The sequence below is a fragment of the Eulemur rufifrons genome, chromosome 8 (assembly GCF_041146395.1).
Source record: "Eulemur rufifrons isolate Redbay chromosome 8, OSU_ERuf_1, whole genome shotgun sequence".
NCBI lineage: Eukaryota > Metazoa > Chordata > Mammalia > Primates > Lemuridae > Eulemur > Eulemur rufifrons.
The window spans coordinates 96,283,170-96,354,129 of record NC_090990.1 but is presented as its reverse complement, the minus strand read 5'-3'; the positions used below and the strand labels follow the sequence as shown (position 1 = coordinate 96,354,129).

Below are 70,960 nucleotides of genomic sequence, written 5' to 3'. Positions count from 1 at the left end.
CCCATTTCACAGGTGAAAAAACAAAGGCTCTGAGATGTTAGGTAACTTGCCCCAAATTAACTTGTAAAACTAGAATTTGCACCATTCCTGTTCGTAGCCCATTCTCTTTCCATTCTGCCACACATTCATCAAGGACTTCATACATGATTCAATATCTTTGCATATAGCTATGAGACCCTAAAACACATTCTCTTCACTCTGCCATAGTTCATCTTTTACACAGAGTTGTCAAGAGAGAGTGTCAATGACTTTCAGAAATCCAGATAACCCAAGTATAAAGCACCCGCCTATTCTATCATTTACTACATGTAACTGGGTGCTTGACAATGGACACCTGTATCAGTTTGTCTGTCATTGCATAACAAACCACTCCAAAGTTAGTAACTTAAAACAACGATTTATTATATCTCATGATTCTGTGGGTCATTTGGGCCATTCTTCCATTGGTCTTGATGGGCCTACTCACAAAGCTGCATTTAGCTGGTGGGTTACCTGTGGATAGGGTTAAACTGGAAGAGCTTGAGGCAACAGGGCCTCTCTCTCCATATAGTTTTTCATGGCCTCTTCACAGCATGGTGATCTCAGGGCAGCTTCCAAGAAGACAAGCCCAAAGTGCAAGCATTTTTAAAGCCTTGGCTTTCATCACATGTGCTGATGTCCCATTGACTAAAGCAAGTCTTATGGCCAAGCCAAGAATCACTGTGGGAGAATGCCCAGGTGTATGGACACCACAGGGTATAATTCATTCAGGAGTCATTATTGTGACAATGTACCACAGTCTTCCTTCTGGCCCCAATGATTCACATCTCTCCCATTTTCAAAATGCATCAGTCCTCCCAAAACCACCAAAGATCTCATCAAATCATAACATCAAAGCACAAGTCCAGGAACTTCTTATCTGTCTCAGATCCAGATGTGGTTCAGGCTCTTTGAGTGCAGCTCCTCATGTAGCTCCTCTGATGCAGCTTCTCATCATTCAGGGACCTATAAACTAAAACCACAAGCTATTTTCTCCATACATACCCATCACACAATTGTGAGAATGGTACACTCAATAGATACTCCCATTTAAAGGAGGAGGAACAGACAGCCACATAGCTATCACTGGTTCGCAGCAATTCTGAAATCCAGCCTTGAGTATATTGCAGGGCCTTATACTCTGGTACAAGGAATGGTTCTTGCATAGAGCCTCCTTCTACTCTCTGGGAGTGGTTGGCTCTGCCCTCTACAAGGGCCTTCCTTTTCAATGAAAATAGCCTGTGTTTGCATCTGAGTAATTTTCTCAACTTATTTCCTGTTTCTTTTTATTTTGAATCTCCTGTGCACCATTTAGTCTAAACTGGTCCAATTTTCTTATAAGCTTAATGGGCTTTCTATTTACCAAGTTATAGTCCACTTCATTAGACAAAACCTATACCTTCAATTATTTTTGAGACAGGTCTGTACTTTGGTCAACATGGCAAAGTGCTGTGGAAAAATGCCTTTAAAATTATTAGAAGCCCTTTATCTAGCTGAGAAAATCTAATAGACATTATTTTAAATCCTTCTGTGGTCTGAACAAAGTCTTGCAGCCACACCCTTGATTTGCTTTGTACCCTGAGGCTGTTTCTTAGAGAATCTGCTCCCAGTCTGAGAGACTGGGAATGTGAAAGTTTTATTTCCCAACCTGGCATATTCTAGATCTTCTCTGTTTGCTTTAAATTCTGCTTGCAGAGTTTGGGGGTGGGGATAAAAAAAGAAAAAAAAATTGCTTGCAAATGGAGTTCTTTTTTTATTTCATCTCTCTCTTCCTGTACTATTACATATAATTTTTGAAAAGCTAATTGACCCTTCAGCATTCTAAATGGAAGCGTTCTTAAGCCAAATCCACAAGTTCATTAAGTACATTTTCTATCTTCCAAGTTTCTGGAGGTGACAGGGTTGCCAGTTATTCTACTACTATATAATATGGTTTGCCCTTTATCAGCCTCCTGTAGTAGTTTCCTCTCAGGTCGTCAGGCTCCACAAACACTCTACTTGCTGCCCCTATAGCCTCTGCCAGCCAGTCAGTCCCAAAGGCAATGCCACACAGTTTAGGCTTTTGTCATGGCAACATGCCACTTCCGGGTATCAATTTTTATATTAGTTTTCCATTTCTGTGCAGCAAACCACCCCAAAACCTAGTGACATAACAACCATTTATTATTTGTCATGATCCTGTGAGTCAGCTGGGTCATTCTTCTGATGGCCATGCCTGGGGTCACTCATACAGCTGCATGCAGCTTGACGGCCTGCCTCAACTGGCTTCTCCTACCACGCGGTATATAATTCTGGGCTTCCTCACAGCATGGTGGTCTCAGGGCTCTAAGATGACAAGCTCCAATGAGCAAGTACTTATCAAACCTCTTCTTTCATCACAGATGTTTGTGTCACATTAGCCAAAGCAAGTCACATGGCTGAGCCCAGTACCAATATGGAAGGGGAGCAGATAAGAGTGTGGAGCCGGTCAGGTGTGGTGGGGATGGGTAAACTCACAACTAATGGGTGCAGGGCACACTGTATGGGGGAAGGGCACACTTGTAGCTCTGGCTTGGGCGAGGCAAAGGCATTATATGTAACCAAAATGTTTGTAACCCCATAGTATTCTGAAATTTAAAAAAAATAAAAATAAAAATAAAAAAAGAGTGTGGATACTAGGAGGTGTGATCCATTTGGGTCATTGCTGTAACAATCTATTATAGCACCAAAATGTAGGTTTCATGCTTTTGTCTGTATCCACATTCAAGCATATAGCCCAGTATCTTGTTTACATAGGCTTAGTTGGTATGTTTGTTTAATTGAATTGGAGAGGCATAGAGTTTTAGAAACACAATGTCCAAAAGGCTGAAACCATTATAGTCTTGGATATCCAAAAGACAATAAAACAAAGCTAACCATTAAAAACAACTTTTTCTCACCATCTTTCCATGTTCTTGTGAATCAAATATCTTTTCTGACCAAAGGGCTTTACGGTATCATAAATTTCAAATAAATGACTCTGACTCATCAACCTTGTATGTGTTATGGTCATAGCTATTCTAGAAATAAATTCTACATGAATTTGCAAATTTTTTCTTCCTAAATAACTGTTTGAACATCTGAATAATCACACAATGTAGATGCCTCAGTATTTGCACAAGAGAAAAAGAACTGAATAGAATTACTGGCATTTCAAATCCAGTATTTGAATTTCACTAAGATTAAGCATTAGACTTGATTTGTCTTTCCCATCTGAGGATTCAGGTATATTTAGTTTTTCACTAAAACAAAGAGAATCAGGAATGTGTTTTAATGGCCTCAAAGGTTCTCTTCCTATCACTCATTTTCTCCAGAAGAGGTTGGGTTTTTCATCAATAGTAGCGGGTAATGATGAGCACATTTTGAAACTGACTCTTGATTAATGATATCTTGCTTTCAAGGATTGATAGGCCATAAAACTCTGTGCTAAAAGACACATTCTTCCCTTGCTACCAATTGTGATTCTAAGAATCCAGGTATGTTTGCACTATTTTTTCCCCATGAAGCAGAATATCCCATCAAAGAGTAACAAGGGGATTCACTCAGACCTCATTTGCATGTAGAGATTTTTTTGTTTGTTTGTTTGCTTGCTGGTAATACAATTAACCCTCTGCCTGAGCTTCCCGGTCTAGCAAACGATGCTCCTACCCCAATCTAGGGGACAACAGGAGGAGTTCCTGAGCCAACTTGGGGGGACCAGATGGGGCCACCAGTGCACTCTCCATTTCAAACTCCTACAACCAATTAGTCCTTATAAGTATGTGGAGCCTCCTGTGATGATGATCATGACAACTGCCAGTGTTTATGGCTCCCTCACTGTGCCAAGCACTGTTCAAAGTGCTTTACAGGATTAACTCACTTCATCCTCACAACTCTATGAGGTAGACGTTATGATTATCTCCACTTTATAAAGAAGGGCACTGAGGTGTGAAGCAATTTTATTCAGGGATATAGTTTTAAATGGCGGAGCCAGGACTTGAACCCACCACCCCTGCTGCTTTAAAGATACCAGTCTCATGCAGAATTCATAACTCCTACCTACATCTATGGCCTTGGAACGTATCCTCAGCAGTAAGCCACTGACACTCATGCACTTTGATGTTAGTTGACCTATCTAACATTCCTATGATTTGCACAAATTGTTAACAGAAAGGCAATTACAGCAGCCTCTGGCCAGTCGCCTCAGGCCAACAACATCTCAGCCTGGCTCCTTTTCTCCTTGACTGTCTGGGAATCTATATTCTCCTAGAATTCAAATGGAATTGCTACCCAGGCCACTATCTCTGCAAATATCTCATGGCCTCCAGTCCCACAGAACTGGGACTCTCGTGTGCCACACACACTCCCAGCACCACCACTCTGTTTCACCCTAACACACAGTCAATCAAATGTGTTTCCTGAGGACCTACTAGATGCCAGGCCCATGGTAGACACAGAAGATTGACCTGCATACTGGAGCTTTCATTCCCAACAGCCCTGACTTCCAGTTGGAGAAACATGATTAATGTGTGAAAATACCAACCTGGAAGGAATTGCAGATGGGAGGGAAATGTTTTAGAAAAGATTCAGACTGAATTACCTTTATAGTCCCTTCCAACCCCACCCCAATCCTCTTGATTTCTCTCTAAGGCGAGCATTTATTAGTTTGATTTCAACACACACACTTGTACCTGTAATTACTATATAATATCTGTTTACTTTTTTTAAATGAAAATGAATTTAAATTAATCTTGTTTTGTGAATTTCAAGGCACCCCCTGAGATAAATGAAGACGCTCCAGGGTGTCATCAAACCAGTGCTGGGAATCCTTGCTCTAAAAAGCAGAGAAGCGAGCTCATTAAACCTTCAAGGAGCCAGAAGGGAGAAATGTATATAGAGATACAGATAGAGCACATTAAAGAGAGAGTGTTCTATGTGCATTATTCACTTACATACGGACACACACACAAATACACATGAAAGGTAGTGCACCAAAATGCGATTATCTTTAGGTGACTTGTTTCTTGTAAACTTAACATCAGTGCCATTTGTTTCTAAGGTCTCTGAATCACAAAGGATGTGCTGGCAACAGCATTTCCAAAACTCCTTTTCCCATATACCTTGAGAGCCAATAAGAGGCACTCATGTGAGATTCGGAAGGAGAAGAGAGGAGAGACTGTTATTTGCAAGAGGCAGACAAATGCATAGGCAGATGAGAGGTTTGAAACAACATCTAGGTGAATTTCTTGAGACTCCCCATATTAGTGCTTCAGACAAAAATAATTGGTGGGAATTTCCCAGAAGTTCTTGAGATTTACAGTGAAATAGCTTCCAGGCAAGGCCTTTGAGAGTGTCTCACTTAGGTGTTGCAGGCTAAGATCATCTGGGACCTTTATGACTCAGCCCACCCAGCAGGTATGTAAACCTCCAATACTGCTTCCCTCCTACCTAGAAAGCATACAGTGGCTTCCCTTATCCTAATTGAACAGCAGGTAATATAAATAGGTAATAGGTAATCATTTTTGTGTGCATGCATATGTATTTTAATGCTTTTACAATAAACATAGATTTTATTTGTATGATATAACAATAAAAGCTTTAAAATATTTTAAATATGTAATGTAATAACTATTCAGATAGAGATGCTGCAGAAGCCTGGAGGAGGGACACAAAACATGAATTGTAAAGCAGCAGGGAAGGCTTCCTAGAGAAAGTGGTTTGGTCCCAAACTGAATCTCAAGGGAGGTGAGGTGTTGCTGCAGGCAAAAGGTACGAGCAGGACACACAAAGGACACAGCATGGGCAAAGGTACAAGACAGAACCCTGCTTCTCTGACCACCCATACGTTGTTCAGTGTGACAGGGACATATACTGCTGCAGAGGAATGAGGTAAGATGAGGCTAAACAGAAGTGCAGGAGGCTTCGTCCTGGAGGGCTTGATATGCCAGTCTATAAATGTTGGGGTTTCCTCCTGAAGGCAGTAAGGAGTTGCTGAAGAACTGGAAAAGTAGGATCTGTGTTCTGTGAAAGTCACAGAGCTGCACAGAGGGGAAAAGTGTAGAGGCTGGACTAGAGGCCAGTCCAGAGGTACACAGAGTGATGGGTCCCGAGAGGTTTTGACAGGATGGGAGTTGGGTGGGAAGAAGGTCTGCTAGTGAGGGGGAAGCAGGAGCTGGTGTGACAGGAGGTTGGCTCTGGCACTTCCCTCTTTGCCCCAAACTGCAGGAAGGCTGGAGGCACTTAAATTGGAGGATAATGACTGGGGAGGTTTCTACCTTGCCTAGAAAGTACTTGAAAGGTGGGGAAAATAGGAAGTGATGTTTCAAGCATTCCTCCATAAAGGAAATGTAGGAACCAAGCCCTTCCTTGGAACAAAAACAGGAAAGGCGCGTGTATATTGAGCCTATTTTTTTTGGACATCTTCCTAACTTGTAGATAAAGCCAATCGATTGTTCTAATCCGGGACTCTTAGGTGTTTCTAACTGGCCTTGGGCTTTCCCCCAGGCCAGTTAGGCCCCTTCGAGACCTCTCCTCTGCTGATCAGCTCCTCTTCCCACAGCCCTGCTCAGCCAAAGATTCTCAGCCCCAGGAAGGAGACACCTGGAGATCTCCAAGCCACCACCTCTGTGACCAGGCCACGTCCTGGGTGCTACCAATGACTGAAGGGAAAACAGAGTTGCGAGACAGAAGCCTTACAACAGGGCTTCTCAGTCATAGGTGTGCATATGAACCATCTGGGGACCTCACAGGACTTAGGTGGGGCCCAAGATTCTGCGTTTCTCACAAGCTCTCACACAACGCTGACTGTAGATCACACCTTGAGAAGCCCTGGTCTAAAGACTGAGGGAACAGCCAGGAGTTTAGAAAGGTGCCAAAAGAAAACCAGATGCTGACAATTCCTGAGGTCTACTGATTCGCCATATTTGTTGTATCTGCACTGGAAAATGAACCTATGTGGGCTGTAATTTTGGAGACAGAAGACTTAAAGAGGAAAGAGACAAGAAATAATATGGCAGTTTAGAAACCTCAAAATTCTAGTATTGCAAGCAGCATATTAAAGATGAGAAAATAAAGTAAGTAAATAAGGGTACCTGTATTAGTTTTCTATTGCTGCATAACACATTGCCACAAACTTAGTGGCTAAAGAAACACCATCTATTATGTCACAGTTCTGTAGGTTAGAAGGCCAGTTACAGGTTAGCTGGGTCCTCTGCTCAGGGTCTCATCAGACTGAAATCAAAGTGCCAGCTTGGCTGTGACTGAGCTGAGGCTCAGGCAGTATAAACGGAAGAAGTGAGAGAGTCACCAAAATGGTTTTCATCGTAAAAGTGGCTCTTAAGTAACTAAGCGCTCCCTCTTGATTCTGCTCTCCCCAGCCTTTTCAAAAACCAAAGCCTGCCCCTCACCTCCTTCCCCATCTCCAACTCCCATGATGATAGCATCCGGTGGAAGGCAGCATCCCATGATAGCCCAGCTTACAGTTTCAGCGTGCTCCTGGAGTGATCTAAAAGAAGCACGTAATTTTAAGTGCCATAAGGCTATAGAATTGTCAAAAGTACAAGAAATCAACTAGTAAATTGTGAGATTTCAGTTATAGTATGTTCTGTAACAGTATACAAATCACAAATTTTTCAACAAGACAAAGAGAAACAAGGAAAAGCTATCAGTGCCATCTTGTGGAAAGACCTATATTAAAATGTCCAAGGTAATCTGGCCACACCCCAGACCATCTCAGAGCCTCTGCACACAAGGCCAACATGCATCCAATCGACACCAAGGTAGCTTTATCTGTTTATAGGTAATAGCTCTGATCAGTAGAGGCTCCATTCTAATTGCTTATTTTTCATGTCATGACCAGTTGTTAAATAATTTGTATATCATCTTTAACTGTACAAATACTACATAAAGCCTATACACCACACACACACACACACACACACACACACACACAAAACCATACCCAAACTACTCTGGTTGCTTCCCCTCCATAGCATGGTTCTCCAAATATGGAGAATTTGCACTGACCTATCATAACACTCCACATAAACACACACACACTTAGATCACAACTGCTTAGAGTATAACTCTTTCTTTTTAAATTAACCTTGATTTTATTTCACTTCTTGAGTTTATTGGAAATTATTTTCCTTCTCTCCTTCACACTGAATATTTCTATCTGTATTAGCAGTTACCTATTGCTGCATAACAAATTACCCCAAAATTTGAGGGCTTAAAAGAATAAATATTTATTATCTCACAGTTTCTGTGGATAAGGCATTCAAGCGAGGCTTAGCGGGGTGGTTCTGGCTCAGGGAATCCATGAAGTTACAGTCAAGATTTTGGGAAGTCAACTAAAGTCTGGATGCGGCTGGAGGATCCACTTCCAAAATAGCTGGCTCCGTTATATGACTGTTGGTGGGATGCTTCAGTTTCTCACCGCATGGATCTCTCCATACAGCTGCCTGAGTGTCCTCACTACACGGTGGCTGGCTTCTTCCCAAGAGCATACGATGGCAGCTCTTCTTTTCAAAATAGAACAAGTCAAAACCCATGTCTTTTATGACCTAGCCTAGGAAGTCACATACCATCATGTCCCCAGTAGCCTACTGGTCATAAAAAGCAGGCCTATCAGTGTAGAGAGGACAGCACAGGTGTGAGCTGGCTCACTGGGGCCATCCTGGAAGCTGCCACACCATCCCTTCTTCCTAGGTCCAACTCTCAGATCATCAGGCCCCAGGGCCGAAGTATGTTTAGATGTAGGAAATCAGAATATTGAGGACACTGAGAATTTGGACTATAGCCACAGGAACCAGAACCCAAGCAATCTTTCACTTTAGTGGGACGCAGGGACCTACCTGGAGGAAGGGATCCTCTGACTCTAACTTCCCCTCTAACTGCCACTGGCATCAAGCCAATCAGGGAACTGGGACCTCACCATGAACAAGAATGTGTCAAAATATCCTTGTCAACTGGTGGAGGAGAAGCCAGGATGCCCTAAAACTACTCTACTCTGCTTTACAATGGACAGAAGTCAAACTGGAAGGAAGATCCCTGTCTTCATAAGATTTTTCTGGTGGTTCCAACCCAAGCTTATCTCTCCCCCACTGACTTCTTTGGCACTTGTTATTTTTACTGCACAATTAGCTTTTTAATATATATTATCTGAGTGTCTTTGATGAGCAATTTGGTACTTTATTATATGTTCTGAGAATAATTACATCTGAGTCTAAATCCTCCCCAAGTATGCTGTAAATTCCTTGAAGTCAGGGAAATTACTTAAGCTTATTACTCAGCCCACCATCAGCGTCAACAGATTGTTCTCCAGGAATATGTCCCCCAACACACTCACATACACACACCACCATACACATGCACACCACAGGAGCCGCGCTCTAGAAAGAATAAGGCTTATTTATCCAGTTTTACGAAAATAGTAATTAGACCTAGCCAGGGCCATAATGACACAGTTATTCTTTCCTTAAAAGCACAGACACATAAAAAGTACACCTCATAGAGGTACTACACAATGCTCAGCACAGTCCTCAAACCCAGGCAACTAAAAAGAACTACAAATACACACTGTCACATAGTCTTGCCAATGCATTCTACTTATCTATTTTCCATTCATTTCTTTATTTAACATCTCTGAGCACCGCCTATCAGGCTCCATAGTAGATGGTAAAATTCACAGACAGAACGATGCAGTCTTGGCTTCTATGCAAACAGGTAACTCCAATCCAATGAAATAACTGCTATCCTGAGAGGACATATTTATACAAGATGAGATGGGAGTACAGAAAATGCCTCAGCTTCCAGAGGGTCAGGTAACCCTGTACGGAAGAGAGAGGAAAAGAAGGTCAGTATCGTTGTACTTGAGGAGAGGGGTGTGAAGTGCTGACATTGTTATTTGCAGGAGTTCTAGCCAGAAAACCATCAGAGAGGGTTTTCCCTTAGACTTTGAGGCCCCCTGGACCAAAGGCAAAAAAAATCAAATGACACCCTTGACAATGAATGGAACACAGCTCAAGGCAGGGACGGAGGGGAGGGGCAGAGCCACAGAGGGAAAGGAATTCCTGAAAAGGGAGCCAACTGGCCTTCACACAGGGGGGCCCCAGTGGGTTGATGGATACGCTGCTAGCCCTGCAGAGACCCACACGAGGGGGTGGGAATCACTGCTAGAAGGCTCAGGGAAGAAGAGAATCTCTGTCTCCCCCAAAAATGTCTTCCTTCTGGAGAAGATGGGCTCTGAGCTGGATATCAAGGAGGCAAGGAAGGGGCACAGGAGGGCAGGGAGAGGTGTGGGAAGTTTTTCCCTGGAAAGTGGAGGAGAGCAAGGCAAAGGGACTAAGGAAAGCTTGACTGGAGAGGAGCAAGTGCTGGAGCCTCGTCTCCAGAGGCAGTGCAACCAGCAATCCTGGAGGGCAACTGGGCTGAGAGGAGAAGTGGGGCGGGGGTGACTGGTAACTGAGAGGCCAGGGCTGGCAAGGAGGGAAAGGAAGAAATCACAGCAGGCTGGATGATAGGGAGTCACGTAGGAAATGAGAGTGCAAATAGGAAGGGCTTCATCAGGGCTGTGATTGTCTGGAAGGGGAGAAAAGGGGAGATTTGGCAGCTCCCAGAACCTGGAAAGAGTAGTTGGCTGGGTAAATGTTAAGTGCATTTTTCACAGGGTCAGAGCAGGCTTTGAACTTTGGGGGAAGAGAAATTCCTTTCTATTCTGCTGGAGCCAGAGGCTTAAATGGTCAAAAGGGTGTGTCAGGGGTAGGTGAGGCAGAGGGAGGAAAGTAAACCTTACTGGCAAAATGCCCTGGGCTTGGATCACTGTGTCCTTGGCCAAGTTAACCAACTTCTCTAAACCTCAGATTACTCACGTACAGAAAGGGTACAAAAATATCTTCCACATGTGGTTCTTCCAGAAAGCACTTGGCACAGGGCCTGGTACATTAGTAAATTCAATAAGGGTTAACTATTTTCATAATTATATTTAGTCTGCATCACTGGAAGAACATTATTCAAATGAGGATATGGACTGGTCAGATCACAGCTGAGACAGTGTGTTCAGATCTGGGTCCCCACCTTACAAGAACAACAGTGAAAAGCTCTAGCCTGCCCAAGGGAAGGTGACCCAGGGAGCCAGGAAAACTTGAAATGGGAAGAAATATGATATCTGAATAAAAATTAAGAAAACCCACAGGTGTTTAACTCAGATGACATTTGGTGACATGAGGGTGGTTATGTGAAGAGGAAGTAATTTTCTGTTTAACTTTGGGAAACAGTACTGTGTTGTTAAAGATTCTAGAGCCTGTAGTCATCTGTTGGTCAAGTTTATTAATCTTTCCAGTGCCTCCCTGTTTCCATCCATAAAACGGCATTACCTAGATCACCTACCTCATAAGATTATTGGGGCGATTAAATGAGTTAATACATGTAAAGTGCTTAGAAGAGTATCTGGCACATAGTAGATGCTCAATAAATGTTAATTATTTTGTTGGTGGTGATCGATATTATTATTTCCATAATTATTACCCTGGGTAAGATTTCAGGGCACCAGATGGCAGCCCAGAATTTTTTAATAGTTCCAGCAATGGAAAAATGAGAGTATATGCCTGTGCGGTAGTAATTTCTCTTTCCAAAAGTCTCTGATAGTGACTAGTCATTGGAAAGGAGATTCCTCCCCGTGGGTGAAAGTAAATTTGTCATCTCGTGAGCCCTGTGCGCCCACTGTAAAGAAAGGAAAGCGAGGCCAGGCCCGGGGGAGGCAGGGGCAGCTGTCCGGGGACGCAATAGCTCCGACACACCGCCAGGGAGCAGCAGAGCCCGACCCCGGGTTGCTCCGTCCTCAGAGAACAATTCTTAACTCATTCTAGCCTTCCTCCTCGGCTCTTTGGGCTGCGGTAATCCCGCCCATTGGGGATCGCGGCGCTTCTCGGTGTCGCTCAGAGCCGGGGCTCCGCGTTCCAGCCCCGCCCCCGGGCGGCTCGGCCAATCCCCGGCGGCCGGGCCGAGCGTCACCGGGCGGCGGCCTGCAGACCACGTGGCCAGGTGGCACTGGGGCCTGGTAGGTGGCGGGTTACCGGGCCCCGCGGGACAGGGGACGAGGGGACGAGGGGGCGGGGCGGCCTGGCTTCCGGTGACTCCTGCCCTGTGCCCTCCCCCAGCGATGGGCTTGCAGCCCCCGAACTTCTCTTGGGTGCTACCGGGCCGGCTGGCGGGGCTGGCGCTGCCGCGGCTCCCAGCCCACTACCAGTTCCTGTTGGACCAGGGCGTGCGGCACCTGGTGTCGCTGACTGAGCGCGGGCCCCCTCACAGTGACAGCTGCCCCGAGCTCACTCTGCACCGACTGCGCATCCCCGACTTCTGTCCGCCGGCGCCAGACCAGATCGACCGTTTCGTGCAGATCGTGGACGAGGCCAATGCTCGGGGAGAGGTCAGCGGGGAGGGCGGGGCCGGGCAGGGTCGGCGGGGCACACGGGCAGAGCTGGGCGACCAGGGCCAGGACAATAGCTGGGCTCCGGGACAGCGATGGAGGAAGACAGTGAGGCAAGGGTGCAGCAAGAACCTAAAGCCACAGCGGGGAGGGGAGGCTAAACGGGAGGAATGAAAGAGAAGGCAGAGCAGTGTGAAGTGGGCTTGGGGAGAGGCAGCGGATAACCCGCTAATACTGTGAGTCGAGGAGGAGAAAGACGGGCAGACTTGGGGGGGGGGGCGCGCGGAGTTTGAAGTCATACGGAGGCTGTTTACTGTTTTCTACAGCAATGCTGTCCAAATATAATGGAGCTATGTATGTAATTTTAAATTTTCTAGCCCAATCACATTTTTAAAAAGGAAAAAAAAAGCAGATGAAATTAATTTGGGGAACATTAACCCAGTAAATCAAAATTATTATCATCTCAATGTATAATCTCAATATAAAATAAATTCTTAAGGAGATATTTTCATTCATTTTTTTGCACTGCATCTTCAAACCCTGGTGTTTCTAACACCAAATCTCCATTTGGACTGGCCACATTTCAAGTACACAGTAGCCACACATGACTTGTGGCTTCTGTATTGGACAGCACAAGTGGACAGTTGTGGGGAAGTGGGCCAGGAGCCCGCTCTTGAACCAGCCACTTCAGAGACCTCCTAGCCACCCACGTGCAGGGACAGCCCTCCCTGACTTTGATGTCACTTCTTGCCTTCTGACTACCTGACCCAGTGCACAGAGCCCGGGGCCTGACTCAGAAGCAGCAGCTGTGGGGAGACCAGCCCAAATGAGGGGCAGGAGAGTGTTAGGGAGGGCGTGGGCTCCGACCCATCAAGCTCCCTCTTCACAGGCCGTGGGAGTGCACTGTGCCCTGGGCTTTGGCCGCACTGGCACCATGCTGGCCTGTTACCTGGTGAAGGAGCGGCACCTGGCTGCAGGAGACGCCATTGCTGAAATCCGGCGCCTTCGACCCGGCTCCATCGAGACCTACGAGCAGGAGAAAGCAGTCTTCCAGTTCTATCAGCGAACTAAATGAGGGGCCTCCTTTCTGCCCCCTCTCCCCTGCCCGGTGGGGCCAGAGACAACGGGAAGTGGACTAAAGTTTTAAACACTCAAGCTCCCATTGGCTCAAGAGACTGAAAGAGCCCACCCACCGGCAGGCAGGTCATAATTGAGGGCATGGCTGGGGCCCCACTGAAGGGCAGGGTGGGGGGAGGCTGTACTGCTCACATTGCATGGCACTTTACAAAGCACTCCCACACATCAACTTATTTGATCCTCACAGTAGCTCTGTGATATAGGCAAGGCAAACAGGCCATCTCTCTTCTTTGGATGAGGTGGCCAAGGCTCAGAGCGGCCCAAGGTGACACTACTAGAAAGTGGAAGGATGGGCCAGAACTACAACGTGCATCTTCAGTGGTTGGAAGATGCTGAAATTCTGCATACCCCTCCCTAACGATATTTGATGTGGTTTCCAGGGAGCTGTCCAATGAAAAGGTTTCAGATCCTCAGTAGCCCAGCCTCCCTCATCTCCAGGTCTTGGACACTCACAGGCCAGGAGGCCTCCTCAGTCTCGGTCCATCTGCCACACGTGTGTCACCCTTGTCCCTTTGGGGACAGAGATGGCCTGGATGTCGTGCTCACAGATGACCACTGTCTCCATCTCCCCAGGGCTGAACACCTCTTGTCAGCCTCAGGTGCTGCTCAGCTCATCGGGGACCTCCAGCCAATCCTGCTGCCCCACAACCTCAGGCCAGGGGGTGCTCGAACTGAGCCAGTCTGGGCGGCTACACAGAGCAGATATTTGCTAATTAAATGAAGAGCTCCAGGACTATAAATCGTGGCCTCATTTCTCAGATGTTATCTTCACTTCTCCCCTGTTGGACCCCATCCTGCCACAACCACCACATTTTGGGCTTCCAAGAGATGGGAGGAATGGCATACACCAGCCAGATGGATGCTTTTTGCCTTAACGTCTGCCTGAATTCCTATCACCTCTCCTGCTGTAGCACGCTGGGCTGAATAAGGTAGCAATTCATCACGAAATGTGTACTGAGTGCCTATGTGTACCAGGCTCTGTTAGATGCAGAGACTATCCAGTCGAATGAGACGTGATTGCTGCTCTCAGGAGCTCACAGCCTCCAGGAATAGATGGGCCCAGACACCAGGCCCAGGTAATGGGTACTGAGATAGACATGCATTCCCATTGCAGTGGAAACAGTAGAGAAGGGTCAAGGGTTCCCCTGTTGTAGCCTCGACCAGAGCCAGGCCTGGCCACCTGCTCCTCACTACTCTCTCCCTTCCACTACCACCCACCCAAGCCACCCCTACCCAACTCACCTTAAACAAAAAGGGTGTCAGCTGAAGTCTTGCCAGTCCAAAAGAGAGGCTATAAGATGCCCTGTCCCCAATTTTCATCTATGTGTCAAATCTGAGCGATCAGTTCCTTCTTTCTATTTACCCCCTTGGTCCCTACCTAGCCTATCCGGGTAAGGACATCTCCCAAAGAGAAGAAACCCACAAATTCCAGGTATTTGGGCTGCAACAGAGGAATGAAAAATAGCACAAAGAGGACACACTGAAACTCTTACTCTGGTCTCACCAAAGATCCCAACTACCCTGCCCTTCCTCCCTCACTACTTCCCCTACACCACAGCCCCATTCTGTTTCCTGGTGCAAACCAGAGCAAAAGGGTGCCAAAGGGGTATGTGTGTGCGCGCGCATATATGTGTATGTGTCTCCATGCATATGCATGTTTCCATGTGAAGGGAATGGGCGGGAAGAGTATGAATGGCCCACTTCCTAAACCCCTTCCCTGCATTCTGAGGGCTTACCAGGATGGGGAGAAAAAGGCACGAGGCTTGAAGCTGCACCAAAGCTCATGTATCCTCTCTCATCTTTACCTGCTGGGCCATACAAGCAGTCCTTGCCCTTTCTGCCCGTCTGCCTGTTCCCAGTTTGCTCCACCCTCCCACATCCCCTGTACTGTGGGAGAGGAATCTGCCCTTCCCTTCCTCCCAAGGCTCCTTCAAAGGAAACAGAAAATTTTCTAGCCCCATTAAAGCCCTGTGTACAGCCTCTATCCCCATAATTTAAGCAAGTCTCCTCTGCCTCAAGAGTTCCTTAGGGAAATAAACATATAATTAAGTGCTTAAGGAAACCACTCTTTAAATAAGAGTTGACTTGAAATGAAAAACTCTGCCCTTCTCCTTCCATCTACCTTGGGAGGTTAGCCTGAGCCTCCCTTTGGAGTCATTCCCACCCCCCCCCCAATATTTTATCTTTTCACCACCCCTTCTTCTGTAATGGCCACCAATGAGGGGTACCAGATTAGCCATACTCCTTCCCATCCTACACTGAGATAAATGCAAGGAACAGGCCACCTCAATCTAAAAAGAGCTTTCGTATCAGACCCAGGGTTCTCTGCCTCAGCATTGTGGACGTTTGGAACTGGATAATCTTGTGTTGCAGTGGTTGTCCTGTGCATTGAAGGATGTTTCGCAGCATACTTGGCCTCTACTCAGTAGATGCCAATAGGACACCCCTCCCCCATGGTGGTGACAACTAAAAATGTCTCTAGACATTGCCATATATCCCCTGGGGGGATAAAATCAGCCTCGGTTGAGAACCATTGCATCAGACCAGCAAGCACCAGATGCAGTCATGGGCTTTCATTTCCTCTGGGCGTGGATGTGGGAGCATACTTGTCTCCTGGGGATGCATACATCTTAAAAGGGGAGAAAGGGCCCACTCAAACACTGCTACCCTCTCAAGCAATGTCTGGCACCATCCACAGTCCCCTCAGCCTTTTCCCCGAGGTGGTGATAGACACCACTAGCTTTCCATATTCAGGAAGCTTTTATTCTCAATGAGCTGCTGGTGGACACAGCTGCAGCAATGTCTACTCCCACCCCCATGTTTTATAAAGTTCAGTTCATGTTTATTCTATGGTAGGTGATCAGAGTTCTCTGCCAAACGGAGGCTTTTCTCTCTAGAAAATGTCCCTCCATATCATTAGGGCTCTGCAGCAGTCACCTTTTGGGTTCCTCTAAAATTATGCAGATGCAGAAACAACTGGAGTTGGAATGGGAGGAGAACCAGCCACCGTCTTCTTTGATTTCTCGAAGTCCCTGTCCTGGTTCTCCCACCTCCGCCTCCCCTGGACTACTCTCGGACTGGTGGGGTCCCTTTGCTCTCTGCGTTCTAGGATCCATGACTGCCCCACAAGCTTTGTATCCTAACACATAGCTTCCTGCTGCAGAAGGGTCCCAAGTGGAGAAATGGACCCACTCCCTGCACACCACTGAGGCTGGCCCACACCTCCCCTGGAGCTGTGTGTGGCATCACCCTTACAGCCTGACCCATATGGCCATTCAGAACGTATAGGGATCCTGTCCACAGGGGTTCATCTCTGGTCTTCCCCTGGCTGGGGAGGTCTGCTCCTCATGCACCCCCACCTGTCCCTCTCTATCCCCTAGATCAGTTCTCCCCAGGGCAGTAGGAGCCTGTTACCTGGGACAGGGATTTGAGCCAAACCATAAACCGTTTCCCAGAATGAACTTCACCCATTTGCCAAGCTGCAAATCAAACAATCTGTCTGCATCTTGCCATCCTTTCTGAGAATTTGGTCTCACAGGATTGTTTTGTCACCAAACAATGTCAATTACCACTAATGTATTTCACATTTTGTCATGACCATACTTTACTTACTTATAGGATCATAATTGCCATTATTTACAAGGTGCTTACCATGCAGCAGGTGTTTTACATACATTGCATTATTTTATCTTTAAAACAACTCTGCAAATTATGTATTTTTCCCTTTTTATAGATGAGGGAACTGAGATTTAGAGAGATGAGCAACACGCCCAAAGCCACACACTTGTATTGAGGGAGCTGGGATACAAACCCAAGTCGTGACTCCAGAGTTTTTGCTTCTTTGCCCAGACAGCGGCCTTCCAAGACTTTCCCAGGTTCCAGTGACACACAGAAGCCTGTCTTCATGATTAGACCTTGGTCTCATGGGCCCTCTTACCAGCACACCCTCCAATGAGCACGCTCTTCATTCTCTTGGGAGGCCAGAGAGCAACCTGCCCCTGACACTGAAGTCAGTAACACCTGAATTATTAATATGTGCTGCTCTTTAAAATGGGGCCCAAGCATTTAAGGCCAAAATGGTGAAACCAACTCATCAGGCCGGTTCTGTCTCATCCACTATTATCTAATTGGGAGCATGCAGATGTCCTCCCCCAGCAGGACAGCCTTGAGGAGTGTGTAACTGGCATCAAGACCTCAAAAATGTCTGATTATTTATTTAAAAACCCTAATACTTTTTCTGGTTTTGTTGTTGTTGATTCCTTAATGCATGCCAGGCACTGTGCCAAGTGCTTTACAGACATTATCTCATTCGCTCTTCAAAAAAAAAAAAACCTATGAACAAAGTGCTATTAGAATAGCCAATGCAGTGCACAGATGAGTAAACTGAGACCCAGAGCGTTTAAGTAACCTGCCCAGAGTTACCTCGTAGAGCAGGATCAATTGTAGAATGTCTAACTATAAACTGCCTTCCCTCTTGGGAGCAGAGAGAAGAGACTTCATTGTAATGAGAAATATACATAACAGCATCTTGTGTTCCCCTGAATGGAGGCATTTGGACCCACAGGGCCGTCAGTGGAGCTCTCTGATCTCAGGGCTTCCCGCCCTGCTGCCCGGTATCCAGCAGCGCCACTGACTGGGGAGAGTGCGGGCTGCCAGCACAGTCATCATCCCTAACAGCCTTCTGCCTCCAGCCTCCAACGCCATCAAAAACATAGTCCCCTGTTGATTTAGACATGAATTACATAAGCACTTCTTCCATTACTTTTAAATTTTTCTCCAGCTATTATGGATTCAAGGCATACTCTTGAGAAGGCAGCATGCCTGTCCAAGCAAGCAGAAATTTAAGGAACACTTTGGTGCACCTCCGTGCCTATAATTGATGACTTATTTGCAACCTTGATAACAGAATTCTTTTTGCCAATAAATTGCTTAGATTTCTTCAACAACTCTCTCACACTATTTTTTTCTTGACTTATTCTGTCACCATGGATATGTGATCATGAAACAAATTAGCGATGTCACCTCTGAGTTTTCAATATGTGACATTCAGTATGGCAAACAGTGCCTGGATTGTTTTTCTCCTGGCTTTTATAATAAACACACCGCTTGTATCTTCTTTAATAAAATCCACTGAGTAGTGGCTCTGCTCCAAACCCAAGGTAGCACTATGGGAAATGAAAATCCCTGCAGCCACCCACAGGTGACACTGCTCCCCTCTTTCAGTGGGTTTTATGTGCCCTTGGGTTCCCCCACCCCAAGCAAATTCACTAATTTGCATGTTTTCCATAGAGACTCGTGAGATCCAGCTGTGGTTGGGTGAAGCCTAGAGCCATGGAATAGAATTAAATAAAGTAGCCACACTGGGATCAAGCCCACAGGCAGAACCATGCCAATCTTGACCACAGCCTGTGAGGACCTAAGTAAGGATCCAATCCTATCCTCCATTTCATCCCTTACCTCATACACTCCCCTCTCTTTAACCTTTGTTCTCTTCCTGGAGTCCTCAAGACCTCTCTCAGGTTGGATGATTCGCTAGAAGGACTCACAGAACTCAGAAAAGCTGTTATACCGTCAGTTATGATTTATTACAGTGAAAGGGTATGGGTTAAAAATCAACCAAAAAAGGTGCATAAGGTAGAGTCCAGAAGAGACCAGGCACGAACTTCCAGCTGTCCTCTTGCAGTGGAGTTGTGTGGACAGCGCTTAATTCTCCCAGCAACGATGTAAGACAATGCAAGGATGTTCACCTGAGCCTGGGTTTCCAGAGTTGTGTGGGTTTTTTGGTGGGACTTGAGGGAGTCATATAGGCATACAGCATTCATGTGACTCAGTCTGCAGCCCCAGCAGAGGTCAAACTAAGACAGCATAGCCCAAAGCAGCCTAGGCATATAAAAACAGGTGATGTCCATAAATCACACTGTTAGCATAAACGATCTGGGCTGGCCCAAGGTCTCAGATATACAAAGACACTCTTATCAGGTGGATATTCCAAGGGCTCAGAGGTCTTAGGAGCTGGTCAAGGGGCAGTCCTGAAGACCTTTGGAATGTTAAGGGTTGGGCAACGCAGGCCTGCTGAGTTAACCCTTTACTGCACACTACCAGATGCTTTGCTGCTCTCCACATGACAGTCTGGGCACATGTTATTCCATTTGCCTGGGATGCTTTGTTCCTCAACTCTTTGCCTAACTCCCAACTCCTACTGACCCCTAGTGGTCTTAGTTTAAACATCACTTTCTCAGGGAAAGGTTTCCAACAGCACCCCTCCCCCATATTCTCCCACATATTCCCATAGCATCTGTCCTTCTCTTTGAGGCCATTTGCTCACTCATGTGATTCATTTGGTCATTTAATATCTCTCTGTCTCCCTCTCTCTCTCTCTCTCACCGGAGTCTAAGGATGTGTCCATACCTCTAGTATCTGGCACAATGCCTGGCACATGGGTGCTCAATAAACATATGGTGACTAACTGGCACACTGTCACTTACTTGGGTATCCGCACATAGACAAACAAATGGGAAGAAAAGAACAAGTCTAGGGATTGGGTAATGATGATCCAGTGGAAGAATGCATGACACATGTACACTTGTAAGTGAAAATGCAAAGATGCATATGTAAAATTAGCAAATATGCAATGCATGAATATTTAAGCAATGCTGTAGTGATTGAAGAGATAAGAGGAGTGAGTCTGGTAAATCTCAAAAAGTTAAACCTTCAAAGAGATATGGAGGATGTGGTTGGAAAGCCTAAAGGAATATGCAAATGTTAGCTGTTACTTAAAATACTAATGTTATGTGTTGGGTGCAGAGTCCACACTGGTGGGCTTAGAGAGAAAGGTGGACAGTGCGAATGGGTGTCAGTGAGAGGGGAGGGAAAATATGGAGAGTCTATTGGCACAGATGAAATAAAAACCTCACCTAATGGGCAGCAGAAAATGCATAGTTAGGTGAAGGTCTTGAAAGGGCAGAAACTCACACCAAAGGGTCAGGATCATATCTGACCAATAGTGTGGAGTCACCGTGGGTTTCTGAGCAGAAGACATTTCACTAGGTTCAACTTTTCTTAAGTTACACTCTGACAGAATGGTCCCATTACTTGACAGTAGTATGGTGCTTTATGATTTAACACTGCCTAAGAGAAACAAGGTCTCAGGGCTGCTGATTTTTAAGACTTTTCAGAAGATAAGAGTTAAGTAAGAACTTGCTTTTCCCGCTTTCTGGAAGTTAATGGCTTTAATGCTTTGCAAAAGAAAGTAAAGGGATTGTTAAGGCAGAGTGCTCACCCTCTGGGCTTGCAGGTTATGATTTTTTAATGCTTTTCAAATAGGAATGGATCTCAAGTGAGTGCCATCCCTACGTGCTAGAAATACATGTCTTTCAAATGGCAGCTGGCACTGGCTCCTGCACACCCACTGCTCTGCCTGATTCGCTGCTGTCACATTTTAAATCTTGAACCGTTGCCATATCCTGGTTGACCCAATTCAGGGTCCACAGAGGCAACAACCCTGGTCTTTCTCCCTAGTGCCCCAAGGCCAGAGGGTATCCTGACTGTTCAAACTTTCTATTTCAGTTTTATTCCCACTCCCCTCTCCCCATTCCCCTACCGTTATGTCTGTCTGCTTACCTTCAAACCTGTCTTCTCTTCTGCACATAGTGGCCAATTTGTCAAGTACTGAGAAGCCCAACAGAATAGGTGATGTGTTTTCTTATAAGTGGAGGGTATGGTGTGTGCTGGGAGGGGCAGTGCTGGGGACTCCAAAGATAGCTTCACCCACAAAAACATGCAAGGTAGCTGCAATCACAGGAGCACCCTGAGCCTCAGGGCTCCCACCAGCAAGCTACAGCTGGAGACCTAGAGAATAACAGACCAGCACAGTACCAGGGGCTGGCCCCTCACAGGGGCCTGCAGAGCTCAAGGTGGGGCTGGACAGGGGGGCGACCCTGGTCTCCACACTGTGTTCTGCAGTCCTGGGGTCCTGGGTCTGCCTTGGCACAAGTACTCAAATCCCTCCAGAGAGGAAGGGAGGCTGGGGACATGTGGAGGGTTCCAGGCCCATGCAGGAGTCAGGCCATACCCTTGAGAGGGACCCTCAGCCCACCCCAACCCACCTCTGCTCATTTGATAATCTGGAATCCTCAAAGGAAGTCCGTGAGATTCCCAGGTGAGACAAATCAGAAAGGAACTAGAGCTATGCAAATTAAAATAACAACAAGATATGATTTTATGTACAATAGGGTTGGACACAAACACATGCGCACACACACACATACACACACACCCAAATCTCAAAATACTAAAGTTGGCAACACTAAGGGAAACAGGAACTCTCAAACTGCTGGGGATGTGTAAATCAGCACAACCTTAGAGAGTGATACAGTAATGAGTTCACCGAAAAATCCATTCACTTCACATATATCTATGGCAAATTTTCCATTTGAGCAACTTAGAGACATGTATGAGGCTGTTCATTTATTCAATAACTCAATAAATATTTATTGAGCATCTACTATGTTCCAGGCACAATTCTAGTGGCTAAAAATTGAGCATGAACAAAAGACAAAATCTACTACCCTCATGGAGTGTTTATGCAGCCGTGTTTAAATGGCCAAAAACTAGAAACAACCTGAAAATATGTCTCTAGGAGAATGGACAAACACTGAACTAGAGTTACCAGCATCAACATAGATGTGTTTTGGAAACAATGTTGGGTGGATAGGAAAGAAACTGGCAGATGCAGAATACTATTTGTATGAGTAAAAACAAACAACAAGTTGTATATGGATACATATATATGTTATACAAATAAATGGTTTGGACCCCCACCAAACTCAGAATCTTGGCTACCGCCAGGAAAGGAGGGAGGCAAAAGACCAGGGAGGAGAACTTCAAATTTAACTGGAATGCTTTATTTCTTAAAAAGAAAACATCTGAAGCAAATAGATATGGGAAAATGTTAGCCCTGTATATTTTGGATGTTAAGTAGATAAATGTTTGTTTTCACAACCTGGGTCTCTTTTCATTTCATTTTAAGATGAAGGTTTTGTTTTGTATTGCTTTCAAATTTCAGAAAAGAGTTGGAGGCATGGGGGATTAAGACCCCCATCGCCCAGCAACCCAGGCGCTACAGCGTCTCTGGGATTCTGACCTCCAACCACGGGCCAATGGGTGGGACAACCAGGACAGAGACAACAGCAGAGTCCAGCTCCAGCCGCGGCTGCCCTAGATCCCAGCAAGCTGCTCAATGACTCCTGGGGCCCCCAACCAGCTCGGCCGCTCAGCCAGTGAGGAAGTGGAGCTCCCACACTGCCATGGGAGTGGAAATTTGCTCAACCACTTTGAAGAGCAATCTGACATTATCCAGTAAAGTTGAAGAGACACATACTCTATTATTCAGAAATTCCGTTTTTAAGGTTTTACCCTAGAGAAACTCTCAAACATGTGTCCAAGGAGACTTGTCCAAATGTTCTTTGCAGCATTGTTTATAACAGCCAAAAATCGAAAATGGCACCATTATCCACCATTAGAGGAATAGATAAAGTCAGACGTCTGTATACAGTGAAATACTACATACGGTGAAAATGGAAATGAGAGCACGTGAGTCAGTACGAATCCTTCTCACAGGCAGCACAGAGGAAAAGGGTGAGTTGCAGAGTCCTCCCACGGTAAGATGCCATTTACATAAAGTTGTAAACATGCCAAACAATGCCATAGATTATTGACGGGTGTAATGAAAGTAAGAAAACAGACACGGGAAGGATAAATTCCAAATTCAGGGGTTACTTCTGGAAAGGGAGAGGAAGAGAACAGAATTGGGGAGGAGTATACATGCAGCTCTGGCTGATTCTGTGTTAGTTTCTTTCTTTCGTAAAAACAAAAACCTGACGCAAATATGACATCATTTTAAAATGAAATAGTGCTGGGTGGTAGGTACCTGAATGTTTCTTACGTTACTTGCTATATTTTTTTTGATTGTTGAATAATATTTATTTATTTATTTTTATGATTTATTTAGTGCTATTATTTTTTGTTTTGGAAAGGGGAGAGGGAGAGGTGGCGGATAGGGGAAGAACCTCCGAGGCCAAGGGAAGAGCTAGTGGAGGCCCTGGGTGGGGACGGTGGTAGCGTGTCTGCAGAGCTGAAGGAGCACGGTGAGAAGTGGGCCTGGCCTCAGACAGGCCCAGGGAGAGAGGCCGGCCGGCCTGCAGGAAGTTATACAAAAGGGTGTGGTTTATTCTCGGGGCAATGGAGAGACATGGGGGCTTTTAAGCAGAGGAGTATTTACACTGCTCTGTTTACACGGTGAGTAGGTGGCTTTTTTTCTTCTGTGTATAAAATGAAAAAAAGGAGGATAAGAGTGGAGGCAGGGAAAGAGTAAAGAGGCCTTTACAGTGATGTAGGCGAAGGATGTTGAGAGGCTCCACCGTAATAGTGACAGAAAAGATGGAGAAAATAAGGTAAATGTGAGATATGCTTTAAAGAGGAATCACTAGAACTTGGTAACAGATGAGATGCGAAGGCTGACTCCGAGGCTGGGATTAGAGTAACTGGTGGTGCTGTTTACTGAGATGAGAAAACTGGTGGGGATGGGGGCAGGGACAGTGAAAACAGTGGTTTGTGTGTTTGTTTTCTTGTTCCTAGCAGGGAGGAGAGGGATGAAAGTTTTATTTTGGACACGTTAAGTTTGAGATGATTGTGAACTACCCAAGTGGAGGACAAGAGCTGACAATTGCACGTTCAGGTCCAAAGTCCACAGGAAAGTTTGGGTCGGGTTAGGAGGTATAAATTTGGGTATCACCAGCATATGATTTAGAGCCATGGGACTGGAGAGAGAGTGTAAACAGAGCAGAGAAGGGGGTCCAAAACCAAACTCTGAGCAACCCTACATGTAGCGTCAGGAAGAAGAGGCAGATCCAGCCAATAGACTAAGGCGTGGCCAGCCAGATAAGAGAATCAGGAGAGGGGGCTGTGGTGCCTGCCAAGACAGAAGAGCATTTCCAGATGGAAGCAGGGTTCAACTGCTGAGTGGCCAAGTAAGTGGAGGACAGAGAACCTGTTGGAGTCAGCAACACAGGAGTCCTTGTGACTTTGACAGAAGCAGTTCGGTGGAGTGGTGGGGGCTGGGGCCGGATCATCCGCGATTGCAGAAGAGGAGACGGTGAGTGTGGGCGAATCTTTCCAGAAGCTTGACAGTGAAGGGAGGGGAAAGATGGGGTGGAGGCTAAAAGGGATGAGTGAGGCAAAGGAGAGCTTTGGTTTGTTTTAGATAATATTTGTGCGTGTCCATATGCAGATGAAAAGAATCCAGGAGAGAGAAACTGATGGTGGGAAGAGCGGAGGGAACGAGTACTGGGGGGAGTACTCTGAGAACAGGAACGAGAATGAAGTCCAAGCCACACGGCCTCGTTCAGCTGAGTCAGGATTCTCACTCAGTTCTGACTCCAAACAAATCTCATGCTCTTTCCCAGAAACCTCATTACCTCTTTTTATTTTTTACCTGCTTATGGGTGTCCAACTCCCAGGATCCAGTACACTAAATCCTTTACCCCGCTCTCCTTTAAATACATAAGTTTATAGTCTTCCCATTTCCATCTGGGTTGCACACCTACCCAGGGAACTGGAGGAGAAAATAAGCAAACTGAAGAAAATTAAATCTGACCTATTTTATGCATTCGGTATAAATGCATGAAACAGATTATGTTTGACAGTGGTAAACAGAGAACCCAAAAAAATCCAATTCATTGCTTTAATTATATATGCTTTTCTTCCTCAATCTCCAGGGAAGAATGAGCCTCCAGCAGTTTGCAGCCTGTACTACGGGGTCATTCTCTAATTTCTAAAGCTGCTTTTGGTAACCACAGACTTCTGGTTAAGGATGTTTTAGCTAAAGTACACTGAAGATATTTTTAACATGCTACCTAGGAAGGCACATGTAAGGAGGAATGTAACAGGTATATATAAAATTAAAAGTAAGGAAACAGAGTTCTGATTCAAGAAAACAGCATGGATTAAATTGGAGTCCCTCCAAAGAAACCAACAATCTCCCCACTGCCACAAAGGAAAGTATAAAGATACTGAGTTATTTGGATACTAAGCTAACTTCGAATCAACCACCACCTTTAGGTAAAGAAATATCACCCTAAAAGCCACTTACTTATGAATAAGAGCATGAAAGGGTGAGAAGACCTGAGGGAGGGCAGGCAGGATGACAGTTCACAGCCATCACTCTGCTGTCGCTGTGCACAAGCAGGAGCAGTCGGCAGTCTCCATCCCACGTGTAGTTGCTGAACACAACTCTTGCCAGGCACTGAAGGTACAGCTAAGAACAAGGCAAGCATGGCCCTTGGCCTCAGGAAGCTTGCGGTCCCATGGGGGAACACACACAAGAGACGATTACGATACCAGAGGAAAGTGCTAAAGGGGATGCACATGCACCTGGCTCAGCCTGGGTGGGGGCCAGTAGGCAGGAAAAAGTTTTTGCAGGAAGGGCTGTATAAATTTAAATCGAAGACACAGTAGGATTTAGCCAGACTGGCAGTGAGGGTTTGCAGGGGGTAGATAATAAACAACAGAAATATAAAGCACGTGCATGCACACACACACACACACACACACACCACCCATTATCCAAAAGGGTCATGTTACTGGGAATATTTTTGCTGGGCTAATGTGCACCTTAGGGAAAGGCAGAATTGTGACAATCAGGTTTGTGACCTGCACATAAACGTGAGTGGTACTGTCGGCTAACACAGGGCACACCAGAAGAGAACCAGGTTGGGAGGCAGAGGCTGGGTTTGGTCTTAACAGTTTGCATTTAAGGAGCCTCTGAGACCACCACACGGAGCTCTCAGGTAAGCAGTTAGATACTCACATCTGAAACTCAGGCTCATGGCTTGGGCTAGAAAGATACATTTGGGATTCATCGGATTAGAGGTGGCAATTTAAACCATGGGCACAGATGAGAATGTTTAGTGAGATAAACAGTCTCTTGCTAAAAGTGCAAGTGAAAAGAGAAAAGGCCTGGGACTAGGGTCTGAAGAGGCTGAGCCTGCAGAGGAAGGTGGGAAGGTGTTACTGGGAGAGACAGAGGAAAACCGGGACGAGGCTGTGTCAGGGTGGTTAAAGGAAAGAACAATCCACAGTAACAACGTTAGCATGCACTAGAACAAAATGAGGACAAAAACCTTTCTGTTGGACATCCTGGAGACATGGAGTGGGTGGAGGGCCAGGTGAGAGGTCAGCTAATACACACCTGTGCTTCCCAAGCCTTTCTGCTCTGTGGCATATATAGAAAATTAAACTCAAATGGGACACCGGGTAATTCAGCAAGTCTGCTCCATTCTGGAAGTGCGGCTGCTCTAAGGGCTGAGGTCAATATTTTATAACACCTGTAACCATCTGAGACACACCAATGTGTCTCAGAACACCAGGTAGTAAGTTCTGCCAAAGACCACTCTTCCAAGGAGAGTGAACGGGGCTGGCAGTGGGTGTGGGATCAAGGGAAGAGTTTGGCTTTAAGATAAAAAAAAAAAAAAAAAAAAAAAAAAAAAAAAAGACTCTAGCATCTTTCAGAAGCATCTACAGGAAAGATCCAGTTGAGATGGAGAGAATGAATTCCTGGGAGAGAAATGGGTGGTATATCAATGGTATTAAAGGCTCCTAAGAACATACAAAAGAATCCAAGTTCAGGTCGGGGGTGAATGTACCTGATGCTGTGTGGGCAAAAGTGCAATCCTCTCCACAATACTAGAAATTTGGTGTCATTATTATCAAGTTAAAAATTTAAAACCTGAAGCTTAGTGAGGTTAAGTCACTGCCCTAGGTCCCTCACCTAGTAAACAGCATAACCAAGACTATAACCTAAATTTTTCTGACTCCGTAAGTCCTAAAAATTATACTTAGGTGTATCTTGAACCTCACATTGTGCTGAGCCTGGAGACACAAAGGTGAGCTGGACTCGATCCTTGCCTTTGAAGAGATCACAAACTGGAAATATAGAAAGACAATGAAATAAATACAGTGTGATACATAGAATAACGGAGACATGGGGAAAATGCTTTAAGAAGCACAAAGACTATATCTGAGTATATGCCTGTCACTTCTTGAGCTTGTGGAGACAGAGATGGGCTGGATATAGACCAAGAGCTAAAAAGACAAAAAATACTTGGATGGTTGGGTGGATAGATGGGTGAGTGGGTAGGTGGGGGTATAGAGAGTGACGGAGGTATTAGCACTAATAGAGATTCCCTCCTTAGGGCAACTGTTGTGCACGTAGCCACAAGAGGTCGCTGCAGACCTGACACAAAGCAAGTTTTCCATTGGTTCCTCCATGCTCTCTCCAGTAGCTTTCTGGAAGGAAGAGAGAAGACGGGGGGCGGGGGGGGGGGGGGGGCGGGGGGTGCGGAGAGATGATAGTGGCGACCAGATGCCCCATAGCGTTTCCTGCACCCTGCAGGCCAGGCCAGAGCTTCATCCCCAGTGTGGCTCCATCTTCGCGCTACTCCTGCTCTTTGCAGCTCCTGCCCTAAGTTCCAGGCTTTTGATGTGTTTCTCCAATTTGTTTTCTCTTTTGGACCTAACTCAAAAATGGCCTGAGGTCTTTCCTTGGGCCCCTAGTTCCAGCTAAGGATGTGACTCCAATGCCAGCAGGTTTTGCACAGATTACTTCATCTTTCTGGGCCTCACCAAAAACACTAAGGTAGGGAGGAAGGCTCAAGGCTTCCTGACGCAGTCTTCCTTGTATCAATAGCGTACCTTCATCCAGCACTTTCTACCTGCCAGGCACTGGTCTAAGCCTGTGATATCCAAGAAGACAGCCACTGGTCACATCTAGCTGTTTAAATTTAAACAATTAAAATAAAACAATTAAAATTTCAGTCACTGGGCATGGTGGTGTGTGCCTGTAGTCCTAGCTACTCAGGAAGCTGATGGAGGAAGATTGCTTGAGCTCAGGAGTTCAAGTCCAGCCTGGGCAACATAGCAAGATTCCATCTCTGAAATAATAAATTAATTAAAATAAAAATTTTTTTAATTTCAGTTTCTGAGTCTTGATAGTTATTTTCAGGTACTCAATAGCTACATGTGGCTAGGAGCTAGTGAACTGGACAGTTCAGAGAACATTTTCATCATCACAAGAAGTTCTATTAGATGTCACTAAGTATGTCTCACGCTTTTAAATGTCATTTAACCTCCATAACAATCCTGTGATGCAGGTATAACTATTTATCCACTTTAGAGATAAGGACCCTGAGACACAGAGAGGTTAAAAAACTTAGCCAAGGTCTCTCAGCAGACTCGTTTCCAGAGCACAGAGTCAAGCTCGGGGGCCGGGCTCCAGGGCCCACCCCCTATGCTGCCTCTGAGCCCAGAGGTGCCCCAGCCCCAGCTCTCCAGCTCTCCCCTCCCACTCCTGGGAGGTGGACTGACTCACCATTCCCCAACAGCCACTGGCCCTGGCCACGGCTGCCCTGACAAGTGACCCCGAGTACTGAGGGCACCTGCACTTGAAACCCCTTCTGGGTGAGATCCCCACTCTGTTATCCCTCTACTTCCATTTAGCCCCTCGATTCCCTTAGGGTGTCAGTATTAGTATTATGGGTTTTGATTCCTCCCCTGATCCATCCCAATCTTGGTTCAAGGTCGGCCTGGGTCCTGGAAGATTCCTAACCTAACCTGGGCAGCAGCCCGGTTGCTGCTCCCCTAGGGTCACCTTCACCCCCTGGGAATGATTTGCAGCCAGCTCAGCTCAGAGGGCCAATTTCACCAACACCTCTGAAGGCACAGCAACATCTCACTCTGCAGGGGAAGTGAGAGGAGTCAGGCCATAGTTCGCACTGTCATGCTGCTGGAACCCAGTGAAAGAAGAAGCAGCCAGGAGGAGAGGCTTCAACCCTTCATGCAAACAAGTGTTCACAAGCGAGACCATTTGCAGTTGCTCTGTCTCCTACCCCGGCTGCTGCCCTGCAGGGCCTCCGCCCCCGCCCCCACTGGACCTGCAGCTGAACAAAGTTGGAGACAACTCAAAACGGGTGATCTGTTAGAAAGAGGACAGAGGAATGTGTGTGAATGTTCACATTTTTAGGTGAAAGGACAAGATATCCAATCCTACTATACTCCATCACTAGTTTTACCTCTCTCCTAAGCAATCAGGTCACAAAAGGATTGCCTGGCAATATCAGATTGGCTTCCCACTTCCATTGAGTCAGAGAATCTAGGACAAGAAAAGTTAGAAAATTCATCCTCTCCATTCCTGCCCTCAGCAATAAGCACATCAAATTCTTTCCAGACTATATAAAACTTCTCATCTAAAAATTGCCAGAAAAAAACCTGTCAGAAAGTGCTTACCTGACACCTCGATGTTTCACCTTAAACTCTCATGTTCTGTCCTCAAAGGAGATGCGAATGTGTGACCTCTTCCTCTGTTGAGAGGCCACTGAGTAGTTTCCAATTTTTATCTACTACAGACGATGCAGTTTTGAACACCCTTGCACATGTCTTTTCATGCCCATACAAATGCTTCACTGTTCAACATGTACACACGAGTGAAGATGCTGGGTCATCAGGAATCCCTATGTCTGGTTTTAGCAGCTTCTGCCAGGCCATTGTCCTAAGTGATTGTACCAATTTATATTCCCACTGCTGGTGTACAAGAGTTCCAGTTGCTTCTCACCCTCGCCAACTCTCAGTGATCTTTGTGGTTCTGACGATTCCTAAGGGAGGTGTAGTGGTTTCTCATCGTGCTTTAACTTTGCATTCTCAAGGTGATTTATGATGCCAAGCTCCTTTTCCTATGTTTAGTTGACACTTGAATATCTGCCTTTGTGAAGTACCTATCTAATTATTTTGCCCATTTTTCCAGTATGTTGTCTGTCTTTTTCTTATTAACTTACAGAAATTCTTATATTTTGGATATGAGTCCTTTGTAAGCAATATGTATTAAAAGTACCTTGTCATACTGTGGCTTGCCTATTCACTCTCTTAATGGTGTCTTTTAACAAAAAGTTCTTCTTAAAATAATAAGCTGACAGTCTTAAAGCTCCAGATTCAGAACCTGCCACCCCATTCTACCACCCTCCTCTATCCCTGATTCCCTTCTGAACTGATGGTCCTATGGACCATTCTCGGGTTGCACCTCTCCATCTCGCTGTGGTGTCCAGACACATGTACCTCTGTGGAAAGGAGAGCACTCGAGAACCTGGAGGTCACTCAAGGGTGGGGGGTGGACAATCTCAGTTTTCTAGTACTATGCTATCTGCCAGGCCACATGATTCTGAGACCAATCACATCTTGCAATCTCTGGGATCTTTCTAATGAAGATTTCCCATAGCCATGTCCCGTCCTGGTCCCCTGGCATGGGCTATTTGAAGCTACAAAGAGAGTGTCATAAAAGGCTTATTAGTGATTTTTCTATTTATTTATTTTTTTTATTTTTTTAGAGATGGGTCTTGCCCTATCACCCAGGCTGGATTGCAGTGGTACAATTATAGCTCATTGTAACCTCAAACTGCTGAGCTCAAGTGATCCTCCTGCTTCAGCCTCCCGAGTACATGGGACTGCAGGTGCATGCCACCATGCCCAGCTAATTTTTTTAGTTTCTGTAGAGACAGGATCTTGCTATAATATGTTGCCCAGGGTGGTTTCAGACTCCTGGCCTCAAGTGGTCCTCCCACCTTGGCCTCTCAAAGTGCTAGGATTATAAACATGAGCCACTGTGCCTGTCCAGAAAGTGCTTATTAGTGATTTATCTGATTCATGCTTCATGTTCAAGAAATTTACTCATGTAATACTCCTTCAGCAAAAGAGGAAACACCAATTTGAGCTTTTAAAGTTTCTTTTCCACTTCCTCTATTTCAATCAAGCTGCAACACCACCCAGGTCAGAAGGGTCACCCACCCCCCTTGAGCCTGAGGCCTAGGCAGTTTCTACCAGCTTCGCCTCGGCCTGCAGTCTGACCTGTGTTCTCTCCTCTGTCTGCACCAAGGCAGGGCCATGCTGCTCTGGACAGCTGTGCTGCTCTTTGGTAAGTCACCAAGCAGGGGTACCCCTCCTGGGGCACTCGGGACCGCAAGTCATTCCAGAGACACAAAGTTCCTGATCTGACCTTTCCCAATTCAAGTGAGTCCGTGGCCGGCCTTGAGCAAGTGTGCACACGGGCTCGAGAGAGATGGGCACCAGGGCCGGGGGACTCCTTGGTGTTTCCTATGCCATCTTCCAGGGTCCTCAGCAGGGCAACCCTTCCATGTGTCAGAGATAAATTAGGGAGGCAGAAAAAATCACATTCTAAGGTTGCTTTGCTCCCCAATGATGTTTTTGCCCTGTGAAATCAGGCTAAAAGCCTCATCAGGGCTGTCTCAAGAGGAAAGTGAAGTTATGGAAGGAAAGGAGGCTGCCGGGGTCATGGGGGGAGATCAGGCAGATGGGGGAACACAGCTTTATGCATTTTGCTCAGCAGTGGAAAGTGGGATTTTATAGGCTGACATAGTTTACGGAGCCTCAGTATTTTCTTAGGACCAGTTAACTATGACAGGCTTCTCAGCTAGTTGAAAGGCTTATGCTCTGAATATCCAAAGTCCCTTTCAAAGTGACCATTCCTCTTCTACCTACATCCTCTCTGTTGGAGGTGGGCAGTGGTTATGGGTCTGACCCGTCCTTGGGGCTGGTTTGAAAAACCAAATTCATCCTCTGATCCATGTCACTCTCTCTCCCTCCATGTCTCCCATGCCAGTCACTCATGCAGCCACTGAAGAAGCTGGGCTGAGGGTAGAGGATTGTGTGGGAAGGGTCACTAGGCTCCCCGAGACCCAGCTCAGCCTCAGCCAATATCACTTCCCTATACCTAAAAGGAACAATTTGTGCATATATTTTATTTCCCTTTACAGTTTCTAAGTTGGCCTACTTTTTGTTTGAATCTTGGTCCCAATTGTTTGTTTGTTGTTTGTTTTCACTGAACCAGAAAAGCAAAACTGTTCTTAAATATAACCTCTTCCTGGGCAGACTTTGTGAGAATTTGACCCTGTGAAGAAAATGCCTGTTCCACTCAGTGTTCTTCCTTCTCCGACGTCACTGCACCACTCTGTGTGTTCTATGAATGGCCATTTGAACAAACTAAAAGGTCTAACACTCACACTAAGGCAGGGGCAGGATGGCCTCGTGCCTGGATATGCTCCAGATGAAAAGGTCTCAAGGGCAAATTGCACCACCTTGTAAAAGGAACAGCCCTTGGACTTGTCCAGATATAGTCTAAGAATGTCCCAACTTGGAACCCAGGACGTGGATGGAACACAGCAGAGGAGGGGGCGGAAGTCAGTGACCAGCTGACTGGTCCGTAGCTTAACGGAGGACATGGCACAATCCAATTTGGTCACACTTAATGGTCAGGGACTCCAGAAAACAGCCTAAGACACAGCCCCCAGAGGTCGGTGTGTAGAAACAGTTAACATGAGTGTAGAGCTGCTGTCTCCTCTTGGATGTGGACAAAGAGAAAGGAAAAAAATCACAGAACATCTATTTTATAGTGAGTACATCTCACCTAACCTTCAGAACTTTATACAGCAGGTTATTTTTTATCTTTATTAAACTACTGAGGAAACTAAGACTCAAAAAGATTAAGAACCTTGCTTGGAATTACCCTGCTAACCAGAGCAAAGCAGAAATGCAAACCCAAGTCCATTTGCTGTCAAATCCCGAGCTTTCTCCTTTCCACCACACTACCTCTAGTCTGGATGTTGTTGGATTCTAATCAGGCAAAACTGGAAAATAATAATTCATTTAAAATACTGGGCAGAGTGTGGTCACAATAATTGGTGGCTATTACTATTATTGGCTATCAGGGGTCCAGGAGGCTAGAAGCCCTGACATTGAACATGCTGGCACCTGGCTGAACACTAAATATATTTTTAAAGTCTGAGAGATGAGTCTTCATTTTCTCTGAGTGGAACATTAGCCAGCTTCCCTCCCACCATTGGAACCAGCTTCCCACATGCTCATGCAGCGTCCGTGGCTGGCGCCATGGCGCTCCACACAACCCTCCCAGCACCAGAGCCACCACAGCTTAGCAAAGCAATGTGTCCCACCATGGCAGAGCTCAACTGTGAGACAGTGCTTGTTGGGCTGGAATCTGCCTCCCTGATCCCTCTGACTTCCATGAACTAGTCTCATTTCTGTCCTATAAGTAACTCAGAATGGGTCTCTCCCTTCTTTTAAGCTTAGCCTACCAAGTGTTCAAAGAGCACTATTGTGTTCCCGTTCTGTGGCATCTTTCCCAGGTAAATGCCTCCCAGCCCCTCAGCAACTCTAACAGGAAATGGTTTCTAGACCCGGTTCCCTGCGCTGATCTGCCCTGTCCGGCTGCACTTGATCAGTGTGCCAGGAGCACACTTTTCCCTCTCTCCCATAGCGGCCTGACTAGTGCAGAGGTCAAGGGGCTGCTGCCTCCACTATTCGGGACTCTGTTATGCAATTTAGTTTGACGATAGCTCTTGGTCATCTCGTCACACTGTCACCTCATCCTTAGCCTATGGCCAACTGAGGTCCCTGGGCCCTCTTTACAGGAGCTACATTGTCACCTACTCTGTGTATTTCCAGTTGGCTGCCATCTTGATTATAGAAAGCAGTTCTGCAGTCACAGCTTCAAGGTCTTGCAGTCCCTTGGGCAGCAAGTCATTGGGATTTGGGGACATGAGTTCCTCTGAAGTGGCTCTATGCTCTCTGGATGCTTCCTCTCTTGTTACAGGCTTCAGTAGCCTCAACCCTGTTTGTTCAGCACTTTTGTAGCCACACTATTGTTTTTTAGGTGAGGAGGGCAAGGGAGGGAGGTGTAGCTACAGAGGAAGGTTTCAGGCGGTCTTTCTGCTTCCAGTTAACGTCACTTTCCCAGGCAGGGGATAAATATAACTTTCACAACTACTCTAAGAAAAAAATGACTATTATTGTTCCCATTATGTGATACAACAGAAGGAGGAATTGAATGCTCCTGGAATTTAGACAACTTGTCTGAGAAAGAGGTAGATTCGTGAGTCCAGTCCAGGTCATCTGATTTCGAGTCCCGCATGCTTTCCTCTACGCCCAGCTCAGAGATGGGGCTGGCAGAAGGAGGCAGAGGGTTGACAGACAGAGACTTTACAGTTCTGCACACACGTGAGAACCTGTGACCAGGGTGACCCTGAGCTGAGCAGAGAACTAGGCTGAGAGGCTCCCTCTGTGTCCAGAGCAGTGTGGAGAGGGAAGATGAAAGCATGGGACTGAGCCGAACATCTGCTCTGAGAGGGTTTCACCCACCCCTCTCAAGGCCTTTCTTGCATTTCTCAGTGTCCTGCCAAACACCTAGGACATGTCAGCAATGAAGGACACAAGTAAATGTGTGAGGACTGCACTCAGCTCTACAACCATTCATTGTTTCACCCCTTGTCCCAGAGTCCAGAATATTCTCCCAGCTTCATACCTAACTATGCCCTTCAGTTTAGAGTCCTCCATCCCTTGGGCTATTTATACCTATCTCACCATATCTGTCATCACTTTGTGGCTTGGTCTCTCTTCCCAGCCCATCTATTCTCATCAAACACATGCTTGTTTAAAAGCATGAATGCAGTGCACACAAGGTGCAAGCCTGGTGTGTGATGCAGCTGGCTTGTTTGCAGTTCTCTCCTTTATCTGCGCTGCCTGACTCTACCTCTCATCCTTCAGTGGGAAGTCTCTCAGGGAACCTTGCCTCCCAAATCTGATCATTTACTCTCAGGCCATCGGTCCTGGCTTCTAGGCTGTCTGGGACTGGCTGCGTCCAGCTTGTCAAACAAGTTCAGCCTGGGGACAGGTCGAGCCTGGGGCTGTGCTGCACGTGATGCTGGAGCCCTGGGAGCTCTTCTCTTGTCCACATCAGGGCACAGAATGCATTTTGGGAATAAGCACAGAGAGGACAGATCCCTTCCATGACTGTGGTGGAAGGTGAAACTAACTCCCTGCCGAGGGTAGAGATGGAGGCTGGGCCTGGGAAAGACCGACAAGAAGGCAGGAGGGAGCCAGCTTGGGCTGTGGCCACTGCGACACTTCTGACCCCCACAGCTCCCCCCTGGAAGACAGGGATGCAGCTCCTATCAGAGGTGAAGGCTGCAGAAAGTGTCGTGCTGAGGTCACCAGAGGATAAGAAGCCAACCTTGGCTGGTGGGAATTGAGTCAGGAGGAATGAGGCATGGAATGATGGAATGAGCCCAGAAGCAGCCACGCTCGGGCAGACAGCGGGGGCAAGTGCCTGTGAAAGGAGGCACAGCGGGCAGGAAGGAAGAAGGCCAGTGAGAAGACACAGGGAGGGGAGAGAAGGAGAGAGAAAGGGAAAGGGAAAAGGAGAAAAAGGAAAGAAGGGGAGAAGGAAGAAAGGAAGGAGAGGGAGTAAAGTAAGTCCAGCCAGGACTGCCCTCCTGAGCCCTGGGCTTGCATGTCCCCAGGGCCTTTCCTGCCTCCTGTGCTGAGCACTGTCCCCTCTCCTGGGCCCTGTGAGGGGAGCCTGGGATGTCAGACAAAGCTGTACCCCCAGAGGTCGGCCTCGCAGCTCCTTTTCTCCTTCCGCAAGGATGGCTGCACCTTGCAGGACAGGAGCCTCCACCCAGAACTCTGCATCTTGGAAGTCAAGGAGGGACACTCTGGGCTGTACTGGTGTGAGGTGGCCCCTGAGGGTGGCCAGGTCCAGAAACCGACATCTGGTCTGCTTAGTAGAGGAGAAGGAAGACATAAGAACCACAGTGCGTCTGGGCATGCTCACGCACACACACTCGTCTGGTACAGTGCTGTGCCCTAAGGGAGCGTTGGATGCATGTTAACTCATCAAAAAGGGGATGTGGCAGAGAGGAATGAGCTGCAGCCTGGTTCCAACACTGCTATTTGCTAGTTCCATAGCCTTGGGCCAGTTTACTCTAAGACTCAGGAAATCGGCCCTCTCCAGGGATGTTGTAAGGGTTTAAGTTAATGAGATAACAGATATCTAACACTTTACATATTAGATTGGCACACAGTGAGTGCTCGGTAAGTTGTCGTTCTAGTCTAAGCAGATCACCCCAGCTGGACCCTAGGTTGCCCTCCCTCTACTCTGTCCGTTCTCTAATTCTTCTAATAAATGTCCAGGAAAATAAAAAGTTTGCTTAAAACTCTAATGTAGAGGATTCTATAGAAAGGAGGTGAAGACAATCAGATCAATGGCATTTCAAGCTTTGCTCAGTGACACTATTGTAGCCGATGAGGTTTATCTGAGGCATGATTATTGGTAATTAAAAACTCTTCCCAAATGGCATTTCAGGCTGTCTATTGATTTTGATGTTCCAGACTCTCTTCTCCTTCCTGTCTTGGTCGTGATAATTAAGCACAAATGTTGACTTCCAAAGCACTTGGACTTGGACAGCCACGTGTTTACTCCAACTTCAGCCCTTATTTGCCTCAAGCCACAAGTAAGGAAGTAGTACCAGTGCCAAAGCTGTCTGGTGCCAGTTTGTTCCTAGGCCTTCAAATCCACCTACAGAAGTTCAAATCAATTCCATTTCCTCCTCTGCAGCGGAAATGTTCTTATTTTCTATCTGTCGAGGGTAAAAGTGATTGCTCTCATAGACCTCCAAATCTAGATTTACTTATTCACATTTGCAGCTCTCTTTGTTCAGAAATTTGTGATGAATTTTCCAGGAGCTGAGCCAGCCTACTTATTAAGGAAGACCACCCAGTCATGCATTCAAACCATTCCTCCCTGACCATTAGTGAGGGTCCCTGGGAGAGTCTCCCCATAGCCCCAGGCTCAATACCCTGCCTCTCCAGGTACCCCACTTAGGGCTTGAGCCAGCCTTCAACTTCCTCCCCCATTTTTATTTTAGTCCGACTTCCTATCCCCCCTTCTCAGTAGTCTTGAGTGTGGATTCCATGCAGGCCAGACTTACTTTAAGGTGTCCTTGGGTCAGAGCGTTAAAGGCAGAGCAACACAGCACAGCTGCCTCCACCCCCACACTAGACAGTGGAGGAGCAGTGACTAGTGAATGACCCTCAAGAGGAAGATGCCTTTCACAGGGAAGAAAAGAGCACCCCTCTTGATGTAGAGATTCTATACCACCACCACCCCCGCTCCCACAGCCAACCTTGGAGCAGTGGGCTCCATTTTTCTAAGGGACCTGTCTCTCGTGAAAACAGGACTCCTGGTGGGGGTCCTAATATCTTGAAATCTCAGGGGCACAAAATCTTCTTTAGAATGTCACTCAGGAAACCATTTCCAAAGTTGGGTGCAGTGGCTCACCCCTATAATCCTAGCACTCTGGGAGGTAGGGGAGGGGAGGATTTCTTGAGCTCAGGAGTTCGAGACCAGCCTGGGCAAGAGCAAAACCCCTGTCTCTATAAAAAAATAGAAAAATTAGCGGGGTGTAGCGGTGCATACCTGTAGTCCCAGCTAATCAGGAGGCTGAGGCAGGAGCATCACTTGACCCCAGGAGTTTGAGGTTGCGGTGAGCTATGATGATGCTACTACACTCTAGCCTAGGGAAACAGAGCAAGACTCTGTCTCCAAAAAAAAAAGAAAAGAAAAGAAAGCCACTTCCAGGCTCAATTCCATAACTACACAAGGAAAACAGGTTTACAGCCTTACTCTCCATACCCGGCTCTGGGAGACTCTTAACCATTTCCAGACATATCTGATCCTCAGTGAATAAAAAGCTGCCCCCACCAAAGACAGTCAATAGACTTACTGCCTGAAGGCAATTTTCAGAACATTTTGACCAATTATGATGTCACAGAAATGAGGATGTGGTGATGCAAGGGATCCCGGCCCAAGTAGCACCCAGCCAGATGTACAAGTTCTGGTGTGTTTGTTTAAAAGTATTCATTTTACTGCCTGTTGCCATACCTCCCGTAAAACAAAGTCCATCAAACTCACAAAACTCTTGGTTTAATAGAGACTGAGAAACACAGCCCTGACAGATGAGCATTAGGGAATGTTTGATAATCAGGGGCCCATGTGAGTCTCCGTAAATGCCCTCTTGGTTTTACAGGGGGAGCCATTTCCACAGACCCTACCTGGTGATTTTGATGCTTTCTTGCTGTTAGAGATAATAAGCATTTCTGGGGCACTAGGCGTGAACCATGTATTCTAAAATGCACATGTGACACAATTCCTACCCCAGGAGTTAAGTTTAAAGTTCTGGGCTATCAGGGAGGCAGCGTGCTAGTGGAGAAAAGGCATACAAACCTGGGTGAAGATTCTGTCTCCACCACTTACTATGACCTTAGAGACATCACCTCTCTCAGTCACCTCATCTACGAAATGGAAATAGTATCAATCTTTGCAAGATGGTTGTGAGGACTATCAGATACCAAAGAAGTAGGAAGGGAGGCTTTTTTGAGATCCAGCTATGTGCTGGTCACAGGTTAGGTACTTTGCTAGGAAGTTGACATTTTATTTGAATTTCCCAGCCCAGTGTCTGGCACATAATGTGTGGTCGAAGTTATTAGCTTTTCCTCCTTCTGAAAAGCATCTTGGCTGGTAAGCCTGGACCCTTTCCCTGGAAGGGTGTAACCTATCCTTTCTGACCTAACTTCCTCCAATTTTGTGATTCCCAAGGAGCCATCTAAAGTATTTTTCAAAGGAAACATCCCATTAAAAATTAATCCTGTTCAGGCCTGTGAATTAGCCTCAGACCTCTGGCAGCCTCTGTTGTCATTCTTGTTCACAGCCTCTCTGTCCCCACTGTCTCTCCTGCCCTCTGGGGGATTCTCAGTGGATTGTGCCTTTGTATATTTTGTGGCCCCTTCCATCCCAGATTCCAGCCCCAGCTCCAGGTAGAGAGCAGTGCACACTGTATGCCAAAGGTAAGGACTTCCAGCAGGACAGAGGTCTGTCCATGAGGTTGGAGAAGAGCTTCTTAAGGGGAGCAAGAAGAAGGAAGCCCTCTTGAACCCTATGTCTCAGGAATCGGAGTCATCTGGGGAAGGGAAAGGAATGGCTTCCAAGGAGAGCTTGAGGAGTGAGTACAGAGGAGCTGGTGGGAGAGGGATGCAGGGAGGGAGCCAGGACTCCAGGAGAAAAGGCAGGGAGGGTTTCCACCAAGAATTGGCAAACTTTTGGTCCATGGGCCAAACCCAGCTCACTGCCTATTTTTGTAAATAAAATTTTATTAGAACACAGCCATGCTCATTGGTTTATTCTGTATGGCATCTTTCATACTATAGAGTTGAATAGTTGTGACAGAGACTGTATGGCCCCCAAAGCCAAAAATATTTACTATCTTTTTTTACAGAACAAGTTTGACAACTTCTGGTTTAAATCATGTCAGGGCTAGAGAAGCTACAAGAATTTGCTGAGGGGGCCAGGCTCCTCCTTCCACATTAATGTGGGATATCCCACATTAATGACCGACCCCCTCTGCCAATTACCACCATGACAGAGCCCCTAACTGGCTTCCCTCAATAAGTGTCTTTGGGACACTTATGGCTGGAGGTGGGAGAGTCAGGTGGGTCCTATTTAAGCCTCATTCTTTCTTCCAGTGCATCACCAGAAAGAGAATGATGGAGATGTTATCTACTCTGTGATGTGTAGAACCTCAAAGAAGAGTGAAGGTGAGTGATCTCAGGCCAAACTTGACATCTTTACTAAAGAGAAGTTTTGGACCTAGAATGAGAGTATCACTACCATTGCCATTACTATTACTATTTTTATCATTACTATAATTACCATTACCACCACCACTACACTCACCCTAACACCATCTTATTCACCACCATCTCCTTCACTACCACCATCACCACCATCATCAACACTGCCATGACCACCACCATCTCCTCCTTCACCATCATCACCGCAATCATCATCATAATGATCACCACCACCACCACCGTCTCCTCCTTTACCACCACCACCACTACTATGCTCCCCAATACCATCTTGTTTGTCTCCATTATTATCACCACCATCTCCTTCACTACCACAATCATCCCAACTTTCTCCACCATGGGCAACACTAATATGACCACCACCATCTCCTTCTTCACCACCACCATAATCACCACGATCATCATCGCAATCATCACCACCACCACCACCACAAACACCACTATGACCACTATAATCCCCATTCTCAGCATCATGCCCATCCCCACTTTTACCATAACTATAGGAAATTTTTTGCCCTTTTCTGAGTACTGTGGAGGAACAAAGAAAAGAAAAAAAAGAATGATGCAATTTGCCTTTGCTCCAGAGTCTAAGTCTAGGCAGGACAGTCCCAGCTTTAAGATGGAGTCAAGAAGACCATGAGCTCCAGCCACAGCTGTCAGAGATGGGATGGCAGAGATGGAGGAAAGCCTGGTCCTTTAACAGAGAAAAAGGCCATGTGGCATCCTGGGAAGAAGGTGGGTTTCTGAGTCAGTCAGAACTGAGTTCAAAACCTGACTCTAGGCCAGGCGCGGTGGCTCATGCCTGTAATCCTAGCACTCTGGGCGGCCAAGGCGGGCAGATTGTTTGAGCTCAGGAGTTCAAGACCAGCCTGAGCAAGAGCAAGACCCCGTCTCTACTAAAAATAGAAAGAAATTATATGGACAACTAAAAATATATATAGAAAAAATTAGCCGGGCATGGTGGCGCATGCCTGTAGTCCCAGCTACTCGGGAGGCTGAGGCAGGAGGATCGCTTGAGCCCAGGAGTTTGTGGTTGCTGTGAGCTAGGCTGACACCATGGCACTCTAGCCTGGGCAACAGAGTGAGATTCTGTCTAAAGAAAAAAAAAAAAAACCCTGACTCTACTTCCTCACCGTGTGACTTGGCAAGTCATGTAACCGCTCTGAGCCTAACCTATAAAGTGGAGATGACGGCTGCTTTGCAAGGCTACTATAAGTTGTTAGGAATAGAACCTGGGTGCTAGAAACAAACCTTAAAAATTGTCTAGCACATGATAGATGTTCAAAAACAGGGATTTGTTTTTGTTTTTGTTGTTTTAATGTCTCATCTGCTCTGAGAGTTCAGTTCCTAGTCTGTAAAAATGAGTTTGAATCAGCCTAGGGTTTTTGCCCCTTCCCATAAAGGGCACCATGGGAAGTGAACAGCCAAGGAGTTTCTTGACTCAGGAGTCCTTCCCCCAAGTCCTGACTGGTCACTGCCCAGAGCACGGCCAGGGCATGTGGGAAAGCACACAGGGACACAGTTCCTTTCTGAGAAGAGTTACAATGAGGACTTAAACATAAAAGAGAAAAAAAGGAACCAACATATGATTTGCACTGGCAAAGTAAGGAAATGTGACCATTTTAATCCTAACAGAGCAACCAGTGTGAAGGTATGACTTGGGCCAGAGGTTGGAAGGCGGTGATCTGCTTCTAGCTCATGCCTGCTCTAAGCAGGCTTTCCCTGATGTGTGGTGGAAGGAATTTGAAACCCAAAGTAAGGAGAGCCCATTCTGTTCCAAGAGGCATAGGAAAGAGGATACTGGATCTTTTCTCGTTGGGAGAATGCTTCACAGTTTGTAAAGATTCAATATTTGCCTGTGGTTCCAGTTCTTATGGAAGTGACACTAGAGAGTTATTAACTTCTCTGAATCTTGGTTTTCTCATACCAATATGGAAAGGAATCAATAATCCCTACTTTGTAGAATTGATGTGAGATTATATTAGAATAAATGTAATCCTAATACCTAAAACATTGTCTGGTACATAGCAGGGATCTAACGTCGTGGTTATTTTTAAAGCACCATTTACACTTGCAACATCTTGGCTCTCACTATAACCCCTGTGAGGTGATTATTGCCACCACCCTTTTATTTTTGCTCGAGGAAGCTGAGGTTCAGAGGCTGTGTGCCTAGCCTACGGCCAGACAGCCGATGTATGGTTCAAGTGGGACTAGAACCCAGCTCTCCCAATTCCCAACTCCATCTGTTTCCAGATTGAAGGGAAGTAAAAGGGGTCTCCCTGGGCTGTGTCCACGCACTCTAGAGGAAGACAGATGGCAATGATGGGTGGGGCGAAGGTGTGCTGGTGAGCAGACCCCTGACCTGAGTGCTTCTCCTTCCCTACAGGCAGGCAGTTGGGTTCTCCCCATGGGAAAAGGTGAGTTGGGTTCCCTGCTCCTTTCTCAACCTCAGTGAGGTTTCAGCCAAGGAGCTGAATCAAAGAAGCAGGACCCACAAGATCCTCTTGGTGACTTTGAGGAAGTTCTCTACTAGTGATGGTGCCCCCTCCAGCAACACACTCCTGTCCCCACCTCCAGTGCTCCCCAGGAGGACAGTGCACTCCCCAGCCTCTTCTGTGGGTCCTCCAGTTCCTGGGCCTGGCAGTGTGGGAGCCCCTCAGCCTTCATCCTGGTCAGGAGCTTGTGGACTCTGCGTTTCCCTCTTAGCAGAAGACCATGGCCTGGTGTGGGAAGGGACATCCCCCGGCCATACACACACATACTCAGTTTCACACAGTGACATTGGACACAAAAGCCACAGATATTCTCTTTCCACAAAAGCAACTGGAAGCATCAATTTCCCTTCTTTCCCTCTCTCTCCATATATACATATAAGTCATATATATGTCTCATATATATTAATATGTAAATGACTGAAACATATAGTCATGCACCACGTAATGACATTTCAGTCAAGGGCAGACCACATATACAGCAACGGTTCCATAAAATTATAATGGAGCTGAAAAAAATTCCTGCTGCCTAGTAATGACACAGTGTCTTAACATGGGCAGCACAACACATTACTCATGTCTTTGTGATGATGCTGATGGAAACACACCTACTGCTCTGCCAGTCGTACAATGATGATCAATGACTATATTACTGGTTTGTGTATTTACTGTCCTACACCTTTTAACATTATTTTAGAGTTTACTCCTTGTACTTATTTAAAAAAAAAGTTAACTTGCAAATCAGCCTCAGGCAGGTCCTTGGGGAAGTATTCTAGAAGAAGGCATTGTTGTCATAGGAGGTGACAGCTCCACGCATGTTGTTGACCCTGAAGACCTTCCACCGGGACAAGATGTGAGATGGAAGACAGGGATATTGATGATCCTGATCTGTGTAGGCCTAGGCTAATATGTGTGTTTGTTTCTTAGTTTTTAACAAAACCTTTTAAAAATAAGCATAAAAATTTTTAAATGGAAAAAAGCTTATAGAATAGGATATAAAGAAAAAATATTTTTGTGCAGCTATACAATGTGTTTGTGTTTTAAACTAAGTGTTGTTACAAGAGCCAAAAAGTTAAAAAAGGTTAAAAAGTTTATAAAGTAAAAAATGGTACAATAGGCTAATTTATTTTTGAAGAAAATTATGTTAATAAATTGAGTGTAGCCTAAGTGTACATCCAGTGTTTATAAAGTCCACAGTAGTGTACAGTAACGTCCTAGGCCTTCACATCCGATCACCACTCACTCACTGACTCCCTCAGGCAACCCCTAGTCCTCAAATCTCCATTCATGGCAAGTGCCCTATACAGGTGTACCATTTTTTATCTTTTATACCACATTGATACAGTATTTTTTCTATATTTAAATATATTCAGAAGCACAAATACTTAGAACTGTGCTACCATTGCCTGCCACACTGAGTACAGTAACACGCTGTGCAGGTTGGTAGCCTAGGAGCCCAGGTGTGTAGTAGGCTCTCCCTTCTTGGTTGGTGTAAGTACACTCTATGATGTTTATACAATGACGAAATCACCCAACTATGAATTTCTCAGAACATATCCCCTCATGCACTTCTATTGTGGTCATCAGTCCCTTTGAATGTACTTGGCTTGACCCTGAAAGGAAAGGGCATATGCTGTATTCCCAAAGGCTGGACCCGGGGCAGCTCTGAATGCATTTCCAACTTTCAAGCTGCTGCTGAGGTCCACGAGTGACCCCAGGGCTGAGGGGCCTCTCAGAGGTTCAGCAAGACCAAGGTCTTCCAGAAAAAGGCCTGGCCTAGATAATGTCACAGAACCCTTGACACCAGAGCCAGAGCCCCACAGGCACTGAGAACTCTGCCTTTCCAGGAAACTCCACTTCTGTTCAGATCCTTTCCAGTTTACCAAGAGAGAACTGAGGCTTGCCCAAAGCCCTGGTTTGTGGAATGTATCAGAAACCTCAATTACTCCCTACTTGTTTAAAGAGATATATGGTTGTAGATTCTACTTTTGTTAATAGAGGTGCATCAATAGTTTTATATAACTCATCAGTATCAGTCATTTGCAGTGCCTGATAGTTTGGTTTGGTTTTGTTCAAGGAGTCCATACTCCTTGTGCCTGAGAGTGGTCAGTAAAGGATTAGTTACACTTGCCCCTCTGAGGCCCTGACCCCTGCTTCGTGGAATCACAGAGAACGAGGTCCAGCTTACAGACACAGGACTGCACCAGACTCCACCCACCTGGCCTTTATGGACACATCAGCACTGTCACAGAGCTCCTGGCACTGTAGGGCTGCAAACACCTAGCATCTCCCCAGGACTAGCAGTGCTGACATCACCTGGAAGCTTATTAGAAATGCAGGTTCTTAGACCCAACTCCAGACCTATGGAATCAGAATCTGCATTTCAATAACATCTCCTGGAGATTTGTGTAACTGCATCAGCCCAATCTGGTTCAGCTTTTATGTATTAATAACAAAGTTGTGAGATTTTTTTTCAGTTGCCATGGACTCCCCAGGTTGAAGGTCACATAACCTGAGCATGCCCGGTTGAACCAAGCATGAACCAGGATCCAATCAGATCAAGCCCTGGTGTCACCTCATGGCAAGATCTAATCAGAGCATGCCTCATTACCCCATGTTCATAAAACCTGACCCAGCCCCCAGCTCTGGGAGACAGATTTAAGTGTTTCCTCCTTTCTCCTTGCCAGTCAACTCGCAATAAAACTTTTCTCGCTGCAAAAACCCAATGCTTCGGTGTTTGGCTTTACATTGCACATGGCAAACGGACCCAGTTTGGTTCAGTAACATTTTTATGCAATTAAAGTTTAAAGTTTAAAAAGTACTGGCCTACCTACAAGACACCTACTTCACTGAAGTACATCCAACCCCTCCCCATCCTCATCCTCCTCTTCATCTCTCATCACCAGTCCAGTCCCTGTCCAGAGGACCCCAGGGCCACTTCCCTTTGCCAAGAATCAGAGATCCTACTAGGAGGAGACTCACAAGCCAGATAATCTAGAAGCTCAGGGTCCTCACTGGTCAGTCAGGGTGCACCAGCAGAGCCCAAACCCCTGCCACTCCCTCTATAAAAGAATCGCCCCCTTGGAAAACATCAAAACATAGGACAGGAAGGAAAACTGATGCTGGGGACCCAGAAAGCACCAGCCCTTCCAGCTGCCCCCATAGACAACCTCCTTCCTGAGTGTTCGTACCTTCCCCCTTCTACCTGCATACCAGGGATACTCAACTCGTGGTCCACAGACTGGTGCCAGTCTGTGGCTTGTTTTTCACTAGTCCATGACAACGTAACTAGAAAAATTTAAAGAATTTAGAAACTTTTATGGCAATTCAACTGAGTAATTTTATGTTTGTTTAATACAATCATAAAAAATTAGGGCTTGTATTTTGAATGCCTTTTTATTTTATTTTTCTAGTAGTGTAACTTGCTTTTATTGTTTCTGCAAAAGTACAGGTCTGCAATGGATTGGAAATAAAAAAGAAAAACAAGTTCTTCGTCACAGATGGGTAAGAAGCCCTGTCTTATACACGCACTTACACTGACACACACTCACATACTCTCTCTCTCTCTCTCTCTCTCTCTCTCATACACACACACACACACACACACACACTCTGCGGGCCTGGCCTCTCAGGAACTTTGCTCTCTTCCTGGAATCCCTCCCCCATCCTCTCAGATCTATTTGCAATTGAAAACATCTTTTCTCTTGGTTTAGAAAAGAATAAGCTGGGATCTTCCCAAATGAACAATTACTAAGGAAATTTAAGAAAAAGAAAATCCCCCAAAATAACATCGGGAAAGTAGAGCTTTGAAAGGAGGCCCTTGCTCTTCAGTTTGCCTGATACCAGCACACCCACCGGGAAACCCCATGTCCAGTCTTCGGTTGTGGGAGCAGGAACCCGCTGCTGTTCCTGCAGGACACTGCTGGCCGGGAGTAGAAGGGCCATCTCCAAGGAAAAATGGGACTTCCACCAATCTCGAGGAACAGACCCTGCAGACACTGAGGAAGGGTGCCCTGGAGGGGACCAGAGAGCTGCTTCCGCACCCCTCCTTCTCCGTGGCCTTCCCCGGCCTGCCACAGCCACCGGCCAGCTAGCCAGAGGACCACATGCCAGCAGCCTCCACACATTCTCAAAGCTCTCAACTGTGAAACGCTATTTTTCTCTCCAAGTCAGAGCTAAATGCAAACACTTATCCAGCGGGGCGAGTTGGCTGTGCCTCCTCTAGGGATCTCGGTTTCTATGGGTTCACATTACAGACAGACTAAAGACAGAGGAAAGAACTCCAACTGGATTGAGCTTGGACGGGCAACGCTCCGAAGCTGCTCCTTACCGGAGTAAGAAACAAACCGGGGGGAGCCTCGTGGCTGCCCTCTGCTGGCCCTCTCAGGTAGTCCAGGACTTGCAGCCGGCCTGCGCTGGGGTCTGATCCATTCATTGCACAGCTCCAGTGTAAGACGTGTTAGCCACCAGGTCCCTGTTTTGTATGTGACTATACAACTTAGATACAAGCAATAAAATGGAGCATGGTCCCTCCCTGAATTGGCAGGTTGAACGCACTGGGATTTCTTTCAATTCCAGGTTTCTTATTTTAGATTTGGCTAGGAAATAAGGTTTTACTTAAATCAGCATCCACTAAATAGCTCTGTGTCCTTCATATTTGTACCAACTGTGATGAAGGTAAATCCAGAGAGGGTGTACAAGATGGGAAAGACACAGGCTTTTTCATCCAGCTCTGGGATCTCTTGTGTCCTGCCACGTGTTTGCCCGTCGTTCTGCACTGCTAGAAGAAGCTGCAGTTTGCAGGGCCTGGAGCCGACCGCACGCCTGCTCCTTCAGCATGCGTTGCTCCCTGGCGTTTGCTCAGAGGGCTTCTCTCTCGAGTTCTTTGAAAGGACAGCTCACATTGTTGTACTTACTTGTCCTGTAATTCTTTCCCACATGGGGCACAGACCAATTCTGTGATTGCACCTTTCATTATTAGTGTCATGACCACTGTCTTCCTCAGCATGAGTTCCTGACCTCATGAGGCTCACACACGCTCGATGCTCTATAAATGTTTGTTTGATGCATTCGTGTGAACAAGCTGGAATCCAACAAGCGTTTGGTGAGTGAGTGAATGCATGAACGGGCTTCCAGATTCTCCCTCTCTACCTCAGTGAAGCACAATGGCTTTGTTTCTGTTCTATGCAGCCTTCCTTCTGTTCTGGGAAGATGCGTCTTTGCCTTAAAAGCAGACTGGACAGACCTAAGCTGCAGACCCCTCCCACCCAGTCTCTGCGGGCTGTTCCATCCCACTTACTCTTTCTCCTCCCTCCTCAAGTTCTCCCTCTCCAGCTCTGTGTTCCAGGCCCCTAGTTCATCAGAGATTTCATCCCCTCTACCTACTCCCAGCAGGGCCAGAACCAGGCTGAGACAGGAGAAGCATCTTAGGCACAGAAGTGAAGGAGGCACTCAGGCTGAGGGTGGTGCCAGCATCATCTCATTGGAGATGAGACCATTTGTAACAGTGGGTGTTTCTAAGAAGTGGCAGAGGCAGGCTCCTTCCAGGCTCTCCTGTCTCAAGCCCAGCCCTCCCACCACACCGCAGCACGTCTGACCAAGCTGGCTGGCCAGGAAGGGGTGCACACAGGCTCCCCTGCCACTGGGGCTGCCAGTGACATGGTGTCTGCTGACGTATCAAGTGAAGGCAGACACAAAGACAGGGCTTAAGTGGGCTTCTACCTGCTCCCCCTACCTCCTCCTGCACCAGCCCCTTGAAACTGTCCACAGAGGTCTGCCACTCCCCAGTAACACCCCCTTCCTCTTCCTTCACCCTTGGTGCCCAAAAAGCCTGCTGAATGCCCCTCCTTCCCATCTGGCTCCCCGTCTCTCCCAACTCCCCAGGTACCCCACCTTTCTTTCCCTTCCCCACCTCTCCCCCAGGAGAAGCGTGGCTCTGATTGGCCCTCAGGGACAGGCCATCACAGATCTGAATCTCCGCGGCAAGCAGCTCAGGGTTAGTGGTGGAGTTCGGGCAGCCTGTGTGGCGGTGGTCAACACCTGCTCCCCCAGCCCGAAGTGAGGGTAGGCTAATGGCGGACACAGGCTCTTCGCATGGCAGATGGAGCTACTTTGCCTGCCTCAGCAGATGCAGCCGACTCCAGACTTCGCAGAGAGGCCCCAGGGAGGTGGAGTAGCAGCGCCGGCTGCCAGCTGCTCTCTTAATTAAGGAATGTGGGGAGCGGCGCCTTTGAACTCACCAGCTAATTTACTCCTGTGCACTGCCCCCTGTGGCTGGGTAATTAATATGGTGCAAAGCAGTGATTAGCAGTGGTGAGGACAACCTGCCTGCCGCAGACTTAACCCTTCCTACAGCTGGGAAGAATCGCTGCCTTCTTCAGTCGATCTTTCTCCCGTGGTCACCCAGGCCAGAAATTTTTCTCTTTGGGGAGGTGGGACATTTTCCAGCCCTCAATCTACCTCGCCCTCCCCATTTCCTCAGCTTCCCCAAAATTCCCCTCAAGCCAAAGGGCTTTGGCTGGGGGTGGGAGGGTAGAGAGAAGACTGCAGTTCATTTCCTGCTTGGATGGACCACTATGGGCAACAAGTTCTGCAAAGAGGGAATGTGACCACCCACTGTCTTCTCCAGGGAATTTGGGATCTGGCCCACGCACTCCTGCAGCCCATCTCCCCGCCCCACCCGCCCCGCCCTGGGCCTTGACACTTGTTCAATCCAATTCAACAGATGCGTGGAGGCTGTCACCTTATAAAGAGCGTGTCCTTGGTGATATACATGGTGCAGAAATGAGGGGACTTCCTGCCCTCGTGGTGCTCCCAGTCTGGGAGGAGAGAGTCACAATAGGGACTTCTCTGCCTCAAACACACTCTTATCTGCCTGTACCCAGGTGCCCCCTTCCCTCTCTCTGGCCATTCACTAGCAATGGTTAATATTTGAGTGCTGTCTGTGCACCAGAACCCATTTTACACCCTTACACGTGTCCCTTGGCAACACTAAGAGGTAGATACTGTTATTAATCCCTGTTCACAGATGAAGACACTGAAGCGCAGAGAAGTTACTTTGCTCCAAGTTTCATAGCCTACATTTGAATTCAAGCAGACTGAGTCTAGAGCTTGAGTTCTTAACTCCTACTCTCATCTGGTCATAGTCTCAAGGCTCACCTCAAATCCCACGGCTCCACGGAGCCCTCCCATACTCCCGCCTGCCCTGGCTGGGTCCCGTAGCATCCACCGGGGCAGACGTCCAGCACTGCTCTCGCCACACTGGTTGTAATTGCTGGTTTCCGTATCCCATCGCCTCATCTAAACTATGAATTCCTTAAGGTCAGGGGCTTAGCCTTTCATCTCTGATGCCAGGTGTCCCCAGCACCTGGCATCTAAATAGATGCTCAATAAATGCCTGATGAATGAATGACAGAATTGACAATGGGGCCATAAATGACTCGCCTGCCTTGTCCTCTCTACCCACAGCCAGGCAGCCTCCCAATTCTGCCCCTTTTCTGTACTCTAGATATCTCCTCCCTCTTCAGGCCCTTCTCCTTTTCCCAAGACCATCACAGCAGCCGCTACCTGGGCTGCTCTCTCTCCCTGCTCTGCCTGCTGTCCTCCCCCCAGCAAGTCAGCCCCACCCGCCCCACTCAAAACAGGCAACAGCCCCCACCTTCAAGCAGCGCTTCTGGGAGCATCGCCTCAGTCGACCAGCCACAGATTCACCTGAGTGCATCTCTCTGTTACAGTGACAGGTTTCTGGTCCCAGCCCCTCCCCACTGAACCAGCATCCCTGAGAATCCAAGTACTTAAAGAGGCTTAGAGTCTCCAGAATAACGTAACCCTGTCTCCAAAGCCCCCATAATCTGCCCCCAACCTCCACTCCCATTCTTCCCACTTAGCCCTAAAGGATTCCTGCCTGCATCCCTCGCTGCCCCTGGAGCCTATTTGGTACTTTCCCACGGCCAAGGCTGAGCACACTCTGCTCTCCCCTCACGCCCAGAGCCTACCCCAGCCTCTGGCCCACTCTTTTCCCCATCCTATCTAAACCATGCCCATTTCAAGGCACAGCCCAATTCCACCTTCTCAGGGAGCATCCCCTGCCCAGATCCACAGAGACCTCTTCCCCAACCCTTGCTGCAGTGCTGAAGACCTGGGCTGCACGTTGGCAGAGAGCGGTGCCTTGTGCAGGTGAGGCTTCACTTTCCCTGCTGCACCTGTTTCTACCTTCTGGCTGTGAGTACCTGGAGGACAGGAACCCTACCCCCAAATCCTCCTGCTTACCCCCTATCCTAGATGCCCAGTTCCTCGCCAGGGCCAAAGCACGGGGTCCAGTTTGACTGGCAGGTCAGAGGCTCTGCAGGACCAGAGACATTGTCCCAACCAGGATCAGGACAATGAGGATCTTCCCTCAGAGGCAACAACTTCTTGCAAAGCCTTTTCCGACATAAGAACCCAAGTGACTTGAAGTGAGAAGAGAAATAGGATGAGGAGGGGGGCTGTGGAAAACAGACCATGCTCTGAAGTTCAAGTCCCAGCTCTGCCCCTCTGTGACCTCAGCAAGGGGCCTAACCTCACTCTGATTTTCACATTCCCCCATCTTTACAGGCGACAAGATGACCCTCTCGGAGAAGAGTTGCAGGGCTTCCACAAAGCAAAATGTGTAACGATGTCTAGCATTCATTCACCCATTTATTAGACATTCATTAAACACCTGTAATAATAATGTGCTGAGCACTGAGGCAACACAGAGATGAAAACAAGAACATGCTGGCTAAACAGTCTGCGAAGCCCAGAAAACCGTTACCAACAACAGGCTAAGGGCGATAAGGGAAGCGTGGGCAGGCACGGGGCAGAGGAGGGGGCCTCTCGCCCGCCTGTGGCCAGGAAGCCTGGGGGGACAGCTCGGCTGTGCCTGTCTGGAAGGGAGCAGCACACGGGGGTGGGGGACAAGCACAGCAGGCGGAAGTGTGCAGTGCCAGTTCTGAGAAGAGGGAGATCTGGCTGGGGTGGCTGCAGGGCAGAATGGATGTGGACCGGCAGCCCGGACAGCAGCTGGAGCTGGCGCAGGAGAGTCGTGTACGCTCAGCCAAGTGTTCCGTCTTCAGCCTGAGGGCCGGGAAGGCCATGAGAGGACTTTAAGCAGAGAAATGACTAGATGGGAACTGCAGTCTACAGGGCTCTCTGTGGCTCCGATGAGGACAGACAGCAGCAGGACAGAGTAGGAAGCAGGGAGGCCGGCAGGAGCCAGCCAGGAGGATGTAGGCTTGCGCGGGGGCGCTGGTCAGCAAGCATTAGCCAACCGTGTGCACGTGAAAGGGGCTGACTTACAAGAATCTGCTCCTGAAAGCCCAGCCAGGCCCAGGGCCAACTTCCACTTTATTCTGGATGTTTTCACTTTCAGGGCATCTTGTTCTGAGTCAAGATTCCTCCTTCTGAACATGGGACTTTCCAGAAGAACAACAGCTCCTTCCGTCCCTCCACTGAGCTTGGGATGTTCTGGATTTGAGTTGTCAAAGGAGTCTGCCTGCCTCTCTGGAGAAGGATGGCCATGTGGTCCCTGTGGGGTCTGCTTGTCTGGGAAGGTAAGTGGGGCAGGTGGGCAGCCCATCCTCAGAAAGCTGAAGGCCCCTCCCCAGCTGCCCTCACCAGGACGTCTGGGCAGGGCCCCCTTAACCCAAGTGAGAACCCAGAGGCCGAGGAGGGGTAGGGAAGACGGGAGCAAGTTCTGGGACATTTAAAGCCAGGCAGATACAAAGGATGCAGGGTCCTGGCAAGGAGGAGGTGGCAGCATGAGGAGCATCCTTGTCCGTGAGACTTGAGCTGCTTTGTGACCCAGGGAAGTTAAACTGAGCTGGTGCTACCACTGGTTTGGAGAGCAAGTTGGATGTGAGAATGGTAAGAACTGGCAGTGTTAACACATGGAAAATCTACGTACAGTCTGGAGAGGGAAGTGGAGGGCAGGCGGAGCAGGCTTCCCAACACCCTGGAGAGTGTTTTCAACAGCCTGTGGCAAAGCTGAGGTCCCTGCCTGCAAGCCTGCAGAAGGGGAGGTGGGAATCCAGTGGGAGTGAGAGGCGGGAGCAGGCCAAACGTGTGGACTTCGGGTGGCTGACCACGGTGTGATGTTGGAACGGCTGGCACCTGGGTTCTCTTCCACACTGGGTGATCGCTCCATGAGTCTAAGGCCTGAGTTGCCTTCCTTGGTCACGTACAGCAATGTGACACACATCAGCACTGCAGGGCCAGGGATGGAGGACTGTGGGGTGTGGCAAAGACCTAGATACCATTGTTTACAACAGAAATTGGTAGGGACTTTGGGGGTGCTTTGTCCTGTGTCCCCGCCTGTGTTCCTGGCCCTGAAGCTTCCAAAGGCCCAGCAGATTCCTTCGACATTTCTAAACATGTGCCCCAAATCACCCCTTAACTCTCAAAAGAGGCCTCAAACTGTTTGGCTCACAAAATCTTTCAAATCATTGGACACATAAGACAAAAATAAGTTTTAAAAGGTCTCTTTATGGTGAAAGAGATAAGTCACTGGCCTGGTGCTGCCCCCTTATTTTATAGGTGAGGCCACTGAAGCCTAGAGAGGGAGGTGACGTGCCAAAGTTCACACAGCTAATTTGTGGCAGAGCCAGGACAGGGTGGAAGCTCGTCTTGGTTGGCACCCAGTGCAGTGCTCCCTGTGTGCTATGTCTCCACTCCGAGTGAACACCGAAGCCGTCTCCAGTCAGGATGGACGTGGTGGCGGGGGCAGGGAAGGGCTGGAGTCATCATGGCCAATTGAGTGACCACCCAGACATGTCTCCTTCACCAAACTCACAGCGCCTGGGTCCAGGGGCTCTGACCATCAGCTCTGATTCTGCTCTGCACCCTGTGCCAGTGTCAGGCACAGGGTCAGTCCTTGGCGAACTCAGTCATTCATTCCACACTGTTTTCTGAGCTTCTCCCATAGCCTGGTCCTGAACGCTGGTGAGCACAGGAAGTGCCCTTGAGGGGATCACAGTCTAGTGGGAGATGCTGACTCCCAAACAGGCGATGATAACAGAGGGATGAGGGTGGTCACAGTGGTGTTCCCAGGCCACTGCGGGACCATGAGAGTGTGTGACCTGCAGTGAGGGATGAGGAGGTCAGAGGAGACAATAATGCTTCAAGAATGAGCGAAATGAGTCAGCAAAGGGGTCAGAAAAGCACTTCAAGCAGAGGTGTCTCCACACACCTCCAGCTCAAAGACAATCCCAAAACACTCAGCATCTTGCCATCTCAGCGTCTGTCATTTGTCCTCCTGCTCCAGACCACAGAGAATGGCATCCAGTGGATCCCAAAGACCTGGGAGCCATCCTTGACTCCTTTTTCTCCTTCACTCCCCGGAGCTAATCTATTACCAACTCCTTCTAGTTACACCATCTTAATCTCTCTCAGTTCCTTTCACTTCTCCCCACACCAGTTGCTCCCTTCCTCAGTTCAAATTTCCATCACTTCTGCCTTGAATTAAAATAAACAGCCTCAGTCTTGTGCCATCTCCAGTGCATGCTCCACATCTCTGCTGGAGTGACTCTCCTAACCATGAGTCTAATCGTGTCACTCTCCTGCTTAAAACCTACCTGAGATCCGCCCCCCCCCCCCCCGCCATTGCTCTACAGATAAAGCCCAAACTCCAAAATTGTTTTCATGTCTCTGCATGCTCTGGCTCCCACCAGCTCTGCAGTGACCTACTCTCAGTTTCCCATGCACCATGCTTGCTCCCTGCAGGCCTTCATGAGGGCTGTTCCTCTGCCTGGAACACTACCCCGTCCCGTCCCTGCTCTGGGCAGCCTGGCCTGGCTGATTCCCATTCCTTCTTTGGGTCTCAGCTTAACCATTTCTCCTCTGAGCCCCTCAATGCTGGGTGAGGTCTCCTATCACCCTACCTGTGTTCTTCTGGGGCCCTCCATTTTCCCCATCATGGTGCTTCACATAATTTATTTTGACTACTCTCTTGCATGTCTGGCTTCCTCTGTGAGCTCCATGAACACAGGGACCGGATTCTCTCCCTTACTGTTTTATCCCCAGGATCCGGCAAAGTACACTCTCAACTTGCGTGGCGAGAGTAAGGGTGGAGGGGCCCTAATTCTCACCATAGCAGCTCAGCTGTGTGCAGGAGAGGGATGGGGGACGTGAGCAGGCAGAGTGACCAGGGAGTCTGTTCTTTCAGTGCTGTTTCCATTGCAGTTGCTGGTGCCCAAGTGCTGAGCAAGGTCGGGGACTCTGTGCTGCTGGTGGCAGAGCGCCCTCCTGGCTTCCAAGTCCGCGAGGCCATCTGGCGATCTCTCTGGCCTTCGGAAGAGCTCCTGGCCATGTTTTTTCAGGGCTCCCTGGAGACTCTTTACCACTCACGCTTCCTGGGCCGAGCCCGGTTGCACAGCAACCTCAGCCTGGAGCTCGGGCCCCTGGAACCTGGAGACAGCGGCAACTTCTCTGTGCTGATGGTGGACACCGGGGGTCGGGCCCAGACCCAGACTTTACAGCTCAAGGTATACGGTGAGTGCACCTGACACTGGCTCCATGACCCCCTTCTCCCACACAGCACCAGACAGACATCCTGAGCCCTGGGAGCTGGGGAGGGCGGGGCTTCAGAAACCTCTGGTCTCTGGACATGTTGCTAACCCTGGCAGTCACATCTAAGAAAATGCCGCAGGAACTCCCAGGCGAGCTCCTATCTGGAGCAGCCAGACTTTGCCATTTCACAGCCCTCGTCTGAACTCCAACTCAGTCTTTTCTGGGCTCAGTGGCTTTGGACACAATGCTTAGTCTCCCTGATCATCACCTTTCTCATTTGCAAAATGGGCATTGTAGTATCACCATGCAGAGTGGCATTTGCAGAAGTGTCCATGACAGAGCTTGGCCTGGGCTCCACGGGTGTTAAAGTATCACCACAGACTACAAAACATGCTATTAGTATATGTACTGCTAAAAAGGAGAAAAATGTTGCAAATTAAACTGTGACACAATGGGTTTTTTATTTAAAATTAAGTTATAATTAAACTATAATTAAAAGTATAGAATCTTTATATTTCTTAAAAGAACTCTTTTAGAGAGATTTTACCTGTAGCAACTAAGAATGGCCTTTTAGCTTTCATTTATCTACAAGGTGTGAATAACCCCAAACCACTATTTCAGTAAAACCTTAGAAATCTGGACAGAATACCGGGGGAAAAGTCCAAATTTAAGAATGGGAAGTAGGGATAGCAGCTGGGAAAAAGGAAGCAGCCAGGGAGAGAAAGGCTATAAGCAAATTGGGGAAGTGTCTCAGATCCCCAAGACAGCTAACTGGCTGTCCTTGGGTGAGCCACTCAGGGTGCCAATGCAATTAGAGGGTGCCCTTCTGGATGCACGCAGCCCTGAACCAGGTGGCATGTCTTGGCAAGCAGAGTGCTGGCTAGATTTCAGCACCCCCACCCCACCCCCTTAGCCCCTTGGCCCAGTGCCCTTGTGCCGTGAATAACCTACACCACCACACAGGAAGCCCCAGAGCCTCTCCCCTGTTAGGAGTCTCAGCTGCTGCACATGTGAAATGAGGACATTGAATGTGATAATACATGCAGCACCCACACCACTAAGCTCTAAAACGCCTTGTTCTCAGCGTCTGAATTACAGATTTTAAGGAAATTGCTGTTTTATTGCTTCCAAATACATAGCGTGATTAGAACTAATTGCACGAATCTGCCAAGCAGCCGTCCTTAGGAGCTCTGCTTTGACAATAGATAAGAGTGATGTGAATTAGCAGATCAGTTACTAGAAAATGTCAATGGGTGTTTCTACTGTGCCTGAGCGTGTTTGGAAGCAGCTTGTCCTCTTAAGTGGTGTAAATATCCCCCCTGTAATCTTTGTTTATATTATTAGTGTGCTCAGCAAATCATTTCCTTTTTCATATCACAAATCCCACCAGACTGAGCTGGCATTAACAAGGTTTTCTCTGCTTGACTTTGGAATGCTGTCAGAGACTGAGCCCTCCCGTTGTCACCAGAATGCTCTCCCGCTGGCCCCATTGCCGGGGCTCAGAGTTTACTCATCAACCTACAAAGGAAAGGGAAGCCATGGCCCAGGACACCAATGTGTCCAGTGGCCCGGGCACTTAGCACCTACGGTTTGCCACACTAGAGAGCAAAGGTCAGGGAGGTAACAGGACAGAGCCCCCACCTCTGGGCTCCTACCTCCCAGCATTTTGTACTCTTGTAATTATTTCTTAGTTATTCATAATCACTTGTCAGTAATTGTCTTCCTCACCAAATTGTAAGCTCCAAAAGGACAGGAATGTATTTGTTTTCTTGCCTGACTTACATGCCTGTCATCTCTTGCTGACTGACACACTGTGAGAAGTGCTGCAGAAAGGGACAGATGGAGCCCCTGGGAGCTCAGGGCCACACCTGGACCTCTAGGAAAGGCTTCACAGCTAAGGCAGGAAGCAACGTGTCCAAGCTGGGCCTTGAGGGATGGGCAGGAGTTTCCAGAAGGACAACAAGGGAAAGGCCCTGGGGAAGCACGAGAGACACACAACAGCATGACATGTTTGGGAGAACTGCAAATTGATTAGGCTGAACGGGGAGGACTAGCAGGAGGCACAGCTGGAGATGTGGACACGATCATTTCCTGAGGGTTTTGAATATCACACTAAGGAATTAGTGTGATATGTAGCTCTGTCCAGTGGGCAATGGAAAGACAGACAAGGTTCTAGAACAAGAGGGGCCTAGTGGGAGGTGGCATCTCAGCCCCAGCCTCCCTGTGACGCACACCTGCTCTTCTGTTCTTGGCCAGACGCAGTGCCCAGGCCCGTGGTACGTGTGTTCATCGCTGTAGCAGGGGATGCTCTGCCCCTCACCACCTGCCAGGTCTTCTTGTCCTGCTGGGCCCCCAACATCAGTGACGTAACCTATAGCTGGAGACAGGAGGGGACAATGGACTTAAGTATGGAAGCACACAGCCTCTTCACAGATGGACAGGTGCTGAGTGTTTCCCTGGGACCAAGAGAAAAGGATGTGGCCTATTCCTGTATTGTCTCCAACCCTGTCAGCTGGGACTTGGCCACAGTCACCCCCTGGGAGAGCTGCCATCGTGAGGCAGGTATGCCAAGGGCCAGTGGTCAATGGTTGAGGGATTAGGAAGCATCAAGTCACCTCTGACCCCAGCCCTTTATTTCCAGCACCAGGAAAGGCCTCCTACAAAGACATGCTGCTGGTGGTGGTGCCGGTCTCGCTGCTCCTGACCCTAGCTGGTCTCTTCTCAGCCTGGCACTGGGGCCGCTGCTCAGGTAGGAGCCCTGCAGGTGCAGGAGGTAAGTGGAGGAGGTGGATTTACTGGGGGTGAGGGGAACCTCCTCCTCTTCAGGCTTCAGACGGCCCACCCCTTCTTACCTCTCCCACCTCATCTCTTGGCCTTCCCCATCTCATATTTGGTCTCCAACCAGCTGAACCACTTGAAGTTTCTTTTGCAGTTCTCCAGATGAACTACTCTCTCACGTTCATCTTCAGACCTTCATGCATTGGAATGTACTTTGCCTGGAATGTACTTTGCATGATAGCCACCCAATTTCCGTCCTTCCTTGGGGTATCTCCCACTCAATCTTCAAGGTGTGCTTACTCCAGGAAGCCTTTCCTGACCTTCTCCCCCACTCTCAGACTGGTTAATGTCCTTCCTTTAATCTCCATTGCTTGTCCACTCACAGAACTAAGTGCACTTACTCCCCCACTGGACTCTGAGCCCTTTAAAGGCAGAGGCTGGGTCACCACTGGGCATACCCAGTGGTTCCCAGAACACAGTGGTTTCTTAGCTGGTACCGATAAACATTTGTGGAGTGAAAGTATGGATGAATCCCACCCCTTCTTGCCTACCATTCCTAGGATATGGCTCCCTGGGAGAAGCCTCTCTCCCGCCAGTGGCTGACAGGGCCGCCTTCTTGCAAAGAGGGGGAAGGGGAAACTCCAAGATCAGTCTAGATTCCGAGCTCTCCACCCAGCACAGCCCCTGCCTCTGCCCCAGGATGTCCTAGCCCTGAAAGAACCACCTGACCGACCTGGGCTTCATGGCTCTTCCCATCTCGGGCTGTGTGAGCTGGCAGGCCCCAGGGTGGAAAGAGTAGGCAGGTCAGCAAAGGGGAGGCACTGACACCTCACTGTGATGAGTGTGTCCTAGAAGGCAGAGTCTTGGCCCAGCCACAAAACATGGGAGAAGCCGGTGGCTGATTCCTGCTATTCTTTCCGGTGGGGAGGAGGGAGGAGGGAGCAGCTGAGGCTGCACGCCACCTGCAGGCCCTGTCTGCTATGGAGAGGGTCTGGCCCTGGCCCTTTATCCCCCAGCGTCCCCAGGATTTGTGACAACAAGGTGAATGCCAGGAAAAGAGCAGTTTAAAAGAAATTAGCTTTATTGAGATATAATTTACATGTACAGAATTCACCTATTTAAAGTGTACAATGTAATGGCTTTTAGCATATTCAGAGCCCTGTATCTATTGTCACAACCAATTTTAAAATATTTTCATTACCCCGCCCCCCAAAAAACCCATAGCCCCTTAGCCATCACCCTCCAACTCCCATTCCCCCCCTCAGCCCTAGGCAACCACTAACCCACATTCTGTCTCTATGCTTTTGTCAGTTCTGAACATTTCATATAAATGGAACTATACACTAAATGGTCCTTTGTGACTGGCTTCTTTCATTTACTCTAATGTTTTCTAGGCTCAGAAAATAGCAGCTTTGGCCACTGAGAAGGGACAGAGAGGACCAAACCACCTGAGATAGGGGATAGCCTCCCTGCGGGTAGTCCTGAGGCTGGTCCTGGTTCTGCCATGTGGCTTCTGGCCAGTCACTTACCTGGGTCCACCACAGCCCCAACTGCCCACACCTTCCACAGCTCAGTGTATGGCGTAGTTTCTGATCAAGGTTAGACATTAGGAAGAACTTCCTGTTCCTGAAGAGCCTTCTTTTCTAGGCTCTTGGAAAATCAGGAGAAAGTTATTTGCCTAAGGTGATCCTGGGTTAGGATACTTAGGATTCAGAGGCCTGGGGCCAGGTCAAGGATGCCAAGAGTCCAAACACTGGAAAGGTAACTTTTTTTCTGATCTTCTCACCAGGGAAAAAGAAAGATCTCTGTGCTGACAGAGTGGCTCCAGAGACAGAGAACCCCCTTGTGTAGGATCTGCCATGAGGGACAATGTAAGTGGAAGCCTGCATCACCAAGAACCCCACTGCCCAGGCACATGACACTCTGGGACAGAGCTGGTGCCTGGAAGCCACCATGGTCCTCAGTCTTCCCCGGGACTCCATCCTGCCTTCCAGGAGCAGCCTGGGTAGCTGTCACACTGGGAGGACAGCAAGCACTGGCCAACCTTCCCCCTTCTCTCTCCCCACTTTGCATATCCTGGCTCTTCTCTGGACAAGATCGGCCAAACAGGATGTTCCCTCAAGGACAATGGAAGTTCTCCATTAACTGTCCAAGGCATTCACTCCCCGACCTCTGTTCATAAAGCGTTAACCAACTGGCACCAAATGATAGCCTCCAGCCCAGGTCCTGAGCTCTAACAGACATTAGACATTTGAACTAACAGAGAAACTCTGAATTACCCACCGCCAGCTCCAGCCCCACCCCCTGTAACTTGAGATCCAGATGCTTCCGGATGACCCAGGTGTTATCATAAGAAAAGGTCTAGAAATGGGTGGGAGGTAAGAGGTAGGGGACAGGGGCTTCTGTGTCTGGCCTGGAGGACTTTCAGGTCATCTGAGTTGTGAGCCCCTCACAGGTAAATTGCAGTTGTACACACCAAGGATGGTTGACATCCTGTGGTTGAGGTGGGTGCCATTTTGCAGGTAACATCTTACTAATAGCCATCCTCACCATCTCCAACAGCCCTCATGTCTCCCGCAGGATCTGGGGCTGGGAGTGGAGGTTCTCTCCTCACTCTCCAGCACAGTGACCAGGAAAAGAGATTTCGAATTTGCCCCAGCCAACAGGAAGTTCTAGCACAACTTCAAGAAAAGCAGCTCAGCTCAGGATGAGTCTTTCTGCCTGAGACTGGGAGAGTAAAGAGCTAGGAAAAGCTATGCAGGAAAATTATGGAAGGAAAGGGTGCTGGAGTATTCTGGCACCTTTATCTCCACTCATTTTCAGATGCAAATGCAGAAGATCAACCCAAGCGCAAGGGGAGCAGACAAAGACCCCACTGCTCAATGGGAGGATTGTGAAAGTCACTTTGACATATAGGATGGAAGTTATTATCGTGGCCATCTTTAGAAAATATAATACATTCTGATGCTGAGTGATTCTGTCTAGAAAAGCCCTCTGGGGTATCACCACTGGAAAAAACTTGATGAGCTAAACTTATCCTCAGGGATCAGTCATTGATAAGGTTCATGGTTACTGTCACCCAGGTGTACGTGGATTTTTTTCTAGGCTCCCACTTAAGTCTTGATAATAGAGAGGAAGGAGACACTGAAGAAACAAGGGTTTTGAAGTACTGTTTTCCAAGGGTGGCTTCAATCTCTCCACCTAGGATGTCAGTCCTGTCCAAGGACCTCTCCCCAGTTCCTGGACAGTCACTTCACCTTGGACAAATGATCAGCACAAGTGGCCTCCAGATTCCCATCACGGCTCCTACGCTCGACTGCTCCCAGTCTTTCCCTGCCTGGCTCTGCTCAGAGGCCCCGATGGCCCTGGCTTTACCTAGTCCTCCTTTCTCCCTTTCCTATACCCACTTCTCTCCTATCACCTTCCCCCAAGTCCACCTGAACAGTACACGTGGCCACCTGACCTGGCAGCTTGTGCCATCCTCACCTGCCACTTAGAGGCATTGCTCATGTCTGGTCACTGAATCAAGCAAAACTGGCCTCAGTCCCTAAAAATGATATGAAAAAGAAAGCCCAGGATCTAGCAATGAGCCCGGATGGTTCTGTGGGGAGAACACACATGCCACTCCCCACCTTTCTTCTCCTTGTCTCCAGGGCCCACCTCAGATCAGAGCAGCTCTGGATGGGGTGGGACTCGTGGTTCTCCCTTCACAAGGTGACTCTTAGCCACCTTGTTTAGACAGACAGTGGTTTTATAGTGTGGTGCACCAGGGCCTTTCTGAACAGATCCACGCTGCTCAAATAAACTAAGGTTCCCAACCTCAATGACTCACTTGTCAACTAGTGGACTAATTAACCCTTCACCAAAAAACACAAAATACTCCCATGAGACCAATTTTTGTGCTAATAAGTATTGATATTGATGCTATAAAAGTCACACCACGACAAATATTGACTGAGGGCTCAGCATGTGCTGGGTACACTTCGAGGCACTGGAGAATCAGTAGTGGACAAAGCCAAGTCCTTGCCTTTGTGGAGTTTGTGTTCTAGATAATATAAATAAACAAGTGAGTATATGTCTGATGTCTGACAGGTTCTGTTAAGAAAGATAAGGCAGAGTAAAGGGCTACAGAATGATGTGTTGGGAAAAGGGATCTTAGATAAAGGACTCTGAGAACACTTTCTGATGAGGCAAGATTTGAACAGAGGCCCAGTGAGGAAGCCAAGCCGGGGAGAAGAGTGTTCCAGAGACCCCAGAAAATGCAGACTCTAAAGTGAGAGTATGGTTGGTGTTTACGAAGAACAGAGTGGAGGCCGAGTGGCTGGATCTAAGCAAGAGAGGGAGAGTGGAAGGGGAAGGGTCCAGAGAGGTGGCCCAGGGCCATATCACATGGGACCTGCGGGCTTCAAAACACCCCTTCCTTAAAGGTAGGATGGCAGGGATAGTCTCCCATCAGTCTTGGTGTCAGACTTCTCCCAGAATAACCTTTGCATCATTGTTTCCTGTAGGCTCTTGGTCATGCCAGAACCTTTCCAAATCTGCTTTTGCTTTTTCTTGTTTTCATTTAATTTTCCTTGCCTTTGCACCCATCCTTCTGTGCAAAGGACAAATACAAGAGCTGCTAGAGCGAAGGGGTCATGTGACATGGTATCAGAGAGAATGGTGGGAGCACAACAAGAAAGAAGGGTTGGAAAGGACATTCTTTTCATCAGTGTAGATATAAACACCCTCATTTAAAAAAATCTGCAAACATTAATGACATCTCTGGCAAACCTTTCTTCCATGTTTACTAAGAAATAGCACCTGTCCAATTAATCAGCTCTTGGTTTCTTACTGATCTTCGAGGGAAGCACCATCTCCTTCCAGATTTGACTCCATGGCTCCCTGCATCTGTTCTGTATGCAGCCTGAAGGAAGAGCCTCTAAAACTACAAAATACAACTATCCCCAGGTCCAGGAATATTTTAGTGGCTGCCTCCCCTCGGGCTGTGCCTGGTCAATGTCTGGACCACAGGCTGACCACATGGTAAGCAGTGGGGATGCTCCCACAGCACGACTAGCCTGGGTCCACTTCTGGAAGCCACACTTTCTGGAAGACCCTGGAAAACTTGTGTGTCCAGAAGAGAAAGACCAGAATGTGAAAATTCCAGAAAGCTTATCATATGAGAAATGATTAAAGAAACTGGTCGTGTTTAACCTGGAACAAAAAGCTCAGAGGGGCATAGGTCCTCACCTAGGCCCAGACTATATAACTGGGGCTGATGGAGTCTGTCACCAAAAGGCAGCTGTGACTCATATGAGTAAAAGGATCTTAAAGCCAGAAGGAAATTTGTGGTTACTCACTTCAAGTTTTTGTATTTCTCAGGTAAAAATCCAAGGCCCAAAGAGATTGTTACTCCCCTAGAATTGCACAATTAGTCAGTGGCAGAGTCAGAGTTAGCTTTAGGTTACCTAAGTCAGTCCAGGCCCTCACACTGCACCAGGGAGAGAGAGTGGAAGAGGAAGGGTCCAGAGAGATGGCCTGGGGCCACATAGCATGGAACATTGTGGGCTTCAGAACATTCTTTGCACCGGGAAAAACTTTCTAACAAATGGAGAAATAAATCCAAATATGAAGTGAGCCATTTCAATGAATGTGCTTACGCAGAAACCACCTCAGTGCAACAGTATAGACACAGAGACTTTTCATAACAGATAGGAATGACAAATATGTCTTCCGGGACCATGTCAGACATGGCTAATTAATTATGACTCACTTTTCCCACTGAGTCCGGATACAATGCTCAAATTATCCCTACCAATCAACTGAAGGTGGGAGCCAAGACGAAACCAATTTGCCATGCCTACCCTAGACAATCTATGAGATGCTTCCAACATTAAAAATGAATTGTAAATTTAAAAAAGAATGGCCAAGCAAGGTGGCATGCATCTGTAGTCCCAGCTACTTGAGAGGCTGAGGCAGGAGGATCACGTGAGCCCAGGAGTTGGAGACCAGCCTGGGCAACATAGCGAGACTCTGACTCTGAAATAAATAAATAAAATTTAAAAATAAAAGAAAAAAAGAATGAATAAACAGAAGGACAAGAGAGAGGCCAGTGAAAGGATTCTACTAAGGTGTTAGAAACAAGCTGTGACTTCTCTAAAGAAGATTAATTCTAGTTTTCTTTCTTCTGCCATTTATCTCAGCATGTTGTTTGGGGAAATTCTCAGATCAGGAAAGAGACTGATAGAAAATAGCAATACCATTATCAGGAAAACACCAAAAAAACCACCCACAAATCAGTCAAATAAGCAAATGTAATACATATAGCCATTAAAAATTTCATGGGCTTTAGAGTATTTACAAATGATGGGAAAACACTTGTATTAGAGCTCTTTGGAAACAAGCAACAGAAACCAACTCTGGTATTAACTAAAGCAAAAGTAGCAATCTATTAGGAAGTTGTGGTAACTCAGAGAACCAAAGAAAATGTTGACCAACCAAGCCTCAGAAGGGACGAAGCCAGGTGGCCTTGAGGATGCAGACCTCTGGGACCTCTGCAAAATAATTCTGTTCTGTTTTCTCTTCCCCGGTTGCTCCCTGAAGACCAATTCCTCACCAACGGGACTTGATCAGCCTGGCTGAGGTCAAGGACACTCCTCTTCAGGGGGCAGGGAGGAGTTGCAGGACTTCTGGTCAGAAGCAGTAGTTGGTTTAACAAAATAAAGTACAAAAACAAAGTTTGAACAGGAATCTGTAGAACAGGAAACGCACCCGTCTGTGCATTCAGTAGGCATTTCCTGAGCACCCACGCAGTGTCAGCATCGTTGGGGATGCAGAGACGGCTAAGAAGCAGCATCACAGCCCCTGCCCTCAGAGAGCTCGCAGTCTGGTGGGGAAGCGGCATGTCGACAAACAATCCAGTGAATAAACAGGGCTACAGCCCCCAGCGTGAGCTCAATGGCATCTCCTGGCCTGTGAGACCTCTGTTCCCAATGAGGTCCCCAGGGGAAAGGGGAAAGGGACAGAGCCTCTGTCTGGGAATAAAGCTTCAGTTGGGAATTGAAGACAGTATGCCAGGGTGGTTTCTCAGGGCAGGTCCCACAGCAGCATTGGGCTTTTGCTTAACTATGTTCCCAGAACACCGCAACATCCAGGCTAGTAGGTTGTCTTCGGTTTCCCTTCTAGGTGGTGCAGAAAAGGGAAAGCAGCCTGCTCACAAGTGCTGGGGGCTGGTGCCACCCTCCTGGGGCAGGGATCCTGGTGGGGTTGCTTGGGCTGAGATGCTGATGCACTCAGTTCTGCCTGCCAGCCCACCCTGTTGGCCTTCAAGCCTACACCCCCTGGCCGGGGATCCTCAGACTCCTCGGGAGTTTTCCAAAGTCAAATAAAATTATCCAATCTCAGCCTAGCCGGAGAGAAAATGAGGTCTGAGGTATGCCTGCCCACCTGACCCACTTGCCATACTCCTACCTACCTTCAGCCAGTTTAAGTGCAGGAGCTCGGGGCTCTGGCACATTCACTGTGGTCCTGCTCTCCAGGCCAGGGACCCATTACCCTCCAAGCCCACCCCCCTACAAAGCAGCCACAATCAGCTAGTAGTCTGGCCCTCTCTTTGCCCTGCTCAGAAGTACACTGACATCCCTCCTGCCCCTCGTTGATGACAACAACCCTACAGCCAGGATATTCCCAGAAAATCCCTAGCAATCTCACACACATCCTTTGGATTCCTCCTGAGCACTGCACACAGATCCCCGCTTTCAGGGATGCCTCAGCATGGGAACTCGAGGGAGGCACATGGCAGAAGGACTGACCACAGGCCTGGCCACTGCAGGAAGGACTGAGGCTCCCAGTTTTCATAGTGTCCTGAGGCCTGAGCTGTCAGGAGAAGGTGGAGCTCTCACCCATGTGCTCACCTGAGAGGGGATTCTCCACCAGAGGCCAGAGCTAGCAGCCAGAGTCTCAGGCAACTCCAGGCAGCAGCTAATAGAGGGTCTATCCTTCTGGAGGCTATGTCCATTCCCTGCCCAGGCACCCCCAGGACACCACGAGCACAGACGGCATCACCCTTATGCCAAGGCGAGAAGGCTGCTGCCCTGGCCTGCACTACAGAAGGCCTGCTCTGGCTCCTCCGTGGGCAAAGAGTAAAGGGGACATCCACCTGCAATTCACGCTCCCCCTTCTAGATCATGTTCCAGGGATCCGAAGGGAATTCTGGGGCCTGCCTCCTGGGTTCATCCCACCAAAAATGGACTAAACTGCCTATATGTGCAGCCCCGGGTCTGAGGGTAGCTAAGGAGCAGTCTTCGGGGGGCGTGTGGATGAATCCCAAGTGTCCACACCTGTGGGCACAAGGCCCTTCACAGTGTTGACGGAGCTGCAAGTGAGAAGAGAAGGGGTCCGGCCTCAGGCCTAGGGCCAGTTCTTCCTATGCTACTAAGTTCTGGCAGGAAACCCCAGAGTTCAAGATTTCTGGATCCAAACCTGGCTTTCCAGGTCATTTCGAAGGTATATTTGTCAAGCCAGGAGGACAGAACATATTTTATGTCACAATTTGTTAGCTTGATTTATAATCATAAGTGTTCCAGACAGGCCTGGTTATGGGGACCTCTCCCCCTGGACTTTTCGTATCATAATTCCTACCCACCCCTGAGCCCTGGCCCTGCCCCCGTGACTGGAAGCACACCGTGGGCTCTCACTGCGGCTCAGCGGCTCAGCGGCAGCACAGCACAGGGGGTCTGGGATCGCACCTGCGACAACAGGCCCCGCCCGATTTCCTGGAGGACTGAGCCACCGGCTCCAGCGTTCATCGCTCAGCACGTCTTTAGTGAGTCCCTGCACCATGCCAGAGACACCGGAATATAGCTGTGAACACAACAGACAGGTCCCCCCACTCATGGGGCTTGCCATCTAGTTGGGAGAGACAGACTCTGAACTCATAAATACGAATGTGTAAGTTGTGCTAAGCTCTGTAGAAGAAAATAACTGAAACCCGTGAGCAAGAATAACAAGGAAGCCAAATACAGCCGGCGGGTGGACAACACAAAGGGCCTCCCCAAGGAACAGACGTGCAAGCTGGGACCAGCAGGGAGAGGAGGAGTTAGCAAAGCAAGGGGCATACGTGAAAGGCCTCTGGAAAGGTCTCAGCACGTGTGAGGGGAGGTCCTCAGGCCAGAGGACTATGAGCAAGACGGACTCTGGGAGGAGAGGACAGCAGGGCTCAGATCAGGCAGGATGTGTAAGATGTAAAAGTTAATTATAAATGTAAAAGGAGACCACTGAAGAGCTTTAAGAAGGGAAGCAACATGATCAGACATGTGTTTTTAAAAGACCACTCCGGCGGCTGCAGGGAGAATGGACTGAATTCTCCCTGCAGCCTGCAGTTAGTGCAGGAATCCCAGCAAGAAACTATGAGCACTGGGAATTAGGGCGGAGAGAAAGAGGGGAAAGGAGTGGTGGATTCGGTACCTATTTAGAAGCTAGAATAGACAGGACTTGGGATCCGGGGTGGAGGACAGGATGACACTGAGTATAACACTGAAGTCTCTAACATGAGTAACCAGGTGGATGGAGGTGCCATTTCCCGAAACCGGAAATACAGAAAGAAGAGCAAGTTTTAGGGTAAGTCAATAGTTAATTGGTACTTAATTATCAGGGAACAGAGGTTTTAAAAGGAAGAAATATTTGGAGGCTGAATAATATATTGGGTTGAATCACTTGTCATTGTCATTTTTATGAGTTTAAAAATGGTCAAATATAGGTAATTTCGTATGATTCAACCTAATAATTTAAATGTAAATTGACCTGAGGAGGAAAAGCCATTTCTTCCTCTGCCCTGACTCCACTCCACCCAGGACAACTGGGACATGCCTGTAACCAGGTGTTGGTGGGGTTCCTTCTTCATGAACCTGAGGATAGAAGGGCTGCAAGACATCTTTGGGCAAAGAGGGCCTCCCACAGCACCCTCAGCCCAAAGTGTCCTGGTCAGCTTCTCTACCAACTGGCCTGACTCCTGCCTACTCAGCTCCAGAAAGTCCCAAAACATTCAGGACCCAAGGTTCATAATGGTGGGGAGTGCTGAGACTGCTTTGGAGGAACTGTCCTCCACCCTAAGCGCCTGTGAATCCAGCCCCCCTCATGCCCACTCCTGCAGCATGCAGAGTCTCATCGAGATGGAGCCCCCGAGCTGCTGAAGGAGGCTTTCCAAACAATAGGGACAATGACTTGGGGCGGCAGGTATGGTCTGACACAGAAGGACAGTGCATCAGTCATTCCAAAGTTGCTGGCTTGTTAGACCATACTTGTCTTTCAGCCCACCTGCTGGGGAGCAGAGCAGCTGAAAGATACACCTTCCTTCCCTCTCTCCCAGCCTGAATCCTCAAAGGCCTTAAGATGGAAATGACTCAGCCATTGGCAGTCCTAATTCAGACCCTCCATTCTAGACAGACCTGCCTCTTGTCTGTTTCCTGACCCTGACATGCTCACACACTCTGCCCCTTTAGCCAGGCTCTTTCCCCTACCTCCCAGCCTGAAACATATCCTTTATCCACCTTAGTCTCCAACCAAATGCTTCCAGGCCCAGCCCTGGGCAGTCCTCCTCCCAGATTCCTTCCCCCAAGTGATCTCATAGCATCCGTTCCCCTAGCTTTGTATGGAACTGAATCAACAATTGTGTGTGTCATTCTTTAATTTTTCCAAAGGAGGTTAATGGTCTCCCTTGGGAAGCTGGTTGCTCCTGGGAGGATCAGTTTTAATACCCCAGTGTCACCACTGACACAGAATAAGCGTGTCGCCAAAACATACTTGTGAACTTAGTGGTTAATGCGGAGGGTGGGGGATGTGCAGGTGGGCAGTAAATGGTCATTCTTCAGACAGCTCCTCCACTGAGGAAGCCCAAATTCCCAGGTTGGGAGATTCCATGTCTGCACCTCCCACTTGCGGGCAGCATAATCAGTTGTCTGGGTTCAGACAACCTGCCAAGTCTCTTAGGGACCTCTTGGCCCCCACAAGGAGACAGGCTGCTCCCCAGTAACTGCTCTGGGGCTGGGGGTTAACTCCTCCTACCGCAGTTGGTCCATCTCCCCCATCTTCTTTCCTTCCTTGAAACAGTATTTATTGTCTCCTATACGCCTGGCACTTTTGGGGAGCTTAAGTACATTAATGAATAAAACAGACAAAGATTAATGACTAAAACAGCCTATTGGAGCTGACAGTGTCAGGAAAACGGGGTGACTCAAAAATCCTAATAGACTATACAGCATGCTGGGAGGGGTAAGTGCTGTGGGTTAACGAAAGTGTGGATGAGAGTGATGAGGGGCGCAGGCAGGAGACCAGTGTAAGGATCCTGACCTGGGGAAGCCACCTCAGGGGCTTGAGCAGAAGAATCACTTAACTCTCTCTCCAGCTTCTCTGCTGAGAACAGATCATAGGTGGAAGGGAGGAGGCCGGGAGATCAGCGGGAACACTAAGGCTGTATGTAACCCAGGCGAGAAACTACGACGACTCCCCACCCGGAGTGGATGTGGTGGGGGAGTGGCGAGAGAAAGAGAGGAGTTACAGAAGGACAGAATGGCCATCACCAGAGACGGCAGGGTAGATTCAGGGACAATCAGAGATGGTGTTGGGGCTTGCTGAGTTCGAGATGTCTGTTAAACATCTAAGCCAACCAGTGAATGGGAAATGCAGGAGGGGTCTGGCCTGGGGGCATGAATGCGGTGTTACTGGCTTACAGATTCTGGGTGGACAGAGAGGTGGGGGCTGGGTGGGCGATTCTTCCGTCTCCACTCCTCTCTGTCAGACTGTGTGCTGCACTCCAGGAAAGGCTAATGTTTATTAAAGGAAGGAATCAGATTTCCCCACAGGAACAATGTTATGACAGCAAGCTCGGCTCCTGACCAAGGACCTGTTGCTCAGTTTTTTAGTGGCACTGGTCACAGACACGGCATATCCTCAAGTCCTTAATGAACTATGAATGAAGAGCCTGCATGCTGTACAGGGAAGAGCTTCCGGCAGAGTCTGTTGGTCAAAGGATTAGGGGCATCCTCAATGGTGCAGTCAGGGAGGGCAACGTTCACATGCACCTTTGAGAAGGATTTGGGGGATGTGTGTGGTTTTTCCATCCCATCTCCCTGAAGTTACCACAGGCATTGGCTATTGTCAACACCTCACGTTGGGGGAGGAGTCCCTCGTACAAACTTTATCCATCACTCTGATTTTAGAGGAGGTCGACTCAGAGAGACATTCTGAGCTCTCAAGGGAGCAGATACTGAAAGAGGAGGAGACGTGGCCCCTGCCCTCCAGGGAAGCCATGTCTGAGGGAGTTGGGGGTAAACAGGACACCCCCAAGCAGGGCAAGCATAATAAACACAACTTCCCCTTGTCTGGGAGTAGGGGAGAGACCAGGATGATAGAACAAGGTAAGGCCAGTTGGACTTTCTGCAAAACCAACACAGGCCAAGAAGGAGGCCGAGAAGGGAGAGGTGGGGGAGTTTTGCAGGCAAGGACAGCAGCCTGGGCAAAGGGCTGAAGGAGGTGGGAGCCGGGCTGAAGCAGGGATTGGGAGCTTGAACCTTAGCATTTGGAGAGTCACAGGGGCCAATTCAGATGAGTCCTGGCAGAGAAGAGCCACAAGCCTGCAGAAGGCATCCAGCCAGGAGAAAGGGGGTGGGGACAGGCTAGGGCGTGTCTGAGACTCCCCAGGCCAGAGACAGGCAGCAAGTGGGGCCTGGAATGGGCTGGAGGAGCCCAGTTCCAAGACTGAGTTGATTCTCCCAAAAATGCTGGAAAAAAAATCTGTGTGCCCCCTGCTGGGAAGGTCCCTCCTCAGCTTTGGGAAAGCTGTGTGGAGACCCTTCTGGAGGGACAGTCCCCCTGGGGAAGGGCTGTCAAAGTGCCACAGAGGGCACCACAGTGGGACTGCACCCAGAGGGCGGCCGACACGGGCCTGAGCACCAGGAGCCGGAAGCGGGCAGACAGACGGGAAGGGCCGAGGAGG

The 70,960-nt window shown here is 48.0% G+C and overlaps 2 protein-coding genes and 2 pseudogenes across 4 annotated transcripts; all 4 read left to right on the top strand.

The window, feature by feature from the left end:
• The window catches only part of LOC138390325 (Y-box-binding protein 1-like), a 13,935-nt pseudogene extending 6,417 nt beyond the window's left edge, over positions 1-7,518 (top strand).
• A 4,524-nt stretch (positions 7,519-12,042) lies between these two features.
• Positions 12,043-14,463, top strand: DUSP23 (dual specificity phosphatase 23). Of its 3 annotated transcripts, none has more exons than XM_069478509.1 (3): positions 12,043-12,073; positions 12,174-12,442; positions 13,332-14,463. In XM_069478509.1, the coding sequence occupies exons 2-3, from the start codon at positions 12,176-12,178 to the stop codon at positions 13,515-13,517; spliced, it is 453 nt and encodes a 150-aa protein (XP_069334610.1). In that variant the 5' UTR covers positions 12,043-12,073; positions 12,174-12,175; the 3' UTR covers positions 13,518-14,463. The 3 variants fall into 3 exon arrangements, 2 of the variants coding, with proteins under 2 accessions (XP_069334610.1, XP_069334609.1); XM_069478508.1 differs by having other exon boundaries at positions 12,043-12,080; XR_011234512.1 differs by lacking the exon at positions 12,043-12,073 and having other exon boundaries at positions 12,095-12,442; positions 13,332-13,645; positions 13,964-14,463.
• A 22,301-nt stretch (positions 14,464-36,764) lies between these two features.
• On the top strand, positions 36,765-36,928 carry LOC138390988 (U4 spliceosomal RNA; annotated as a pseudogene).
• A 15,288-nt stretch (positions 36,929-52,216) lies between these two features.
• Positions 52,217-60,149, top strand: SLAMF8 (SLAM family member 8). The gene is made up of 4 exons (XM_069478507.1): positions 52,217-52,256; positions 57,466-57,771; positions 57,851-57,958; positions 59,777-60,149. The coding sequence occupies exons 1-4, from the start codon at positions 52,217-52,219 to the stop codon at positions 59,836-59,838; spliced, it is 516 nt and encodes a 171-aa protein (XP_069334608.1). The 3' UTR covers positions 59,839-60,149.
• Positions 60,150-70,960: the final 10,811 nt, after the last annotated feature.

Excerpts from the sequence above, each read along its gene's own strand:
- DUSP23 (XM_069478509.1), top strand. The coding sequence starts at position 12,176 with ATGGGCTTGCAGCCCCCGAACTTCTCTTGGGTGCTACCGGGCCGGCTG. Across the intron at positions 12,443-13,331 it reads AGGCCAATGCTCGGGGAGAG|GCCGTGGGAGTGCACTGTGC; the intron begins GTCAGCGGGGAG and ends CCCTCTTCACAG.
- SLAMF8 (XM_069478507.1), top strand. The coding sequence starts at position 52,217 with ATGGCCATGTGGTCCCTGTGGGGTCTGCTTGTCTGGGAAG. Across the intron at positions 57,772-57,850 it reads GAGCTGCCATCGTGAGGCAG|CACCAGGAAAGGCCTCCTAC; the intron begins GTATGCCAAGGG and ends CTTTATTTCCAG. Across the intron at positions 57,959-59,776 it reads GCACTGGGGCCGCTGCTCAG|GGAAAAAGAAAGATCTCTGT; the intron begins GTAGGAGCCCTG and ends TCTTCTCACCAG.